This window comes from Oncorhynchus kisutch, linkage group LG6 (assembly GCF_002021735.2).
Source record: "Oncorhynchus kisutch isolate 150728-3 linkage group LG6, Okis_V2, whole genome shotgun sequence".
NCBI classification, from domain to species: Eukaryota; Metazoa; Chordata; class Actinopteri; order Salmoniformes; family Salmonidae; genus Oncorhynchus; species Oncorhynchus kisutch.
Window position 1 is genome coordinate 60,944,012 of NC_034179.2, and position 66,778 is coordinate 61,010,789.

The window sequence follows — 66,778 nt, forward strand, 5'->3', positions numbered from 1 at the left end:
AGATATAACGTGATTTGCCATTTTATCTGTGGCCAATGACCTTGAGCCTTCTTGGATGGGCACATCTAATGTAAATCTATGGCAGCACCCAAGGGGCTTGAATTTCCGAGTTCTCCCAGTAGATTTTGCAGTGACGTAGTGTCCCCCATGAGTGACAGAACACTGAGTCAATCATGGCGCAACTAGAGAACATGACCAACCCTTACGCTTCGTATTTTCCGCTGGCTGCCCCACCACCACAGAAAGCACTGAGCTAGGCTGAAACACCGGCTTTAATAACTCAATTATATATATTTCTTTACATTGTTTGCAAACTGATATGTGACACGTATTAATGCCAAAATAACATCCAAAACAGGCAAAAGCCCCACCTGCCCAGAATGATGGGTCGCCACTGGTTACAACAATGGCATAATCCTTTGGTTGAAATTCCCCTCTCAAAACAAAGTAATTCCAAAGGGTTGACTACTTTTTTCAAATCCAGTTTAATTTCCAAGTAGATTCCACGTCACAATAAATTGACAAATTACATTGAAACAATATTGATTCAACCAGCTTGTGCCCAGTTGGAGGCCTACTGCAGTTTCAATGCTGATTCATGATTCCAGTTTGCCAAATACCTTCTAAAATCAATTAACATTGATGTGTTGGTGTGCGAAAAACGTTGTCTTCTCTCCAATGTCGGTCTAAGCTCTACAGAACACTACAGTTTGCAGATTAGTTTTCAAATATCCTATAAACCGAATTATAATTAAGTATGTGTTTAATACATTGGCCAAATTCAAATGGCAACAGTCTAAAGGATTCATCCAAATAATTCACACTTTATAATTTATTAATGTATGATCCTGGAATCAATTTAGCCTTTCTGGACATGATGGGTAGCCTAATGTCATTCAAAACTAGGCTACTTTGTCAGTTGACCTATGAGAAAACGCAATCAAACATCCCAAAATGACATGAATTGTTGCTTTTATGCTGGGTGACGTTGGCGACACACTGTTACTTACTGTCCCGAGGTATATCCCAGGACTTCCCTAGAAAATTGTTGCGCCATGATTGAACACCACAAACAATGTTAAACAAAGGTTTATTTGTTTATGATTGTTGTTCCAAAGATAGGAAAAACAGAATCCTCGAGGCAAATGCACTCAAAACGCCCCGGAGCCCGGACACCGGACATTCTTTCCTGCATGCTCTCCCTTCCCATGTAGCTTAATTAACCCTTTGGCCTCCTCCCATTCCCCTGCTCTATATCATAGGCCCTACCATTTCTACACCGTGCCTCGAACATACTGTACATCTTCCTTGCAGATGGGCTCGGCTATAGGTCTATCTATTCACAGCACCAGCGAGCTATGTACACTTCTTGAGATAGATCCTTGTGACTGGTTGTGGGCAGAACGCAGCGCAGCCGGAGGCAGCTACTCCAAATAGTTTTACATCGCTCTGTCTGCAGTGCACATCCAGCAGTGAACCTCAAAACTTCAAAATGGGGTTTTAGCTGTTTCTGTATCGACTTCGGACCTATTCGATAATTATTTTAGCCGCTTGCCGGAGAAGGGCAGAGAGGGGATAGAGTGTGTAATGAACGACACGGATAAAGAGCATGAAGGAGGCAGAGGGAGAAGGGAAACAAGAAAATCCGAGAAAGATCAGGTTTGGCTCATCTATTATAAACACGTGTGAGTTACTCAACTATCACTCAATTCCACATGTTATAAGCCTGTGTCATTTTGGGTAGTGCGCGTAAATGGTACAGTAGGCTACTCACCAAGTGATTCCGTGTTAAATGTTTAACTGAAAGCAGCGGTATAGTGTTACTTCTATAATATAATAAACACGTTTATCCCGAAAGATTACATTTCTTATCTTTGAAATGTATTATACATGTACATCAGTCTGGTTTTAGACCAGGTCATGCCACTATCTCTGCTGCATCCTTAGTTATTAATGATGTGGTTCACTGAATGGATAAAAGGCAACATAGTGCTGCCCTCGTCATTGACCTGTCAAAGGTTTTCGATAATGTTGATCACTAACTACGATTTCAAAGGCTTTCCTAACATCATCTTAATGAACGCAGCTGCCTCTTCATTATAGCTGTTAGATGCAGTTTATCATAGCGCACTGCCCTTAATTACTGGCAACATTTTCAGTACTCATCACTGCATTCATTTTAGTAGAAGCACTTATCCAGAGCAATTAGGGTTACGTGTCTTGCTCAAGGACATATATAGATTTATCATCTACGGGATTCAAACCAGCAACCTTTCTGGTACTGGCCCAACACGCTGAACCGCTAGGCTACTTACCGCCCATACCTGAGACCAGCATTTCCTACCAGAATGTTGTTTGGCCCTCTTTGATGTCGCATTTAAATAAGTCCCACTGCACCTAACATCAAACTTTAGACACGAGTTACCACTTAGGGATGGCTAACTCTGGAAATTCCTTTGGTTTCTACTGAGTTAAATAAGTAAATAAGGTTTTAGTTTTCTTGCACCTTATTTGTGGAACAATCTTCAAAATGTTCTTAAATTTGATGACCTGGTGCCTCTGGGGCAACTGATAGAAAGCTGAAAAAACATTTAGGGTTAAAATTGCAGTACCCTACTGTGGCAGCTTGACCCAAGTGGGTTTACTCAGCTATGTGGAACAAGTGGATGGTCGTCAATTGTCAAAAACAACAGACTAGTTGGAAGAGTGATATCCTATAGGAAAGTGTGCCCACTTTGAAACTTTCCAACCAGACTACCCAGCTAACAATTCTAGGGAAAGAGAATGTTTTTGTAATTTTACCTGTAATGTCCCCCTGATGTTTGAGTGTCCAGTTTTCCATTAGTTAGAGTAACAAAATAACATTTTATTTGTCACATGCGCAGAATACAGCAGGTCACCTTACAGTGAATTACTTACTTACAAGCCCTTAACCAACAATGCAGTTTTAAGAAAAATAAGTGTTAAGAAAGTATTTACTAAAATAAACTGAAGTGAAAAAAATAAAAAAATTAAAGAGCAACAATAAAATAACAGTAGCGAGGCTATGTACATGGGCTACCAGTACAGAGTCAATGTGGGGGGCACAGGTTAGTCAAGGTAATTGAGGTACATCTACAAAGGGGTAGATGTAAAGTGACTATGCATAGATAATAACACAGAGAACAGAGAGTAGCAGCAGCGGTGGTGGGGGGACAATGCAAATAGTCTGGGTAGCCAGCTGTTCAGGAGTCATATGGCTTGGTGGTATAAGCTGTTAAGAAGCCTTTTGGACCTAGACTTGGAAGCGGTACCGCTTGCCGTGCGGTAGCAGAGAGAACAGTCTATGACTAGGATGGCTGGAGTCTTTGGCAATGTGATACCGCCTGGTATAGAGATCCTGGATGGCAGGAAGCTTGGCCGCATTGACGTACTGGGTCTTACGCACTACCCTCTGTAGTGCCTTGCGGTTGGAGGCCGAGCAGTTGTCATTCCGGGCGGTGATGCAACAAGTCAAGATGCTCTCGATGGTGCAGCTGTAGAACTTTTTGAGGATCTGAGGACCCATGACAAATATCTTCAGTCTCCTGAGGGGGAGTTTGGACCATGATTGTGTGTTTGGACCATGATAGTTGTTTGGTGATGTGGACACCAAGGAACTTGAAGCTCTCAACCTGCTCCACTACAGCCCCGTCTATGAGAATGGGGGTGTGCTCGGTCCTCCTTTTTCTGTAGTCCACAATCATCTCCTTTGTCTTGATCACGTTGAGGGAGAGGTTGTTATCCTGGCACCACACTGCCAGGTCTCTGACCCCCTCCTTATAGGCTGTATCATCGTTGTCGGGTGATCAGGCCTACCACTGTTGTGTCGTCGGCAAACTTAATGATGGTGTTGGAGTTGTGCTTTGCCATGAAAGCACAACTCTCTCTCTCTCTCTCTCTCTCTCTCTCTCTCTCTCTCTCTCTCTCTCGGAGAAGGACCTGAGCCCTAGGACCATGCCTCAGGACTACCTGATGACCTGATGACTCCTTGCTGTCCCCTCCCCAGTCCACCTGGTCGTGCTGCTGCTCCAGTTTCAACTGTTCTGCCTGCGGCTATGGAACCCTGACCGGTTCACCGGATGTGCTGCCTTGTCCCAAACCTGCTGTTTTCAATTCTCTGGAGACCGCAGGAGCGGTAGAGATACTCTGAATGATCAGCTATGAAAAGCCAACTGACATTTACTTCTGAGGTGCTGACCTTTTGCACCCTCTACAACCTCTGTGATTACTATTATTTGACCCTGCTAATCATCTATGAATGTTTGAACCTCTTGGCCATGTTCTGTTATAACCCGGCACAGCCAGAAGAGGACTGGCCACCCCTCATAGCCTGGTTCCTCTCTAGGTTTCTTCCTAGGTTCTGGCCTTTCTAGGGAGTTTTTCCTAGCCACCGTGCTTCTACACCTGCATTGCTTGCTGTTTGGGGTTTTAGGCTGGGTTTCTGTACAGAATTTTGTGACATCATCTGATGTAAGAAGGGCTTTATAAATACATTTGATTGATCAGCGAGTACAGAAAGGGACTGAGCACGCACCCCTGAGTGGCCCCCGTGTTGAGGATTAGCGTGGCAGGTGTGTTGTTACCTACCGTCACCACCTGGGGGCGGCTGTCAAGAAGTCTAGAATCCAGTTGCAGAGGGAGGTGTTTAGTTCCAGGGTCTTTAGCTTAGTGATGAGCTTTGAGGGCACTATGGTGTTGAATAATGAGCTGTAGTCATTGAATACCATTCTCACGTAGGTGTTCTTTTGTCCAGCTGGGAAAGGGTAGTGTGGAGTGCAATTGAGATTGCATCATCTTTGGATCTGTTGGGCTGGTATGCAAATTGGAGTGGGTCTAGGGTTTGTGGGATAATGGTGTTGATGTGAGCCATGACAAGCATTTCAAAGCATTTCATGGGTACATTTAGTCATTTAGGCAGGTTACCTTGGCGTTTTTGGCACAGAGACTATGGTGGTCTGCTGGTTAGTATTACAGACTCGGTCAGGGAGAAGTTGAAAATGTCAGTGAAGACACTTGCCAGTTGGACAGCGCATGCTCGGAGTACACGTTCAGGTAATCCCTCTGCCCCTGTGGCCTTGTGAATGTTGCCCTATTTAAAGGTCTTACTCACATCGGTTACGGAGAGCGTGAGCACACAGTCATCCGGAACAGCTGATGCTCTCATGCATGCATGCTTCAGTGTTGCTTGCCTCGAAGCGAGCATAAAAGTAATTTAGCTCGTCTGGTAGGCTCATGTCACTGGGCAGCTCGCTCGCGGCTGTGCTTCCCTTTGCAGTCCGTAATAGTTTGCAAATCCTGCCACATCCAACGAGTGTCGGAGCCTGTGTGGTATGATTAAATCTTAATCCTGTCTTGACCCTTTGCCTCTGATGGTTTGTTGTAGGGCATAGCAGGATTTTTTATAAGTGTCTGGGTTAGTGTCCCGCTCCTTGAAAGCGGCAGCTCTACTCTTTAGCTCAGTGAGGATGTTGCCTGTAATCCATGGTTTCTGGTGGGAGTATGTACAGTTGAAGTCATTAAAACTTGTTTTTCAACCACTCCACAAATTTCTTGTTAACAAACTATTGTTTTGGCAAGTTGGTTAGGACATCTACTTTTCCAACAATTGTTTACGGACAGATTATTTCACTTATTCACTGTATCACAATTCCAGTGGGTCAGAAGTTTACATACACTAAGTTTACTGTGCCTTTAAACAGCTTGGAAAATTCCAGAAAATGTCATGGCTTTAGAAGCTTCTGATAGGATAATTGACATAATTTGAGTCAATTGTAGGTGTACCTGTGGATGTATTTCAAGGCCTACCTTCAAACTCAGTGCCTCTTTGCATGACATCATGGGAAAATCAAAATAAATCAGCCAAGACCTCAGAAAAATAATTGTAGACCTCCGCATGTCTGGTTCATCCTTGGGAGCAATTTCCAAACGCCTGAATGTACCACGTTCATCTGTCCAAAAATGTGTACGCAAGTATTAACACCATGGGGCCACGCAGCCATCATACCGCTCAGGAAGGAGACGTGTTCTGTCTCCTTGAGATGAACGTACTTTGGTGCGAAAAGTGCAAATCAATCTCAGAACAACAGCAAAGAACCTTGTGAAGATGCTGGAGGAAACAGGTACAAAAGTATCTATATCCACAGTAAAACGAGTCCTATAGTGACATAATCTGAAAGGCCGCTCAGCAAGGAGAGGCCACTGCTCCAAAAAAATGCTAAAAAAGCCAGACTACGGTTTGCAACTGCACAATCGGGACAAAGATTGTACTTTTTGGAGAAATGTCCTCTGGTCTGATGAAAACAATTGAACTGTTTGGCCATAATGACCATTGTTATGTTTGGAGGAAAAAGGGGGAGGCTTGCAAGCCAAAGAACACCATCCCAACCGTGAAGCATGGGGGTGGCAGTATCATGTTGTGGGGGTGCTTTGCTGCAGGAGGTACTGGTGCACTTCACAAAATAGATGGCATCATGAGGGAGGAAAATTATGTGGATATGTTGAAGTAACATCTCAAGACATCAGTCAGGAAGTTCAAGCTTGGTAGCAAATGGATCTTCCAAATGGACAATGACCACAAGCATACTTCCAAAGTGACCCAAGTTAAACCATTTAAAGGCAATGCTACCAAATACTAATTGAGTGTATGTAAATGTCTGACCCACTGGGAATGTGATGAAAGAAATCAATCATTCTCTCTACTATTATTCTGACATTATTATTATTATTATTCTTCACATTCTTAAAATAAAGTGGTGATCTTATCTGACCTATGACAGGGAATTTTTACTAGGATTAAATGTCAGGAATTGTGAAAAACTGAGTTTAAATGTATTTGGCTAAGGTGTATTTGAACTTCAGACTTCACGTACGTTCCCTGTTGGGATGCATCAATGTACTTATTGATGAAGCCAGTGACTGATGTGGTGTACTCCTCAATGCCATCGGAAGAATCCCGTGAACATATTCCAGTTTGTGCTTGCAAAACAGTCCTGTAGCTTAGCAAGTACAGGGTTCAATTCTCGGGCCGACTCTTTTCTCTGTATATATCAATGATGTTGCTCTTGCTGCGGGCGATTCCCTGATCCACCTCTACGCAGACGACACCATTCTATATACTTCCGGCCCGTCCTTGGACACTGTGCTATCTAACCTCCAAACGAGCTTCAATGCCATACAACAATCCTTCCGTGGCCTCCAACTGCTCTTAAACGCTAGTAAAACCAAATGCATGCTTTTCAACCGATCGCTGCCTGCACCCGCATGCCCGACTAGCATCACCACCCTGGATGGTTCCGACCTTGAATATGTGGACATCTATAAGTACCTAGGTGTCTGGCTAGACTGTAAACTCTCCTTCCAGACTCATATCAAACATCTCCAATCGAAAATCAAATCAAGAGTTGGCTTTCTATTCCGCAACAAAGCCTCCTTCACTCACGCCGCCAAACTTACCCTAGTAAAACTGACTATCCTACCGATCCTCGACTTCGGCGATGTCATCTACAAAATTGCTTCCAACACTCTACTCAGCAAACTAGATGCAGTTTATCACAGTGCCATCCGTTTTGTCACTAAAGCACCTTATACCACCCACCACTGCGACTAGTCGGCTGGTCGCCAGACCCACTGGCTCCAGGTCATCTACAAGTCCATGCTAGGTAAAGCTCCGCCTTATCTCAGTTCACTGGTCACGATGGCAACACCCATCCGTAGCACGCCAAAGCCACGCTAAAGCCAACACCTCATTTGGCCGCCTTTCGTTCCAGTACTCTGCTGCCTGTGACTGGAACGAATTGCAAAAATCGCTGAAGTTGGAGACTTTTACCTCCCTCACCAACTTCAAACATCTGCTATCTGAGCAGCTAACCGATCGCTGCAGCTGTACATAGTCTATTGGTAAATAGCCACCCATTTTCACCTACCTCATCCCCATACTGTTTTTATTTATTTACTTTTCTGCTCTTTTGCACACCAATATCTCTACCTGTACATGACCATCTGATCATTTATCACTCCAGTGTTAATCTGCAAAATTGTAATTATTCGCCTACCTCCTCATGCCTTTTGCACACAATGTATATAGACTCCCCTTTTTTTCTACTGTGTTATTGACTTGTTAATTGTTTACTCCATGTGTAACTCTGTGTTGTCTGTTCACACTGCTATGCTTTATCTTGGCCAGGTCGCAGTTGCAAATGAGAACTTGTTCTCAACTAGCCTACCTGGTTAAATAAAGGTAAAAATAAAAAAAATAAAAAATCTGCGTCGTCTGACCACTTCCGTATGGAGCGAGTCACTGGTACTTCCTGCTTTAGTTTTCGCTTGCAAGAATCAGGAGGATAGAGATATGGTCAGCCAAATGGAGGGCGAGGAGAGCTTTGTATGCTTTTCTGTGTGTGGAGTAAAGATGGTCTAGAGTTTTTTATCCTCTGGTTGCTCTTATATGCGGTCTTAGTGCCAGCATCGGTTTGGTAAATAGTGTGGTCTACAGCGTATCATGAGATACTCTACCTCAGGCGAACAAAACCTTGAGACTTCCCTAATATTAGATTTTGTGCACCAGCTGTTATTTACAAATAGATACAGACCACCACCCTTTGTCTTACAGGCAGCTGTTCTATCTTGCCGATGCGCCGAAAACCCAGCCAGCTGTATTTTATCCATGTCGTCGTTCAGCCAAGACTCTGTGAAACATAAGAGATTACAGTTTTTAATGTCCTGCTGATAGGATAGTCTTGATCGGAGCTCATCCATTTTATTATCCAATGATTGCACGTTGGCTAAAAGGACTGATGGTAGAGGCGGATTACACACTCATCGTCGGATCCTTACAAGGCACCCCGACCTACGTCCCCTATATCTCTGTCTTTTCTTCATGCAAATGATGGGGATGTGGGCCTTGGTAGAATTAGGATAACATTCTCTTAATGTCAAACAAAACTTACCCAGAACATGGTAACCATGTTCTCAGAATATCCAATGTTAATGTTATAGACATATTTCATGGGACATTGCAAGAACATTTATGTCCAGTTGTCTGTTGTAAACTTGTTGTAACTTAGCTTACTTGTTTGTTTTATTTATTTGGTGAATTATCAATCGTTGTGACAGTTACTTACAGACCATCTGTGTAGTCTTCTTCTAGGTAAATGCCTACAGGCCTAGCCCTAGGTACAGGCCTACGGTTATGTTCTTAAACCAGATTTTGTATGACTATTGTATTTATTTGTCGATGTTGAACTATATTATGAGTGGCAATGGCGGAAGAATGACCGTCAGTGTTGTTGTAAATACAGACCGCTCCTATGACATGCGCGTCTCAAGCCGCCAGAGCAGGCTAGTCCATCCTTCTCAGGACAAGAGGGGTAGGACACGCAACTCATTTAAGCTGCACAGCAGCAGGAACTGTCCGGCAAACAAAGTGGTAAAAAAACATGACTTGTAGGCCCCTCTGCCCTCTTGACATATAAACGTATGGAAGCCTCTCACAAACTAAACCTAAGAATTAAAATAATACCATAGTCTGTCATAGTCACCGACGTCTTGCTTCCAGACAAACTTAACACCTTCTTTGCCCACTTTGAGGATAATACAGTGACACCGACGCGGCCCCCTACCAAGGACTGTGGGCTCTCCTTCTCCATGGCCAACATGAGTAAGACATTTAAATGTGTTAACCCTCGCAAGGCTGCCGGCTCAGATGACATCCCTAGCTGCATCCTCAAAGCATGTGCAGACCAGCTGGCTGGTGTGTTTACGGACATATCCAATCTCACCCTATCCCAGTCTGCTGTCCCCACATGCTTCAAGATGGCCACCATTGTTCCTGTACCCAAGAAGGCAAAGGTAACAGAACTAAATGACAGCGCAACAGCGCCTCTTCAACTTCAGGAGGCTGAAGAAATTTGGCTTAAGGTCACAGTTATGAAATCTTAGGACACTAAAGATACCTTTCTACTGACTCTGAAAAAAAAAAAAAAGAAAGATGCCCAGGGTCCCTGCTCATCTGCATGAACGTGCCTTAGGCATGCTGCAAAGAGGCATGAGGACTGCAGATGTGGCCAGGGCAATAAATTGCAATGTCCATACTATGAGACACCTAAGACAGTGCTACAGTGAGACAGGACAGCTGATCATCCTCGCAGTGGCAGACCATGTGTAACAACACCTGCACAGGATCAGTACATCTGAACATCACACCTGCGGGACAGGTACAGGATGGCAACAACAACTGCCCGGCTTACAACAGGAACGCACAATCTCTCCATCAGTGCTCAGACAGTCTGCAATAGGCTGAGAGAGGCTGGACTAAGGGCTTGTAGGTCTGTTGTAAGACAGGTCCTCACCAGAAATCCCCGGCAACAACGTCGCCTATGGGCACAAACCCACCGTCGCTGGACCAGACAGGACTGGAAAAAAGTGCTCTTCACTGACGACTCGCGGTTTTGTCTCACCAGGGGTGATGGTCAGATTCGCGTTTATCATAGAAGGAATGAGCGTTACACCGAGACCAGTACTCTGGAGATACTGAATGTTACTTTTGATTTTGACCCCCCCCCCCCTTTGTTCAGGGACACGTTATTACATTTCTGTTAGTCACATGTCTGTGGAACTTGTTCAGTTTATGTCTCAGTTGTTGAATCTTGTTATGTTCATACAAATATTTACACGTTAAGTTTGCTGAAAATAAACGCAGTTGACTGTGAGATCACGTTTCTCTTTTTGTTGAGTTTAGGTAGAGTTATTAAAGTGACTATGCATAGATAATAACAACAGAGACTATCAGCAGCGTAAAGGGGGGGAGGTGGCCATCTTGAATGCAAATAGTCTGGGTGGCCATTTGATTAGATTTTCAGGAGTCTTATGGCTTGGGGGTAGAAGCTGTTTAGAAGCCTCTTGGACCAAGACTTGGCGCTCCGGTACCGCTTGCCGTGCAGTAGCAGAGAGAACAGTCTATGACTACGGTGACTGAAGTCTTTGACAATTTTTAGGGCCTTCCTCTGACACCGCCCGGTATAGAGGTCCTGGATGGTAGGAAGCTTGGCCCAACTGATGTACTGGGCCCTACACACTACCCTCTGTAGTGCCTTGTCTGGTGAGTATGCAGGCCATGGAGGAACTGTGACATTTTCAGCTTCCAGGAGTTGTGTACAGATTCTTGCGACATGGGGCCATGCATTATCATGCGGAAACTTAAAAAAAAAACTTTATTTAACTAGGCAAGTCAGTTAAGAACAAATTCTTATTTACAATGAAGGCCTACCCTGGCCAAACCCTAACCTGGACGGCGCTTGGTCAATTGTGCACCGCCCTATGGGACTCCCAATCACAGCCGGTTGTGATACAGCCTGGAATCGAACCAGGGTATGTAGTGACACCTCTAGCACTGAGGTGCAGTGCCTTAGACTGCTGCGCCACTTGGGAGCCCAGATGAGGTTATGGTGGCGGGTGAATGGCGCGACAAAGAGCCTCAGGATCTCGGCACGGTATCTCTGTGCATTCAAATTGCCATCAATAAAACGCAATTGTGTTCGTGGTCCGTAGTTTATGCCTGTTTATGCCTGCCATTACAGTTGCAACCGGGATTCATCTGCGAAGAGCTCACATCTCCAGCATGCCAGTGGTCATCGAAGGTGAGAATTTGCCCACTGAAGTTGGTTGCGACATTGAACTGCAATCAGGTTAAGACCCTGGTGAGGACGACTAGCACACAGATGAGCTTCCCTGAGATGGTTTATCAGAGTTTGTGCAGAAATTCTTTGGTTGTGCAAACCCAGTTTCATCAGCTGTGGAGGTTCTGGACTGGCATGATTACAAGTGGTCTACGGATGTGAGGCTGGTTGGACGTATTGCCAAATTTTCTAAAACAACGTTGGAGGTGGCTTATGGTAGAGAAATGAACATTTTAATTATATTTCAACAGCTCCGGTGGCTATTCCTGCAGTCAGCATGCCAATTGCACGCTCCCTCAAAACTTCAGAAATCTGTGGCGTTGTGTGACTGTGACTGTCTGTGGTGTTGTGTGACTGTCCGGACTGTGAAACATCGCCGGAAGCTCTGGACTGGGAACTGTCGCCGGAAGCTCTGGACTGGGAACTGTCGCCAGAAACTCTGGACTGGGAACTGTCGCCGGAAGCTCTGGACTGGGAACTGTCGCCGGAACCTCTGGACTGAGAACTGTCGCCGGAAGCTCTGGACTGTGGAGGCGCACTGGAGGTCTGATGCGTGGGACCGGTACAGGTGGCACCGGGCTGATGACATGCACCTCAGGGTGAGTGCGGAGAGGAGGCACAGGACTTACTGGACTGTGGAGGCACACTGGAACCCTGATGCGTGGAACCGGTATAGGTGGCACCGGGCTGATGACATGTACCTCCGGGTGAGTGCGGAGAGGAGGCACAGGACTTACTGGACTGTGGATGCGCACTGGAGACCTGATGCGTGAGACCGGTACAGGTGGCACCGGGCTGATGACACGCACCTCAGGGTGAGTGCGGAGAGGAGGCACAGGACTTACTGGACTGTGGAGGCACACTGGAACCCTGATGCGTGGAACCGGTATAGGTGGCACCGGGCTGATGACATGCACCTCAGGGTGAGTGCGGAGAGGAGGCACAGGACGTACTGGACTGTGGAGGCGCACTGGAGACCTGGAGCATAGATCTGGCACAATGCGTCCTGGCTGGATCCTCACTTTATCTCGATGCGTGCGGGGCGCTGGCACAGGATGCACTGGGCTGTGAAGGTGTACTGGCGATACAGTACGTAGAGACGGCACAGGATATCCTGGTCCGAAGAGGTGTACTGGAGACCAGGAGCGCTGAGCCGGCGCAACCCGTCCTGGCTGGATGCCCACTCTAGCGCGGCAAATGTGGGGTGCTGGAATAGAGCGCATCGGGCTATGAATGCACACTGGAGACACTGTGCGCATCACTGCATAACACGGTGCCTGACCAGTCACAAGCTCCCCACGGTAAGCACGAGGAGTTGGCTCAGGTCTAAACCCTACCTCTGCCAATCTCCCCGTGTGCCCCCCCAAAAAATATTTTGGGGCTGCCTCTCGTGCTTGCCTCGTTGGTAATACTCCTCGGAACGTTGCCGTTCCGCTTTCGCTGCCTCAATTTCCTCCCTCGGACGGCGATACTCCCCAGCCTGTGTCTAGGATCTCCTCCCAAGTCCACTCCTCCTGTACACGCTGCTTGGTCCATTTGTGGTGGGATCTTCTGTCACGCTTGTCGTATGAGTGAGACAAAGGCGCAGCGTGAATAGAGTTCTACATATTTTTTATGAACTGAAACTCAACAAAACAACAAACAATCAAACGAACCGTGAACTACTAGTGTGCATACAGGCACCTAACTGTAGACAAGATCCCACACTAGAAAATGGGAAAACGGGCTAAATATGATCCCCAATCAGAGACAACGATAAACAGCTGTCTCTGATTGGGAACCATATCAGGCCAACATAGACATACAAAACCCCTAGAAGTATGAAAACCCTAGACATACAAAAAACCCTAGAGTACCTACCCTAGTCACACCCTGACCTAACCAAAATATATAGAAAACAGAGATATCTAAGGTCAGGGCGTGACAGTGACAAAACTCCACATTTTTGGGTGGCCTTTTATTGTCCCCAGCACAAGGTGCACCTGTGTAATGATCATACTGTTTAATCAGCTTCTTGATATGCCACACCTGTCAGGTGGATAGATGATCTTGGTGAAGGAGAAATGCTCAGTAACATGAATGTAAACCAAATGTGAGAGAAATAAGCTTTTTGTGCATATGAAAAATGTCTGGGATAATTTATTTCAGCTCATGAAACACTTTACATGTTGTCTTTATATTTTTGTTCAGTGTAGTTTCCAACTTATTTTGAGCAATAAAAAACAAAGAATATGCCTAGGCCTATTCAGAGAGATAAGCATCAATCGGTCCTCTTGCTTGCTGAAAGGCTATGAAATAGACTACAACTGTGGCAATGAACTAGCGGGGAAGTTTGAATGGCGAGAGCAACATGTAGCTCTGGTGTGATGTGATCACATTGGCTAAGTTGATACATTGCTGCACGGATGCATTTCAAATGTAAAAAACTGGCAGTGAAAAATGCATTCGTTCATTCACACAACGAACCCACAGACCTTTCAGTGGCCATGCGCGAATAACAATTTATATTGGTCAACAGCCTATTTTCGGATGTCAAAAGACGGCCAAATCAAACCTGTTCGAATAAATAGTTGACGGATTGCAGCAGGGCGATATTTTGCCCATTGGTGTTAGCTGTGTCATAAACAAGATGTTCTCGTAATTTGTTTCGTCCGAGTTATTCAGATTAAAATAATGGAGGTCCCTCTTGTCTTGACCAATTTTGGTAAAATCCTCCTTTAGTTTTACTGCCCTTCCCCCCCTCTTGTTTGGAATAACCTGCAAAATTCCTTGCATCTTTATTCCCTCGTGCTGGGAGGGCAGTTTAGGACTCAGGTGTTAAAGGAGAATGTTCCTATTTCTGAAGTAAATCTCTTGTTTTGATGTAAATGACATGTTATAGAAGGATCTAGACACTTTTTTTTGTGTTTTGGCTTATGTCGTGGAAGTTACCACTAAGGACTCCAAGTCAAAGCTAAATTAGCATGTCTTTATTATCACGGCCGGAGAGGTTACAACCAACCTAATTCTCAAAGTACAAGTCTGTCAGAACCTCTGAAGGGGTGTCTTTATACTCATGCCCAAACTAGGTGTCTCTGCTCTTAGGGCGCAATAGGCTGATCATGACCTTGCACACACAGTTTCTAGGCGTTGGGCCAAAGTAACAATATTTTCCCTTCTTTCTGTTCTTCTATCAGTCCTCTCCCTGAGAGCAGTCACAGAACATCCTAACACAATAATCAGGAAACAACACGCTACATGTCGTCACGCATTTGCAGAATTACCGCAGCCGCAATTCACTTTGTCATTGCTCGTTGTGCTGTATCAGGGCACGCAAAAGACATGCTCCAAAAACACCCAAATACGTCCTTCTAGAAACAGACCTGGTCTCAGTATAGTGATGTAGGTCTTTAGATGTTGTACACATTAAATTGTGCCATTCTGAACTTAATCTGCAACGTTATATTTCATTTTATGCGAGCCGTTTCTTCTACAAGCTGTACTGCGCAGGATGTGTCTTGTACTGTAGGGACACACTCGACTTCCACAGCTGTATGGGGGAAACAACGCAACTCGACCAAAATTGATATTTTGAAATCTCTCCCCCCTTTTTTCCTCTTTCTACCTCTGTATCTTATGATCTCTGTCATAAGTACTCTGTTACAGAGTGTACAAAACATTAGGAACACCTGCTTTTTCCATGACAGACTGACCAGGTGAATTCAGGTGAAAGCTATGATCCCTTATTGATGTCACTTGTTAAATCCACTTCAGTCAGTGTAGATGAAGGGGAGGAGACGGGTTAAAGAAGGATTTAAAAAAATTGAGACATTTATTGTGTATGTGTGCCATTCAGAAGGTGAGTGGGTAAGACAGAAGATTTAAGCACCTTTGAACTGGGTATGGTAGTAGGTGCCAGGCACACCGGTTAGATTGTGTCAAGAACTGCATGGTTTTTCACGCTCAACATTTTCCCGTGTGGATCAAGAATGGTCCACCACCCAAAGGACATCCAGCCAAATTGACACAACTGTGGGAAGCATTGGAGTCAACATGGGCCATCATCCTTGTGGAACGCTTTCAACACCTTCCAGAGTCCATGCCTCGACAAATTGAGGGCAAAACAGGATGCAACTCAATATTAGGAAAATATTCCTATTGTTTTGTGCACTCAGTTAAAGTCCTCAGATGACCCATAAATCCCTAGCAGCCCTCGTACAATAGCGTGTGTTCAGTAGACACACACACACACACACACTACTTTGGTATTCCCCACATTTACTGCAGTTTGGTGCTATTTTCACAAGTATGTGGGGAATTTTCTATACAAAATTCTAAACTGGTAATGCATCCAGTTTTGCATTCAAAACCTTTCTTTGTGCATTCATTTTGTTTGGAGACATCTTTCACCACACAACCATTGATCCAACATATACAGTTGAAGTCGGAAGTTTACATACACCTTAGCCAAATACATTTAAACTCAGTTTTTCACACTTCCTGACATTTAATCCTAGTAAAAATTCCCTGTCTTAGGTCAGTTAGGATCACCACTTTATTTGATGAATGTGAAATGTCAGAATAATATTAGAGAGACTGATTTATTTCAACTTTTATTTCTTTCATCATATTCCCAGTGGGTCAGAAGTTTACATTCACTCAATTAGTATTTGGTAGCATTGCATTTAAATGGTTTAACTTGGGTCAAATGTTTCGGGTAGCCTTCCACAAGCTTCCCATAATAAATTGGGTAAATTTTGGCCCATTCCTCCTTACAGAGCTGGTGTAACTGAGTCAGGTTTGTAGGCCTCCTTGCTCGCACATGCTTTTTCAGTTCTGCCCACAAATTGTCTATAGGATTGAGGTCAGGGCTTTGTGATGGCCACTCCAATACCTTGACTTTGTTGTCCTTAAGCCATTTTGACACAACTTTGGAAGTATGCTTGGGGTCATTGTCCATTTGGAAGACCCATTTGCGACCAAGCTTGAACTTCCTGACTGATGTCTTGAGATGTTGCTTCAATATATCCACATCATTTTCCTCCCTCAGGACGCCATCTATTTTGTGAAGTGCACCAGTCCCTCATGTAGCAAAGCACCCCCACAACATGATGCTGCCACCCCCGTGCTTCACGGTTGGGAGCGGCCTTTCAGGTTATGTCGACGTAGGACTTGTTTTACTGTGGATACAGATACTTTTGTGCCCGTTTCCTCAAGCATCTTCACAAGGTCCTTTGCTGTTGTTCTGGGATTGATTCGCACCAAGGCACATTAATCTCTAGGAGACAGAATGCATCTCCTTCCTGAGCGGTATGATGGCTATGTGGTCCCATGGTGTTTATGCTTGCGTGCTATTGTTTGTACAGATGAACGTGGTACCTTCAGGCGTTTGGAAATTGCTTCCAAGGATGAACCAGACTTGTGGAGGTCTACAACTATTTTTCTGAGGTCTTGGCTGATTTCTTTTGATTTTCCCATGATGTCAAACAAGGAGGCACTGAGTTTGAAGGTAGGCCTTGAAATACATCCACAGGTACACCTCCAATTTACTCAAATGATGTCCATTAGCCTATCAGAGGCTTTTAAAGCCATGACATCATTTTCTGGCATTTTCCAAGCTGTTTAAAGGCACAGTCAACTTACTGTATGTAAACTTCTGACCCACTGGAATTGTGCTACAGTGAATTACAAGTGAAATAATCTGTCTGTAAATTGTTGGAAAAATGACTTGTGTCATGCACAAAGTAGATGTCCTAACTGACTTGCCAAAACTATAGTTTGTTAACAAGGAATTTGTGGAGTGGTTGAAAAACAAGTTTTAATGACTCCAACCTATGTGCATGTAAACTTCCGACTTCAACTGTATGTTTACTGTGAAATATAATGACTACATTGGTTTAATCACCAAAACATAACATAATGATATCTTCGCAATGTAGTTATTTTAACAACCAGTTAATCCAATAGCAAAAAATATTAAATACATGTTTCAAAATGGCCCTTTTGTTGATAATGTTTTCACATTATCCAATAAATACACTTGCACCAACCATAAAAAATTTCTAAACATCAAATGTCCATAATTTCCTTTTCATGTGTGATTAAAAGTGTGATCATTGAAGGAATCTTTCACCATGTAATCAATTAAAAGACATTTAAGAAACATAATGTTTAGCAGACACAAGTTTGCATCAAGCCTGTCCTAAGCATTTGGCAATAGGTTCTCATTGAAATCGCAGGGAATATAACTGTTTATGCACCTGGGGGACATTTGAGTGTATATTTCGTGTGTATGATTTTTTTTTTTACAGACTGATTTTAATTTGAAGTTCTCAAAATCAATATTAGGCAAACTAGTTTACATGTAAAATCAATAGGTTTACAAAAGGTTTAGGTGATAATCAATTAAAAGCAGTTGGATTAAGTAAGAGAAAAGACTCATATCAAAAGTAATGTGAGCATTGCATTGTGAAAGGACCATATTCTATTTGAACATTTATTGCAATGTGAAACATGTATTTCTAGATGAAACTGTTTAAATTGGGTTCAAAAGTGACTGTATGATTTTGTGTGTTAATGTGCTTAGAGTTTTTAAACACATTTTTGATGATCTCTTGAGTTTTTTCTAAGAGTTGTGAAAATGGACTTGTGAAAATTGCACCAAAGCGATAAAAAAATATAACAAAGGGAAGCAGAGCCGAGAGCTGCCCAGTGACACGAGCCTACCAGACGAGCTAAATAACTTCTATACTCGCTTCGAGGCAAGTAACACTGATACATGCATAAGAGCATCAGTTGTTTCGGATGACTGTGTGATCACGCTCTCTGCAGCCGATGTGAGTAAGACCTTTAAACATGTCAACATTCACAAGGCCGCAGGGCCAGACGGATTACCAGGACATGTACTCCGAGCTTGCACTGACCAACTGGCAAGTGTCTTCACTGACATTTTCAACCTCTCCCGGTCTGTGTCTGTAATACCAACATGTTTCAAGCAAACCACCGTAGTCCCTGTGCCCAAGAACACTAAGGTAATCTGCCTAAATAACTGCCGACCCATACCACTCACGTCTGTAGCCATGAAATGCTTTGAAAGGCTGGTCATGGCTCACATCAGTGCCAACTTTAGGTTTTTCTTAACAGCTTCTACAACCAAGCCATAAGACTCCTGAACAGCTAATCAAATGGCTACCCAGCTCATGTACAGAGTGTACATCCAGTTTAGCATAAAATAATTCAACATCTGTAGCTTGTTAGGTAACAGTGACTAACAGTTACCCAATGTCTTTCCCTCACAGAGTTGGGTCTCCAAGATCATCAAGAAGAGAGTGTGCACCACATTCATAGAGGACTGCCTTAGGTACAGCCTCTCTCTGGGTCGCCGTGTGTCTGTGGCCTGTGTTTTTGATTTTGTGAATTGTCTGTTCACTGTAATGACTGGCTGTGTGTGTGTATATGTGTGCGTATTCATGTGTGTATCTTTGTCTCTCTCTGCCCCTGTCAGTAATGGGGCGCTGTGCCAGTGCGGGGGTGAGCGTGAAACGCACGGCTCCATCGCTACGAGAGACTATTTCGGTGCAGCCATCGTCAGCCAGTGGGATAGCTCTCAGCACTCCTCAGAGTACCCCACTGACGCCTTCGGAGAGTTGGAGTTCGCAGAGGCTGGCAGGAGACACAGCCATGTGGGTAACACACACTCAACTGTGTGCATACACTCATGCACGGGCATGCTAAGAAATACACATGCTAAGACATACAGTACTAGTCAAAAGTTTGGACACACCTACTCATTCCAGAGTTTTTCTTTATTTCTACTATTTTTGTAGAATAATAGTGAAGACATAAACTATGAAATAACACATATGGAATCATGTAGTAACCAAAAAAGTGTTAAACAAATGAAAATATATATTATATTTGATATTCTTCAAAGTAACCACCCTTACCTTGATGACGTCTTTGCATACTCTGGGCATTCTTTCAACCAGCTTCTTGATGTAGTCACCTGGAACGCATTTCAATTAACAGGTGTGCCTTGTTAAAAGTTAATTTGTGAAATTTCTTTCCTTCTTATTGCGTTTGAGCCAATCATTTGTGTTGTGACAAGGTAGGGGTGGTAAACAGAAGATAGCCGTATTTGGTAAAAGTCTAAGTCCATATTATGGCAAGAACAGCTCAAATAAAACCCATCAAGCGCTATGATGAAACTGGCTCTCATGAGGACCACCACAGGAAAGGAAGACCCAGAGTTACCTCTGCTGCAGAGGATAAGTTCATTAGAGTTACCAGCCTCAGAAATCGGCAATTAACTGCACCTCAGATTGTACCTCACAGAGTTTAAGTAACAGACACATCTCAACAGCAACTGTTCAGAGGAGACAGCGTGAATCACGCCTTCATGGTCGAATTGCTGCAAGGAAACCGCTTCTAAAGGACACCAATAATAAGAAGTGACTTACTTGGGCCAAGAAACACGAGCAATGGACATTAGACCTGTGGAAATCTGTCCTTTGGTCTGATGAGTCCAAATTTAAGATTTTTGGTTCCAACCGCCATGTCTTTGTGAAACGCAGAGTAGGTGAACGGATGATCTCTGCATGTGTGGTTCCCACAGTGAAGCATAGAGGAGGAGGTGTGGGGGTGCTTTGCTGCTGACACGGTCAGTGATTTATTTAGAATTTAAGGCACACTTAACCAGCATGGCTACCACAACATTCTGCAGCGATATGCCATCCTATCTGGTTTGCGCTTAGTGGGACTATCATTTGTTTTTTAACAGAACCATGACCCAAAAACACACCTCCAGTCCAAGAGGAGGAGAGTGAGAGTGATGAAGTGCTGCATCAGATGACCTGGCCTCCATAATCACCCAACCTCAACCCAATTGAGATGGTTTGGGATGAGTCTGACTGCATAGTGAAGGAAAAGCAGCCAACAGGTGCTCAGCATATGTGGGAACTCCTTCAAAACTGTTGGAAAAGCATTCCTCATGAAGCTGGTTGAGAGTGCCAAGAGTGTGCAAAGCTGTCATAAAGGCAAAGGGTGGCTACTTTGAAGAATCTAAAATCTATTTAGATTTGTTCAACACTTGTTTGGTTACTACATGATTCCATATGTGTTATTTCATAGTTTTGATTTCTTCACTATTATTCTACAATGTAGAAAATAGTCAAAATAAAGAAAACACTTGAATGAGTAGGTGTGTCCAAATGTTTGACTGGTACTGTACATGGGATTGGTCTCTGTCCCTTGTTGAGGTCCTGATAGAGGACAGTGTATGTTTGCTCAGTTTGTCCAGCGCTCAATCAATCAGCCCAGGGTATTACTAAAGTATAAATTACACTAGGACACACACACTGCTCTGTCAGTTGCGGGAGGGTGGGTGATTAATTAATTAGATAGCTGGCTTACTGCCCGTCATCTCATAACCATTAAGTGACTCAGCTATACTATATGACCAAAGTATGTGGACACATTCTCGTCAAACATCTAATTCCAATATCATGGAGTTGGTCCCCTCTTTGTTGCTATAACAGCCTCCACTCTTCTGGGAAGGCTTTCCACTAGATGTTGGAACATTGGTGCGGGGACTTGCTTCTATTTAGCTACAAGAGCCCTAGTGAGGTCGGGCACTGATGTTGGGCGATTAGGCCAGGTTCTCAGTCGGCTTTCCAATTCATCCCAAAGGTGTTCGATGGGGTTGAGGTCAGAGCTCCATGAAGGCCAGTCAAGTTCTTCCACACCAATCTCGACAAACCATTTCTACATGGACCCCGCTTTGTGCATGGGTGCATTGTCATGCTGAAACAGGAAAGGACCTTCCCCAAACTGTTGCCACAAAGTTGAAAGCACAGACTCATCTAGAATGTTTATGTATGATGTTGTGTTAAAATGTCCCTTCACTGGAACTAAGGGGCCTAGCCCGAACCACACAAAAGCCCCAGACCCCCCCCCCCCCTACCTTTACAGTTGGCATAATGCATTGGGGCAGGTAGCGTTCTCCTGGCATCCGCCAAAACCAGATTCGTCCGTCAGACTTCCAGATGTTGAAGCGTGATTCATCACTCCAGAGAACGCGTTTCCACCCCTTCAGAGTCCAATGGCGGCGAGCTTTATACCACTCCAGCCGACGCTTGGCATTGTGCATAGAGATCATAGGCTTGTCTGCGGCTGCTCGGCCATGGAAACCCATTTCATTAAGCTCCCAACGAACAGTTCTTGTGCTGACGTTCCTTCCAGAGGCAATTTGGAACTCGGTAGTGAGTGATGCAACCGAGGACAGACTATTTTTATTTGCTTCAGCATTCGGTGGTCCCGTTCTGTGAGCTTGTGTGACCTACCACTTCACGGCTGAGCCGTTGTTGCTCCTAGACATTTCCACCCCCCAATATCAGCGCTTACAGTTGACTAGGGCAGCTCCAGCAGGGCAAAGTAACTGAGCTCTTCAGTAAGGCCATTCTATTGCCAATTTTTTGAGATTGCATGGCTGTGTGCTCGTTATTATACAGTCGTGGCCAAAGGTTTTGAGAATGACACAAATATTAATTTCCACAAACTCTGCTGTTTCAGTGTCTTTAGATATTTTGTCAGATGTTACTATGGAATACTGAAGCATAATTACAAGCATTTCATAAGTGTCAAAGGCTTTTATTGACAATTTACATGAAGTTGATGCAAAGAGTCAATATTTGCAGTGTTGACCCTTCTTTTTCAAGACCTCTGTAATTCGCCCTTGCATCAATTAACTTCTGGGCCACATCCTGAATGATGGCAGCCCATTCTCGCATAATCAATGCTTGGAGTTTGTCAGAATTTGTGGGGTTTTGTTTGTCCACCCGCCTCTTGAGGATTGACCACAAGTTCTCAATGGGGTTAAGGTCTGGGGAGTTTCCTGGCCATGGACCCAAAATATCGATGTTTTGTTCCCCGAGCCACTTAGTTATCACTTTTGCCTTATGGCAAGGTGCTCCATCATGCTGGAAAAGGCATTGTTCTTCACCAAACTGTTCCTGGATGGTTGGGAGAAGTTGCTCTCGGAGGATGTGTTGGTACCATTCTTTATTCATGGCTGTGTTCTTAGGGAAAATTGTGAGTGAGCCCACTCCCTTGGCTGAGAAGCAACCCCACACATGAATGGTCTCAGGATGCTTTACTGTTGGCATGACACATGACTGATGGTAGCGCTCACCTTGTCTTCTCCAGACAAGTTTTTTTCCGGATGCCCCAAACAATCGGAAAGGGGATTCATCAGAGAAAATGACTTTACCCCAGGCCTCAGCAGTCCAATCCCTGTACCTTGTAGAATATCAGTCTGTCCCTGATGTTTTTCCTGGAGAGAAGTTGCTTCTTTGCTGCCCTTCTTGACACCAGGCCATCCTCCAAAAGTCTTCGCCTCACTGTGCGTGCAGATGCACTCACACCTGCCTGCTGCCATTCCTGAGCAAGCTCTGTACTGGTGGTGCCCCGATCCAACAGCTAAATCAACTTTAGGAGACGGTCCTGGCGCTTGCTGGACTTTCTTGGGCACCCTGAAGCCTTCTTCACAACAATTGAACCGCTCTCCTTGAAGTTCTTGATGATCCGATAAACTGTTGATTTAGGTGCAATCTTACTGGCAGCAATATCCTTGCCTTGGAAGCCCTTTTTGTGCAAAGCATTGATGACGGCACGTGTTTCCTTGCAGTTAACCATGATTGACAGAGGAAGAACAATGATTCCAAGCACCACCCTCCTTTTGAAGCTTCCAGTCTGTTATTCGAACTCAATCAGCATGACAGAGTGATCTCCAGCCTTGTCCTCGTCAACACTCACACCTGTGTTAACGAGAGAATCACTGACATGATGTCAGCTGGTCCTATTGTGGCAGTGCTGAAATGCAGTGGAAATGTTTTTGGGGGATTCAGTTCATTTGCATGGCGAAGAGGGACTTTGCAATTAATTGCAATCCATCTGATCACTCTTCATAACATTCTGGAGTATATGCTGCAAATTGACATCATACAAACTGAGGCAGCAAACTTTGTGAAAATGTATATTTGTGTCATTCTCAAAACTATTGGCCACGACTGTACAACTGTCAGCAACGGGTGTGGCTGAAACAGCCCAATCCACTAATTCGAAGGGGTGTCCACATACTTTTGTATATATAGTGTATGTTACCATATAACCCTACTGAGTGATTGAATTTATGGAAGTCTCATGATTTACCATTTTAGTGGCATTGTGGTTAGAATGTTGAAATTGGAAGATTGGGGGTTCGATCCCTTGTCAAATCATACCAAAGACTCTAATAAATGGGACCTGATGCCCCTGCTCTGCACTTAGCATTAAGTAGATGGATTGGGGGTAAGGCTCTGCGACAGAATAGCATCAGGGTGTGTACTTGTACATCAAGCTGCCTCATGCTAAAGAAACAGGAGGCTCTTGCCCTGTGGGTCATTCTGGCTCAGACAAAGCATAATTGTCCAAGGCTTACTTACTTACCTAATTTCATGATGTTATAAGATGCTATATGTTATGAAACTAATATGTCACTCAAGCATTCATTGACACTAAATGACAACAATGTGAACGTATTTCATTTCAACCTCTTGCTCGTTTACCTCGGGCCTTGTTGCTCCGTCAGTTGCTCGTGAAGTGTCTTTCATATCGACAATGAGAGAGCTTTGACATAGCAGAGGTGAGGTATGAGGCTGTCGTGTTTATTCATTTCACAGCAGAACGCCTGTCTGGCATTCTATGGAACAATGGTAGAGGAGTCCATGTTCTAGCAGTGCTGCCAGCCCTCACATCAGTTAGATGGAATGTTCTCACCTGTACCGACATCTCTTTGCCACTGATGAACTACACCGTAGGCAGAATAACCAATTAGCAATTACTTTATGTAGCCGCACCAATTCACCACAGCTTCTTGATAATCATCCCTTTATTGCGATACTCATTGTCCCCTCCTCCACCTCATCCATTCTTCTCTCTTCCTATTGGTCAGTTCCTGCGCCTGTCGTGCGACACCACCCCTCAGATGGTATACACCCTGATGACAGCCCACTGGGGGGTACCCTCCCCCAACCTGGTGGTTTCTGTGGTGGGGGGTGAGGGGTGCGAGAAAGTCAAGACCTGGGTCAGGGAGGTGCTGAGACAGGGGCTGGTCAGGGCAGCACAGAGCACAGGTGAGACACACATAGACACGGTACCCTGCACCTTAGAGACCGCAGTCCTGTGAACATAGTCATTGAACACCGGTCACTTTAATGTTTACAGGTTTTATCCACTTTTTAGGCATATACTGTATTCTAGTTATTACTCATCCTATATACAGTAACTAGTGCTATACACTAGATAATAGTAAAAATGAAGAAAAACCCTGGAATGAGTAGGTGTGTCCAAACTTTTGACTGGTGCGGTATATAAAAAATTACAAAATAACCGAGGAGGATGGTCCTCCCCTTCCTCCTCTGATATATGTATGTATATACTGTATATATATATATATTTCCGGACTCTGACATTGCTTGCTTTGATACTGTATTAACGTTTGGACTATGAGTGTATTGTTTTGTATTGCTAGGTATTACTGCACTGAAACACAAGCATTTCGCTGCACTTGCGATAACATCTGCAAATCTGTATACATGACAAACTGATTTGACACACACACACCCAGGTGTCCTGGGTTTGAGGTTGGTCAGTTCGGAATAGGGCACAGGTGAGAATAACGCCCACTCCGTTTAATCTATTTGTTTAATATATCATGAATTCATATATGTTATCCCATTAAGATGAACCACGGAACTAATGATTTTCTGGCAGAAATACTGTACCTAGCCCCAAGATTCACTTAGGACAAACAGCATGGTTGTTTTATAGATATGTATATACGATCCTATGACATCAATACATGAGGTATTTACTTTCATAACGTATTGTAGGGACAGAGCGGATCAGGTGGAATTAAAAGTATGTCCGTTCTACCAATTAGAGTTGCATTGCTGTTGTAATTTACCCTCCTTCTCTTCCTCTTCCTCTTCCTTCTCATTCTCTTCCTCCTCTGGCTGTATGAGTTAAAGGTTTACAGCACACATGACCACCTAGGCCTGACAGTTGTTGATTAAAGTAAGGCAAGGCAATAAGCAGGTTGTCCATAGAGCATACAATTAGCAGACACAGCAATGGTAAGAGGCCAACCAGTAGAACAGGATATACTTTAAGTAAATGTAAATAAGTGCATTTAGTTCAGCATTCAAATGAAGTATTTTAAACAAATCCTTCCTGGGCCTCATTCCCCAAAAAATATAATTTATTTGATGTCATCTTTCACTGCCAGTTACATGTTTTCACGGTGCCCTTGACTCATAACCAACAAGCTTATGTTCCTTATCTGTCTATTGTCCATTGTCCATCCTGGTTGCTCAGTCGGTAAGAGTGTGGTGTTTGCTATTCCAAGGTTGTGGGGGTTCAATTCCTGCAGGGGTCACAGTTATGCAATCACTGTACTACAAGTCGCTTTGAATAGTGACATCTGCTAAGTGGCATATTATAATTGTGTCATAAACATTTCTCTCATGCTCTGTCTCACGCCCTCATTTCCCTTTCTTCCCATATCTCTCGCTCCCTCTTTTTTATTTTTCTCACTCACTCACTCCCTCTCTTCCTTCTCCTCTACCTCCCCCCTCTCTCCCAGGGGCGTGGATTGTGACGGGGGGGCTGAGGGAGGGAGTGAGTCATTGTGTTGGGGAAGCAGTGAGGGATCATGCGGCGGCGGCCTCCTCCCTGTCCCAGAAGAAAGTCATCGCTGTGGGCGTGGCCCCCTGGGGGTTGGTGCACAACAGACAGCAGCTCATCAACGCACAGGTACATTTACGCACGCACACACACACACACACAATGTTCAATGTATACAGTATTAAGCATGCACGTGACACAGACATAGAAACACACACACACAGGAATGCATAGGAACACGCTACTGTACACTGGCACTATATACAATTATTGAATTTTGTTCACTTTCATCTCTCCCCTCTTTGCTTCTCACTCACTTTCCTAATTTATTTATGTCCCCTTCCTTCTCCTTTTTATCCCTTCTCTCTTTCACTCTATTTCTTTCTCTCTTTCAATAAGATGTCCTTTTAGGTTGAGAAATCCAAAACCACAGGAAATCAAATTAATAACAACGAGGTATTTTTATTACATGGGATGGGAATCACAATGTCTTCTTCTCTCTCTCTCTTACTACGTCTCTCTCCCTGTTTCTCTCCCTCTCTCTCTACCCTCCTTTCTCTACCCTGATCTCTCTCCCCTCTTCCTTTACCCCTTCTCTCCTCCTCTGATCCCATTCTCTACCCATAATTTCTCTCGCCCACCACCCTCTCTCTCACACGTTCTCTAACCCTCCCCCCCACACAATCTCTATTTCTCTACGCCTCTCCTCCTCAGGGTAGTTTTCCAGCACGATATTATGTCCAGAACACATCCCGTGACTCGTGCTGCCTGGATAATAACTACCAGGCCTTCCTGCTGGTGGATGATGGGAGTGTAGGCCGGCGGGGAGGGGAGATGGTCTTCAGGGCCAAGATGGAGGACTACATCTCCCACCAACGCACAGGCATCTGGGGTGAGACACAGCCCAGCTAGCACATAACGTTCTGAGAACCATCTGTTTCTAAGAGCTTGGTGAGAGTGTAGTTGTTCTATGATCATTTTGCATTCAACCTTCCTACAACTTTCTGGGAATAATGCAGGATAGTTGCTTGGCATTGGAACATTCTCAGCACATTTAAGGAACTTGACAATTTTTTTTTTTTTTCATTCAAATATTTCATTGCTTCTAAAAGCTCAAACATGATTACATTTCATTTCAATTCTAGGAACGTTCTCCAACTGGTTTGACATTGTGAAAGTTCTCGAATAGTTCAAAGAATGTTAAGAAACAGAAATGACTAAAATGAACAGCTTTGTATGCGTAAAAAAACATAGCATGCTAGCTCCATCCTAGTGCCGCAGTGGTCTAATTCCATGACTAGAAAACAAAATATCATAGGTTTGAATTTCACTGATGCTCTATCACAATAAAAAAAAATGTGTATGAACGATAATGCCTACGGAAATTAATTTCCATGTTTCTTATCTGTGCTTGGAGTTCAAAAAAGTTAATCCCATAAATTCTAGCAGTGTTATTGAAACATTCAGTCATAATTTTAAGGAAGTTGTTCAAAAACCTACATATAACCTAGAATTTCCATTCTCAGAGCGTTAATAAAACCTCCCAAGAAAAAGTTCTCAGAACCTCCCTACAACCTAAAAATAAACTTTCACAGAACAGGCTAAATTGTCACTTCTGTTCTCGGAATGTTTAAAAAATGTTTTGGCGGTCAGATACTTATGGCTTTGTTCCCACAACCAATGTGAAACCAAAAACATACGTTCCCACAACTTCCAAGGAACCAAATGTGATAGCTGTGTGTACAATAATAAATCACCCTGTGTGCAATAATATTGTTTAACCTGACTTTTGAATGACTACCTCATCTCTGTACCCCACACATACAATTATCTGTAAGGTCCCTGTCGAGCAGTGAATTTCAAACACAGATTCTACTATTTAGACCAGGGAGGTTTGGAATGCCTCGCAAAGAAGGGCTATTGGTAGATGGGGAAAAAAATAAAAAGCAGACATTAAATATCCAGTCACTAGATACAGGTGTCCTTCCTAACTTAAATTGCTGGAGAGGAAGGAAACCGCTCAGGGATTTCACCATGAGGCCAATGGTGACTGTAAAAGAGTTACAGAGTTTATTAATGGCTGTGATGGGAGAAAACAGGATAGATCAACAACATTCTAGTTAGTCCACAATACTAACCTAATTGACAGAGTGAAAAGGAAGCCTGTACAGATACAAATGTTCCTAAACACCTATTCTGTTTGCAACAGGGCACTAAAGTAATACTGCAAAAAATGTGGCTGTTTGGGGCAAATCCAATACAACACATCATGTTCAAGCATAGTGGTATGGGTATTCTTGTAATCATTAAGGACTGGGGAGATTTTCAGGATAAAAACATTATGAAATACAGCTAATTACAGGCAACATTATGGAGGACAACCTGGCTCAGTCGTCTTTCTACCAGACACTTGGAGATGAATTCACCTTTCAGCAGGACAATAACCTAAAACACAAGGACAAGGCTTACCAAGAAGACAATGAATGTTCCTGAGGGGCCGAGTTACAGTTTTGACTTAAATCTACCTGAAAATGGTTATCTAGCAATGATCAACAACCAATTTGACAGACCTTCTGAAGAACTTTGAAAAGAATAATGGACACATGTTGCACAATCCTGGTGTGGAAAGCTCTTAGAGACTTACCCAGAAAGAATCACAGCTGTAATCGCTACTCACAGCTGTAAGGTGCTTCTACAAAGTATTGACTCAGGGGACTGAATACTTATGTAAATGAGATACTGTATGCCAAGTATGCTTGATAAATAGGGGAAATCAGCACACAAGCAATAATGGCATTATAATGAATATACATGTCAATATGACAGCAGTCAAAAATAATCAATTATCAGTTGGAGCAAGCCTATGTCACATAAACAACTAAAGCTGGTGAGTGCGTTGCTGATTTGTTTTTTTTACTTGAGATGTAGGACCGGCTCTCTCACTGGTGACATTTTGTGCTGATAATCGGTCTGTAGCATTGTCACCAGCTTGTTCTATCCAAACAGTGTTTTCCTTTCATTTGGTGGTGGTGCAAGCACCTGCTCAGTGCCCACCATTCTGTCATTATTTTGCGGGTAGGCCTCGGAGCTGTAGGTTCAAGCTGAGGCTCAGAATCAGAAGAATAGTCATCAGAGATGTCATCATAATTCATTTCTTCCCCACCACCTTGAGTCATTTTCATTCAGATTTTGTAGCAACGCTAACGCAGCATGTGCATCCATTCATCTTGGTCTTCTTACCATTGCAAATTATGCACGTTTTCACTGTGTACTCCAAGTAGGCCAGAGGAGACTATAAAACTGTTTGGATTCGGTGGATATGTAGTGGGTAGGCTACATATCATTTAGCGATTATAATAGAATGAATCAATACAATAGAATAGCCCTACCCTACATAATAACGTGTCTTTTGTTTCCCCTCGCTCATCAATTCAATTAAATTTGCTTTATTGGCATGACGTAACAATGTACATATTGCCAAAGCTTACTTTGGATACTTACAATATTAAAATAATAAGAATCAAAGTTGTCGACGGGACATCAGTAACAACAATAATCAAGGGTCAAAATAACCATACATGGCCGTCATTGTAAATAAGAATTTGTTCTTAAACGGACTTGCCTCGTTAAATGAAGGTTAAAAAATATATATATATTCTTCTATGAGTAGTAAATTATGAAATATTCACACATTGACATTCATAATCAAAGTAAGCATAAACTGTCATATCAATCATATTATTGTGTGTATGTAACCTTACTGAATATTGCAAAAGACTTGACAATAATTTGATACATTCGCAGTCTTCCATGATGCTTGTGGAAATACATATTCTTATAAATATTCTTATAAGTAGTAAATCATGAAACATTGATGGACATTGACTATGACATCTGATCAATGATTCATGACTTAAAAACTTGATTTTATGGACTTCTCCCATTTGTCCTACACCCCTTCCCTTTACCTGTTTTCCAGGCAGTGGCAGTATAGATGTCCCTGTATTGTGTATGCTCATCTCAGGGGACGCTGCCATGCTGGAGGTAAGCTATGGCAACATCACTATCATCACTATGACTTGCTTTACTTTTCATGACATTACTAGGCCTATAGTACATTACTGTGCATGACCAGAACATTCTCGTTAACCCCTCTTTCTCTCTCTCCTTCCGTTTTGAATTTCCCTTTCCCTCTTATCTCTCCTTCTTTCACTTTCTCTCACCCTCTTCTGCTTTTCGCCCTCCCTCCCTCTCTCCCTCAGAGGGTGGATCTCTCTCTGAAGAAGGCTACTCCCTGGCTGGTGTTGAATGGTTCTGGTCCAGCGGCGGACCTTATCTGTGAGCTGCTGGATGCACTGTCAGCCGGGCCCATGAGCTCCCCCTCTCCCCAGCCAGAGGCTGAGGGGAGCAAGAGCCCCAGTGCGGAACTGCGTGACAGGGCCCGTGAGAGGGTCCGGAGGCACTTTACTGCCGAGGCAGACCTGGAGAAGCTGGTGGACAGGGTGAGTGGGGGCAGGGTGGGCTGGGATGTGTGTGTGTTTGTGGACGGGTGTGTGTGGGGGGAGGTGTGTGTGTCAGGGAGATCCTTCAAGATTGACTTTGAAATTGGAGGTATAGCTATGCACTGAGGACGTCAGGAAATCCCTTCAAAACCGGCCAGTAGGGGCAACAGTGAGCACTATTACCAACAAGTAGTCTTGAGTTTTTTTTTAGGGCATTGTGGCCGGGGATAGCAGATGTGCATAATCCTGGGATAGTAGATGGAAATATTCCCATGACTGTGGATCAGAAGGTTGTGTGTTTGATCCCAGTGGTGGGCACTGTTTCTGTTTTAACCCAATCCCAAACCTTAACCCTTACCATTTCCATTCGGAATGAGTGTCTAAACTTAACCATTAACTTAGAAATTTTACTTCTGGAGAAATGGAATGATACAGAGCAGTAGGAGCAAACCAGGGTGTCAAAAACACTTGGATAAACGTTTAATTCTGCAGTGCGACTGTGAGAGCTTGCTGGTGTGTGGATGGGTGTGTTTGTGTGTGTGTCTGACCGATGTGAAATGGCCAGCTAGTTAGCGATGCGCTAGTAGCGTTCAATTGGTGATGTCAGCCGCTCTGAGGCATAGAAGTAGTTGTTTCCGTTGACTTTTGTGGAGCGATAAGTAACGTTGCTTCTTGGGTGGCAATTGGTGATGAGTTCAGAGGGTCCTGGGTTCAAGCCTGGTTTGGATAAGGAGAGGGACGGAAGTACTGCTACGTGTGTGTGTGTCTGTGAGAGAGAAAGCAAGTTTATGTAAGTGAGCACATAAGCTTACTCCTTTTCTTTCTTCTTTACCCTTCTCTCTCTATACCTCCATCCTCTCTCTCACCAGGCTCTGAGTATCTACCAGAACAGAGATCTGATCACAGTGTTCCACGGGGAGCAGGAGAGTTCTGATGATTTTGACACAGTGCTACTGAAGGCTCTCGTCAGAGGTAGAAGTGTGTGTGTGTGTGTATGCGCGTGCGTGCATGCATGCATTCTTCGGTCTGCATGTCTATTTGTGTATGTGTGCGTGTGTGTATGGTGTGTGTGTGTGTGCGTTTGCTATCTGTTGACAGATATGTTAAACATGATCCTGGTCAAACTACTCATTCATTCTATGTATTTGTCTGTCAGCCAGTAAACGTGTGTCCAGCGATGCCAGTGAGTACACAGAGGAGCTGAAGCTAGCAGTAGCCTGGAACAGGGTGGACATCGCTAAGAGTGAACTCTTCAACGGAGGCATCCAATGGCAGGTGAACTGCTCCTCACTATTACCATTGTTAAACAGCATTTTTTTTTTAAATGTTATGTTATTTAGTTGACAGGGCATTTATCAGACTGTATGTTTTCAATATCTCTGTATCGGATAATATTAGGAAAATAAGGAACAATACAGAGAAGATAGGCTTGTTGGAAATCAGAACAATTTAGAAAATGTTCAATTTGTGGAGCGTTTCTTATTTTTATCACTCTGTACGATAGTATTGTTTTTAATTTTGACAGACTGACGGATAGAGAGAGAGAGAGAGACAGAGACACAATTTTCTTTTAGATCGATCGACAAATGGATATGTTTTGAAAAACATCCTCCCGTAGTATGAGGACCTAGAGGATTCCATGACGGACGCGCTGATCAACGACAAGCCCCAGTTTGTGCGTCTCTTCACCGAGAATGGCCTCAACATCCTGGACTACCTGACATACCGGCGTCTGGAGGGCCTGTACCGCTCGCTTTCCGACAGCTCTCTGGCCTACACGCTGCTCCAGCGCCGCCTCACAGAGAGGCAGGGCTTGGCCGGGTCTCTGCCCACCGTCCCCTGCTCTCTGGACAGGGCCTCGCTCCTCAAGAGCCCCGTATCAGAACCCTCGTCGGCCAAAGAGCTCAGCTTGTATGAGGTGAGGAGGGGTTGCACTTTAGTTTATCGTAGTGGCTGCAGGTGTGACTTTTACCAGACCTTTTCGTCTCCAGACTAAAGAAGCGTCTGCGCATGTGTGGATAACGTTTTGTGCACGTGTTTATTCTCTACTTTACGCACAGTCTCTGCTCTACTCATAGAGAACAGGCTACTCTGGTAAATGCTGCTTGTTTAATAAAGTTAGATCATAGCTGAATCGAAGTCTGCAAGATCACATAATGATGGTATTCTACGCAACAGAACTGAATACAATGGCATGGTATTACGTTACTGTAAGACAAAAACACCACAGCATTTTCTCTCATGTGGCCAAGACTAAACAGCGTGCACCACTATGAAAAATACACAGGTAGGCGATGCTACTGTACAAATCCCCATGAAACTGATTGAGATCAAATTATTGGGATGCCTAAAACTTGAAAAATGATCATTCATGATTGGCAGTGAGAAATGTGAAGGGAAGGAGACCACAAAATGTGTGGGTAAAGTAGAGGTCACGAAACACATGTGCAGAACGTGATCCACACATGCACAGAAACTTCCTAATCTTCATTAGGGAGAAAAAGAGGTCAGTCGCATATACAGCCACAGCCTTTTTTTTTAAAGTACTGATGTGATTAGGTATTTGTGGAGAAATTAAATGGTAAATTGATCAAATAGGGAGGGGGAAAGGGGATGTATGGGGTCACTCACTGTGTGGAGTTGAGGAGCATTTGATCAAATGTTTTTCTTTTTTTGAAAATCTGCTTCAACACATGACAAAATACTATAGTATAGTATTGTCACGTTCTGACCTTAATTCCTTTGTTTTGTCTTTGTTTTAGTATGATCAGGGTGTGAGTTGGGGTGGGCAGTCTATGTTCCTTTTTCTATAATTTGGGATTTCTGTGTTTGGCCTGGTATGGTTCTCAATCAGAGGCAGCTGTTTATCGTTGTCCCTGATTGAGAACCATTTTCAGGTAGCCTGGTTTCACTTTTGAGTTGTGGGTGATTTGTTTCCTGTTGTAATGTTTGTTTCACAGTTTCGGTTTTGTTTGTATCATTCACTTTGTTATTTTGTATTCTTTAGTGTTCAGTTTAATAAACTAAAATGGACACTTACCACGCTGCACATTGGTCCGATCTCTCCTACTCCTCCTCAGAGGAGGAAGAAGAAGACCGTTACAACTATGGTATAAATACTATAGTATTCACTGTAGTTTCTGGTTTTGCTTTGTCATTATGGGGTATTGTGTGTAGATTGATGAGAAAAAAAACATGTAATACATTTTAGAATAAGGCTGTAATATAACAAAATGTGGGAAAAGGGAAGGGACCTGAATAGTTTCCGAATACACTGTACTATAGTAATTCATGTAGTGCTTTTTGCTGATTGTAGTATATACTGTAGTGTTTTAGTTTGATTAACTTTGACATAGAAGTGGAGACTTTCTCCTTGAGGAAACCTAGTGGAGAAATACTAAAATAGCACGTTTTCCATAACCTAAAAGAGCAAATTTTCCATAATCTGAACAGATAGTTCAGCGCTTCTGCTATTTTTTATAACCTGTAGGGAACACAATATATTGTCTATACTTGGCATTTGGTTTCTCACTTATGGTTGGCACAAATTGGGATATGGTGGAGGGGAATAGGCAGGGTATATGCTAATTAAATATGGTAATATTTACTATAGTTAGAAAAGTGTAGTGTTTTTACTGACTGTAGGGATTTTGCAGACATTACTGTTGTAAATATTCTACTGTATGCTACAGTGTACTACACATGATCGAGGGTTACTACCGTGTGTAGTATAGTATACTACAGTATACTACATCATTCTATAGTAAGTATTGTAGTATTCTATAGTATTTTCTCATGTGGGTAGTCATTTCAGTTCTATGTGACTTACTCTCGCCTCTCCCTTCAGATGTCAAGGCTTCTATGGGACATCCTGGGAGATGTGTGTGAGCCCTTCTACTACAGCCCTCTGAAGTTGGACCAGAGCACCAGCACCAGGAGAGCACTGAAGGTAGTGGTTGCATTCCAAATGAGACTTTCTCCCCTATATATAAGTAGTGCACTACTTTTGACCAGGGCCCTGGTCAGAAGAAGGGAAAGGGGATACCTAGTCAGTTGCACAACTGAATGCATTCAACTAAAATGTGTCTTGCGCATTTAACCCAACCCCTCTAAATCAGAGAGCTGTGTGGGGCTGCAGTTGTTGTTGGGGGTTAACTGCCTTGCTCATCAGCAGATTTTTCCACTTTGCTGGCTCAGGGATTCGAACCAGCAACCTTTCGGTTATTGGCCCAACGCTCTTAACTACTAGGGTACCTACCCAGTAGTGAACTATATAGGGGATAGGTGTCATTTAGGAGGCAGCTAGTGTTTGTAGTAGTATCCCCTCACACCACTGTTCTACATAGACATGAATTACAAATGCCTTTGTTCTCAATGAAACGGTACAGTGATGCAGTGATAGTGTAGACTCCACCAATATAGTTTAATAATCAATGCTACTATGGTGATACCACTGCATTACTGGCCATAGAATGTAACTGTGACTACTTCACTCTCTCCCTCTCCTTCACCACGTCCCCCTCTTTATATCCCTATTCCCCCTCTATCCTCCCTCTCAGCACATGAAAAAGTTGTTGCTGGAGGAGTGTACATACAAGGAGCAGCGCTGTCTCTCTCCCTGGGCCTCTCTGTTCATCTGGGCCGTGCTGCAGAACCGCAGCGAGATGGCCGTCTACTTCTGGGAGATGGTAATTTATTAAATAACAATTTAATTTAACCTCAGTTAAGAACAAATTATTATTTACAATGACGGCCTACACCGGCCAAACCCTAACCCAGACGACGCTGGGCCAATTGTGCACCGCCCTATGGGACTCCCAATCATGGCCGGTTGTGATACAGCCTGGAATCGAACCAGGGTCTGTGGTGACGCCTCTAGCACTGAGATGCAGTGCCTTAGGACACTCTGGAGTGGTCTGACCAGGTGAGTCAGTTAAGAATATATGGGACCAGGCAGCTGTAATGACAGTGTTAAACAATGTGCGCACTCAACAATCTAATCTGTAGAAAATGACATGGACTCCAAAGGCCATTCATTAAAGGTAGACTCAGTGAAATGACGTTACCATGAGCAGCACCGCAGATATTTTGATGAGCATGATGCAAAACTCCTCACACAGTCACACAGAGTATCTGTGCGTGTGAAGGGGTTCGCTTCATGCTGCTACAACGTGGTAGCTATCAGACCGAAACAGTGGAGTGGTTTAGCTTCGCGTTTCTTAGTTGTGGAAATTGACCCCCTACTGCTTACTTTGCATCTTGCTGAGTCTATCTTTAATTTACCAATGTACAATGCTTCTCTCTCTCTTTTTCTCTCTTCCCCACTCCCCTCCAGACAGGGGAGTCTGTCCTCAGTGCTCTGGCAGGCTGTAAGATTCTGAGGGAGCTGTCTAAGCTGGAGAGTGAGACGGAGACCAAGCTCTCTATGAAGGAGCTGGCCCAGAAGTTTGAGAACTTGGCCCTTGGTGGGTTAGCCTTATCCTGGCTGTGTGTTTGTACTGTGAGGATGTCATTGTAGTGGTTATCAACTCTGTTATGCATACATGTGAGCAGCTTGTATTTTCTGAGTGAAGGTTACCCCATAATGCCTTGTAGCAGTTCTGCATCAGACCGCAAGGGACCACCTGTTCTGAAAGTCTGCTGGATGGCATCCCAGTATGAGACCATTTGCAATACTTTCACACCTTTAAGATGAGGACTGAAGCAAACCTATCCAGACTTCTAATGGGAAACTTAATTTGACAACCTGTGACCCATTTCCTCTCTCTAGAAGTCTTCAGTGAGTGAGTGTTAACCCTTTAATCCCTTTAATCATCTCTCTAGATGTGTTCAGTGAGTGCTACCAGAGCAGTGAAAGACGCTCCTTCACCCTCCTTATAAGGAAGTCTCCTGTGTGGGGCGGAGCTACCTGTCTGCAGATGGCCACTGCAGCTGACGCCCGCCTCTTCTTCAGCCATGACGGCGTGCAGGTTCGTACTAAACCCAGGGGTCAGGGGTCAAGGTGTGTGTGTGTGTAGCTGAATCCCCTTACCCTCGCCCCTCCGTCTTCCATTTGCGCATTCACACACGTCTCCTCCGTATGCATACAGCAAATTCTCCAGTAAAAAAGGCTTGGTTGTTGCATTCATTCATTTTCAGTTCTATGGACTTCACCAAGTGAGATCCTAATCGAATATGTTATCATAAAGTAGGCCTTATTTTGAGGGCCTAGTTTTATACTAATATAGGGGCCTGAAACTCATACACATCACTTTGAACCAAAACCACACCTATCATTATCCCATTTCCCAGCATCCTCTGTGCAGGTTGATTTTTAGAATTGTTTGTTTCAACATGTAAACTACCGTTGGGGTCACTTAGACATTTCCTTGTTTTTGAAAGAAAATACAATTTTGGGTCAATTAAAATAACATTCAATTGATCAGAAATATAGTGTCGACATTGTTAATGTTGTAAATGACTATTGTAGCTGGAAACGGCAGATTTTTTTATGAAATATCTACATAAGTGTACAGAGGCCCATTATAAGCAATCATCACTCTTGTGTTCCAATGGCATGATGTGTTAGCTAATCCAAGTTTATCATTTTAAAAGGCTAATTGATCATTAGAAAACCCTTTTGCAATTATGTTAGCACAGCTGAAAACTGTCGTCCTGATTAAAGAAGCAATAAAACTGGCCTTCTTTAGATGAGTTGAGTATCTGGAGCATCATCATTTGTGGGTTTGATTACAGGCTCATAATGGCTCGAAACAAAGAACTTCTGAAACTCGTCAGTCTATTCTCGTTCTGAGAAATGAAGGCTATTCCAATGCGAGACATTGCCAAGAAACTGAATATATGGTACAAGGCTGTGTAATACTCCCTTCACAGAACAGCGCAAACTGGCTCTAACCAGATTAGAAAGAGTTGTGGGAGGCCCCGGTGCACAACTCAGCAAGAGGAAAAGTACATTAGTGTCTAGTTTGAGAAATAAACGCTTCACAAGTCCTCAGCTTCATTAAATAGTACCCGCAAATCACCAGTCTCAACGTCAACAGTGAAGAGGTGACTCCGGGATGCTGGCCTTCAAGGCAGAGTTGCAAAGAAAAAGCCATATCTCAGACTGGCCAATAAAAAGAAAAGATTAAGATGGGCAAAAGAACCCTAGACACTGGACAGAGGAACTCTGCCTAGAAGGCCAGCATCCTGGAGTCGCCAAACTTTTGAACGGTAGTGTATGTTTGTGCTTGTACAGTGATTTATTGAGTAATTAATTAATCTTATGCTACTGAAATATAAATTACAACAATTTCTAAATGAATCCCATATCTTACTTGGATTTATTGCACCCATTACTGAAATGGTTGTTCCAATTTAGATGCTTTAGGCTGTCTCATAGCTTAGTCTTCCTTACCTTTGCAGTCATTCTGAATACAGGTTGCGGGGGATTAAATATTGGCTATCCCCACATTGGCTGGATTCCAATAGAAATGTTACATCACCTTGCAAGAGAATCTTGTTTCTCATGGTCTGAGAGTCCTTTGGGTGCCTTTTGGCAAACTCCAAGTGGGCTGTCATGTGCCTTTTACTGAGGAGTGGTTTCCGTCTGGCCACTCTACCATAAAGGCCTAATTGGTGGAGTGCTGCAGAGATGGTTGCCCTTCTTGAAGGTTCTCCCATCTCCACAGAGGAACTCTAGAGCTCTGTCAGAGTAACTATCGGGTTCTTAATGACAGATTTCTTGATTTATCTGAGAGGAAGTGTATTTTAGGAAGTGGCAATGCTGTTGCTATAGCGTCTCAAGAGGGACAAACAGTAATATTGCCTATTTTTTTCTCATTTTTCAAGCTAATGTCTTTTATTAAGGGAGTATGTGAAGCACAGACGTTCGCTTCGCCTAGCCAAGTTCTGCTAAGAGGAAACTGAACCTAGTGTGCAGAGCCTTACCTCTGCTTCTACCTCTTCCTCTGACAGTCTCTGCTGTCTCAGATATGGTGGGGAGACATGGAGAGGAGCACAAAAGTCTGGAAACTGGTCTTCACTTTCTTCTTACCCCCCCTCATCTACACCAACCTCATCACTTTCAGGTTAGTGGCTACCTGTCTGTCTGTCTGACAATTTTCAATCCATTAAGCTTTCCTTATGTTCCCCATGCAGTGCGTAAATAGAAATTGGAATAATACGGAAAAGATTGACCGGCGCTGAAGAGAAAAAAGTTGATTCAGGAACATGTCCAATACGTGATGCGCCGCTTTTCTTCTTCTCGGTACGAGAGTATCATTCCAAATTTCTCCTTTTTCACTATCAGCCAATCTTCTCTTGTATCAATCCAATTTTCAATATGTGGAATGTTAGAGAAATTGGAAGGATACAGAGAAGATGGTGATGAAGGAAAGTTTCCTCACTCTGCGCCTCTGTCTGTCTGTCAGTCAGTCAGGTCTCTCTCTCTCTCTTTCAGGGAACAGGAGGAGGAGGGGAAGTCGGAGGAGGTGACTCATGGTCGGGACACAGACAGTCTGGATGGAGGAGATGCCACTGTGTTTTCTCTCGCCGACATCATGCAAACGTAAGCACACACACACACACACACACACACACACACACACACACACACACACACACACACACACACACACACACACACACAATCATTATTCTCATTATTTTCCTCACAGGGAAGAGGATGCTGAGGAATATGCTGCTTTAAGGGCCAAACTGAAAGGTGCCTCCAATCCCAAGAGGCCCTTCATACTGCAGCGCTGGAGGGAGTTCTGGTTTGCTCCCGTGACCTCGTTCCTGGGCAACGTGCTGATGTACTTCCTGTTCCTCTCCCTGTTTGCTTACATCCTATTGGTGGACTTCAAGCCCCCGCCCCTTCATGGCCCGTCCACCTTAGAGTTTGTTCTCTACTTCTGGGTCTTCACCATGGTCTGTGAGGAGATTCGACAGGTAGGACGCATCACACGAACACACACACACACACACACACATTTGACAGGTAAGAACATATAAATTCATATTAATGACCATCCTCTCTCGCAGACGTTCTTTGTGGGCAGCAACACTATATATCAGAGGATGAGTCTCTACATCCAGGACATGTGGAATAAGTGTGACATCTTGGCCATCTCACTCTTTGCCCTGGGCATGTGCTGCAGGTGTGTATATTTCATATTTAGATGTGTATATGTGGCCAGTATATTAGGTTACACCCATCTAGCATCGGGTCGCACCCCCTTTTGCCTCAGACAGCCTGAATTATTCTGGGCATGGCGTTCAATCATTGCGCAGTTGGTATCAAGGGATGTAACGTGTGCCAGAAAAACATTCGCCACACCAGTACACCGCCGCCACCAGCCTGTACCGTTGACACCAGGCAAGATGGGGCCATGAACTAATGCTGCTTACTCCAAATCCTGGCTCTGCCATCAGCAAGACGCAACAGGAAACAGGATTTGTCAGATCAGGCAATGTTTTTCCAATCCTCAATTGTCCAGTGTTGGTGATTGTGTGCCCACTAGAGCCGTTTCTTCTTGTTTTTAGCTGATAGGAGCGAAACCCGGTGTGGTCGTCTGCTTCAATAGTCCCTCTGTGACAAGTATTGACGAGTTGTGCATTCCGAGATGCCATTCTGCACATGATAAAGGAATTCTAAATTCCTCTGTATTATTTCCCAATCAGAATTCATTACTCTGTCAATGCATTCGAAGGGCTTGTAGACCCTATATTTTTATTAGAATGGACAGAGCCCCGGTCTTAAAAGTCAGGTAACAGCGTTTAATTCAAGAGAGTACTGGTACATACACATTTTCCCACAGGTTATAAACTGAAAATGACGTCAGCGTTTTCTAAATGTTCTATCTCTTCATGACACTAGTAGAGAGGCCCTATAGTTCTCGAGCCTTCCCTCCTCGCCTGAAGCCAAGGTCAGTCATTGTAAATCAGCATTCTAGACAGTCTGGAGATAGTCCGCCCCTGCCATCTTGAGATAGTTCATTCATTTGTACAAAGGAACAGACCGTCATTGTTACTAAACTCCTGACTATATTATATACAATTGGGAATGGGAGCAAGAGAGAAAATTCATATATGTAGAGTACATAATAGCATTTGGACTAGTCAGTCCTGATTGAAATGTATACATAATTAGTCATCATTGATAAAAATTCCCTTAACAGCACAACACTGTTGTTCTGCCCCGTTATTTGTCTGTTTGTGGCCTACCTGTTAGCTTCTCTTTCGATTTCGCTCATCAATGAGCTGTTGTCACCCACAGGACTGCCGCTGACTGGATTTTTTTTATTTGTCTCACCATTCTCAGTAAACAGTGAAAAGCCCAGGAGGCCGGCCGTTTCTGAGATTCTGGATGATGCGCGCCTGGCACCGGCAATCATGCCCAGCTCATAGCCGCTTAGGTCACTCGTTTTCCCCATTCTAATGTTCAATCGAACAGTAACTGAATGCCTTAATGCCTGTCTGCCTGCTTTATATAGTAAGCCACGGCCACGTGACTTGCTGTCTGTAGGAGTGATCCATTTTTGTGTACCTAATAAACGTGCCACTGACTGTATATGAGTGTGTGTGTGTGTCTATCTTCGTGAGTGTGTGACCCTGTGACTATAACCAGGTGTTTGTTGTGTGTTCTAGAATGTTCCCGTGGTCCTATGAGTTTGGCCGTGCTGTGTTTGCTGTGGACTACATGGTGTTTACCCTTCGTCTCATCCACATCTTCGCCATCCACAAACAACTGGGACCCAAGATCATCATCGTCGGCAACATGGTAAGTGATTATTTTAAGTATTTGTGATGATGATGGTCTTTGTCGACTGAAACATGATCTTGTGATGAAGACTGTGTAAACATTTCAAATGCTGGCCATAATGAGTGTACAAAACATTAAGAATACCTGCCTAATATCGAGTTGCACCCTCAAGGTTCAAAAATCATTCTTTAACCTGCCTCCTCCCCTTCATCTACACTGATTGAAGTGGATTTAACAGGTGACATCAATGAGGGATCATAGCTTTCACCTGGTCAGTGTATGTCATGGAAAGAGCAGGTGTTCATAATGTTTTGTACACTGTGTGTATAACCACACTCATGTGGTGTGGTAAGGTAAGCTAACCACTGACGATATCTACTCCTGTTGAAGTATTTTAAAATGAGAGTCTGTATTAAAGTCTGAGTCGACATCATTTAGGTCTGTGCAAACGTCCTTTAGTGTTATTTCAATGTTATCAATACTTTTCCTAATCCTCTGTTCCTGATTGGTAGATGAAGGACATCTTCTTCTTCCTCTTCTTCCTGGCGGTGTGGCTCCTGGCCTACGGCGTAGCCAATCAGGCGCTGCTCTACTCCTATGACCCCCGTCCCAATTGGATCTTTCGCAGAGTGTTCTACAGGCCATACCTACACATATTTGGACAGATCCCCATACACGAAATGGATGGTGCGTCAATGTTTGTGTACGAATGTGTTTTTTCATGTGAAGGTGTCTGTGTTGACTTTTCTCTTCACATCCCTCCCTCTGGTTTATCCCATCTGTACTGAACAAAACTATAAACACAACATGTAAAATATTAGTCCTGAGCTGAATTAGAAGATCCCCAAAATGTTCAATTTTTTTCCACAAATTTGTTTATGTGCCTGTTAGTGAGCATTTCTCCTTTGCCAAGATAATCCATCCACCTAACATGTGTGGCATATCAAGAAGCTGATTAATCAGCATGATCATTACACAGGTGCACCTTGTGATGGGGAAAATAAAAGGCCACTCTAAAATGTGCAGTTTTGTCACAACACAATGCCACCGAGTTTTCAAGTTTTGAGGGAGTGTGCAATTGGCATGCTGACTGCAGGAATGTCTACCAGAGCTGCCAGAGAATGTAATGTTAATTTGTCTACCATAAGCCGCCTCCAACGTCTTTTTAGAGAATTTGGCATTACATCCAACCGGCCTCACAACCGTAGACCACATGTAACCACACCACCCCAGGACCTCCACATCTGGCTTCTTCACCTGCGGAATCGTCTGAGACCAGCCACCCAGACAGCTGGTGAAACCGAGGGGTATTTCTGTCTGTAATAAAGCCATTTTGTGGATCATTCTGATTGGCTGGGCCTTGCTCCCTAGTGGATGGGCCAGTCTCCAAAATTGGTGGGCCTATGCTCCCAGAGGCCCACTCATGGCTGCGCCCCTGCCCAGTCATCTGAAATCCATAGATTAGAGCCTAATGAATTCATTTCAATTGACTGATTTCCTTATATGTAACTCAGTAAAATCATTGAAATTGTTGCATGTTACGTTTATATTTTTGTTCAGTATATTTCAAACCCTCACTCTCTCCCCTCTCTCCATCCCCCCTTCTCTCCCTCCATCCCCCTTTTCTCACTGTCTCTGTCCTTAGCTGATAAACTAGAGGAGGGGATACAGTGCACCAATAACGCAACCCTGATCGAGGCAGGGGCAGAGCCCTGCATGAGTACCTACGCCAACTGGCTGGTGGTCATCCTTCTGGTCATCTACCTGTTGGTCACCAACATTCTCCTGGTCAATCTGCTCATCGCCATGTTCAGGTAACGTACCTTCTCGCTCTGTCCTTCTTTTACCCTCTCTGTTCTTCTTTTTCTCTCTGTCTCTCTTTTACTCGCTCTCTGTCCCGGTTTTACTTTCTGTCCCTCTTTCCCATCTAGCACCCCCTCCATATCCCTGTTTCACTTTCTTTGTGTTCCCCTCAAGAGATCATCACTTATTCAATAGGCCCCTCCAATCCGTGGGATGATTTCCTCTTATCTAGTTCCTCACTGTGTCTTGGCTAGTGTTGTTTATTCTCTCAGAACCACTGATCTGATTTGATCAATTATAGCTAATTCGATCTATTTGAATTCAATCAACTTGATTACATTTTTTCAGTGTCTTATTTGACACGATCATTGCGTGTTATCAAAATGCCAAATGTTTTTCTGACTCTGCTTTTATTTGTGCCCAAAACGTCAATAACCAAAAAATATAATAAAACCAATACAGTGCCTTTGGAAAGTATTCAGACCCTTTGACTTTTTCAACATTTTGTTACGTTACAGCCTAATTCTAAAATGGATTAAATATATATATTTTTATGAATCAGCAATCTACACACAATACCCCATAATGACAAAGCGAAAAGAGGTTTTTAGAAATGTTTGCAAATGTATAAAAAATAAAACACGTACCTTATTTACATAAGTATTCAGACCCTTTGCTATTAGACTCGAAATTGAACTCAGTTGCATCCAGTTTCCATTGATCATCCTTGAGATGTTTCAACAACTTGATTGGAGTCCACCGGTAGTAAATTAAATTGATTGGACATGATTTTGAAAGTCACACACCTGTCTATATAAGGTCCGACAATGGACAGTGCATGCCAAAAACCAAGCCATGAGGTTGAAGGAATTGTCTGTAGAGCTCCAAGATAGGATTGTGTGGAGGCACAGATCAAGGGAAGGTTAACAAAAATGTTCTACAGCATTGATGTACCCCAAGAACACAGTGACCTCCCTTATTCTTAAATGGAAGAAGTTTGAAACCACCAAGAATCTTCAGAGAACTGGCCGCCAGGCCAAACTGAGCAATCAGGGGAGAAGGGCCTTGGTCAGGGAGGTGGCCAAGAACCAGATGGTCACTCTGACAGCGCTCTAGAGTTCCTCTGTGGAGATGGAAGAACCTTCCAGAAGGACAACCATCTCTGCAGCACTCCACCAATCAGGCCTTTATGGTAGAGTGGTCAGACGGAAACCACTCCTCAGTAAAAGGCACATGACAGCCCGCTTGGAGTTTGCCAAAAGGCACCTAAAGACTCTCAGACCATGAGAAACAATATTCTCTGGTCTTATGAAACCAAGATTGAACTCTTTGGCCTGAATGCCAAGCGTCACATCTGGAGGATACCTGGCACCATCCCTATGGTGAAGCATGGTGGTGGCAGCATCAAGTTTTGGGGATGTTTTTCAGGGACTGGGAGACTAGTCAGGATCGCGGGAAAGATGAACGCAGAAAAATAGAGATCCTTGATAAAAACCTGCTCCAGGCGAACAGGACCTGAAACTGGGGTGAAGGTTCACCTTCCTACAGGACAACGACCCTAAGCACACAGCCAAGACAACGCAGGAGTGGCTTCGGGACAATTCTCTGAATGTCCTTGAGTGGCCCAGCCAGAGCCCAGACTTGAACCCGATCAAACATTTCTGGAGAGACCTGAAAATAGTTGTGCAGTAACGCTCCCCGTCCAACCTGAGAGAGCTTGAGAGGATCTGCAGAGAAAAGTGGGAGAAACTCCCCAAATACAGGTCTGCCAAGCTTGTAGCGTCATATGCAAGAAGACTCAAGGCTGTAATCACTACCAAGGTGCTTCAACAAAGTACAGAGTAAAGGGTCTGAATACTTATGTAAATGTGAGATTTCAGTTGAATTTTTTTTTGTCATTCTTACATTTCACCCCCCTTTTTCCTCCCCAATTTCGTGGTATCCAATTGTTAGTAGTTACTATCTTGTCTCGTCGCTACAACTCCAGTACGGGCTTGGGAGAGACGAAGGTCGAAAGTCACAGGTCCTCCGAAACAACCCAACCAAGCCGCACTGCTTCTTAACACAGCGCGCATCCAACCCGGAAGCCAGCCGCACCAATGTGTCGGAGGAAACACAGTGCACGCCACAGGAGTCGCTGGTGCGTGATGAGACAAGGATATCCCTACCGGCCAAACCCTCCCTAACCCGGACGCGAAGCTAGGCCAATTGTGTGTGTTCTTCTTCTAAAAACCAGTTTTTACATTGTCATTATGGGTTATTGTGTGTAGATTGAGGACATTTAAAACATATATATTTTACATTAAAGCTGTAATGTAACAAAATGTGGAGAATGTCAAGGGGGCAGAATGCTTTCCGAATGCAATGTATTCGCTGATATTCTGGCTGGTAACATTTCACTGTGGCTGGCTCTCTCTCTCATCACTGCAGTCATACGTTCTCAAAAGTGCAGGAGAACAGCGACACCTACTGGAAGTTTCAGCGCTACAAGCTTATCTTGGAGTACCATTCCAGACCCTGCCTGGCGCCACCCTTCATCATCATCTCCCACCTCCACCTCTTCATCAAGAGGCGCATCCGTAAGATCCCCTCCACGAAGATCAAACACTTTGGTGAGAAGAGATGGGGAGGGAGGGGAGCCATTAGAGATGTGATGAATTGTGAAATGAAAATGCTCATAGTTGTATATTGCTAAATTACTAGCATTTTAGAAGTCCACTCCCATTGTCGTCCAAGATTATAGCTGAATATTATTATATATATATTTTTTTAATCTTCTTCCAAATCCCCCTCTTTTCCTCTCCTCTATCGCTCCTTCAGTTCTGGAGATCCGTGGTAGGCAGGCCAGTAAACTAAACATGTGGGAGGCCATCCAGAAGGAGAATATACTGTCTGCCCAGAACAAACGAGAGAGAGAGAGCGACTCGGAGAGACTCAAACGCACCTCCGTCAAGTGAGACATCTCTCCCCCTCAGTCACTTATTTATGTCATATACTGAATACCAGATTCATTTAACAGCTTTAGTTTGTTTTGCTTTGGTGCTATTTTCAAAAGTATGTGGTGAATTTTCAAAACTCTTAGTACAACTCTCCAAACTGGTAACACTTGTAATGCAGCAAGTCTTATATTTAAAACTTTGATTTGTGCATTCATTTTGTTTGGAGAGACCTTTCACCACACAACCATTGATCCAAAATATACGTTAACTGTGATATTCCATGAGAATATTGATTTAAATACCAAAACACAACATAATGATATCTAACCAGTTTATCCAATGTTTCAAAATTGCCTTTTGAATGTAGTATGATTCAGTACTGTAAATTACAGTACATTATACTGTTCTCACATTACACAATACACTTGCACTACCCCTTAAAACTGAATTTCCATCATTTCTATCCCATGTGTGGTCAAATGTGTGATCATCGAAGACATATTTCACAATCATTGATAAAGAAAATGTTGGTGTATTGTTCATATATAATTACACTATAGGTGTACGTTAATCATATTCAATGAATGAAACAACATTTACCAGGCACTAGTTTGCATCAAGCCTGTCAAGCCTGTCTTGAGCTTGCACCCTGACATAGATCTGGATTGATGTCATTGGATGCCTCATCCAATGGCTTCATCATGAGGATGTCAGTCATACACCCTCCACCTGTATTGTATTTACAATATTGTGTCATACTTATGTATTGTAGTGGTCCTGTATGACTCGGTCAGTAAGAGCATGTGTGGACTTAACTGTTGTCACTTTCAGCCTTGCATCATCAAGAGGCCCTGTAATCTTTAAAAAATAAGAATTTATCCGCTTGAGGCCCGCCCCCATGCTCCACATGAGGCCCCCCAACCCCCTCCGAAAAACAAACTGCTGTTGTGGGATGCTTAGCTCATCGCTCTCATTCTGTCTTACTTTAGCAGGTTGGTTCAGCAGCAGCAAAATCTGCTGGAAGTTTCAAAGTTGCAAAGGAAATGGGGAGGAAGGTTTTTTTTCCTGGCCACTGTACCCAGGTTAATGAGGCCACATTGTTCACAAAAAAAGTCCTTCAAAAAAGTAAATGAATCCATACAGCCAAATAATTAATAATATATCAATAATTTATTTCCATACATACACTACCATTTCAAAGTTTGGGGTCACTTAGAAATGTCCTTGATTTTTTAAAGAAAATCACATTTTTTGTCCATTAAAATAACATAAAATTGATCAGAAATACAGTGTAGACATTGTTAATGTTGTAAATGACTATTGTAGCTGGAAATGGCAGATTTTTTTATGGAATATCTATGTAGGAATAGAGAGGCCCATTATCAGCAACCGTAACTCCTGTGTTCCAATGGCACGTTGTGTTAGCTAATCCAAGTTTATAATTTTAAAAGACTAATTGATAATTAAAAAACCCTTTTGCAATTATATTAGCACAGCTGAAAACTGTTGTCCTTTATTAAAAAAGCAATAAAACTGGCCGCCTTGTATCTGGAGCATCAGCATTTGTGGGTTCAATTACAGGCTCAAAATTGCCAGAAACAAAGAACTTTCTTCCGAAACTTGTCATCCTATTCTTGTTCTGAGAAATGAAGGCTATTCCATGCGAGAAATTGCCAAGAAACTGAAGATCTCGTACAACGCTGTGTACTACTCCCTTCACAGAACAGTGCAAACTGGCTCTAACCACAATAGAAAGAGTAGTGCGAGGCCCCGGTGCACAACTGAGCAAGAGGACAAGCACATTAGAGTGTCTAGTTTGAGAAACAGATGCCTCACAAGTCCTCAACTGGCAGCTTCATTAAATAGTACCCGCAAAACACCAGTCTCAACGTCAACAGTGAAGAGGCGACTCCGGGGAGGCTGGCCTTCTAGTCAGAGTTCCTCTGTCCTGTGTCTGTGTTCTTTTGCCCATCTTTTCTTTTTATTGGCCAGTCTGAGATATAGCTTTTTCTTTGCAACTCTGCCTAGAAGGACAGCAATTACTTTATATGAACTGTATTGCAATGTGTACTTTTAGATGAAACACTGAAGTTTGGTGAAAAAGTGACTGATTTTGAGTGTACTTAGTAATTTAAAATGTGCTTAGTTTTGAAACAAATGCCTTTTTGATGATCTGTTTTGAGTTTTGTACTGAGTGTTGTGAAAGTGTATGACATTCTTCTGAAAATTGCACCAAAGAGATTGGTACTCCTGTGTTAGGGATTGGTTCAATTCAGTTATTTTTTCATGAATAGGACTTCAGTTCAATTCTTGAATTGACCCCCAACCTGTCTTGTGGTCCTATGTTGAAGGGTGGACAGTGTCCTAAAGCAGATGGTAAAGATCCAGGACCACAACCGCAGGCTGAGAATGCTAGAGACCGAGGTCAGTGTCAGCCTGGGCCGCTGCCACTGGTCACAGCACACACACACACACACACACAGCCTTATATGCCCAGTGGCAACAAGTTTCAGTGGTCCTTAAAGGGGGGGGGGGGCTTTGTGTGTGTGGAGGAGCGGAGCTATTGAGTCCTTAGCCCACGATGCCTGTGCCTCTAGGTCCGCCACCTCAGTCCAATCCCCGGTCACCATCCGTTTTGGTTTAACTTTCCTTGTGGGTACCAGAAGTCCTCACAAGGATAGTAAAACAAGGAAAATTAGGGACAAGTGTGGATATTTTGCCTGTCCCCACGAGGAGAAATACTATTTTAGGCTTAGGGGTATACGTTTTAGGGTTAGGGTTAGAGTTAGGGTTAGGTATAGTTTTAGATTTAGGGGTTAGGGAAAATAACCTCTCTCTCCTTCTCGCCCCCATCCCCTCTCTCTTGTTCCAAGTTGGAGTATTGTTCTAGTGCCCTCTCCTGGATGGTGGACGCTCTCTCTCAGAGTAACTTGATAAAACCCACACGTCCTCCGCCCATTCTCAGAGGTAAGGTTGCATACAGACATACACGGAGTGTACAAAACATTAGGAACAAATTCCTAATATTGAGTTGCACCCCCTTTTGCCCTCAGAACAGCCTCAATTTGTCGGGGCATGTCTCTACAAGGTGTCAAAAGAGTACCACAGGCATGCTGGCCCATGTTGACTCATGCTTCCCACAGTTGTGTCAATTTGGCTGGATGTCCTTTGGGTGGTGGACCATTCTTGATAAGCACTGGAAACTGTTGAGCTTGAAAAACCCAGCAGTGTTGCAGTTCTTGACACACTCAAACCGGTGCAACTGGCACCTACTACCATACCCCGTTCAAAGGCACTTACATATTTTGTCTTTCTTCTGAATGGCACACACACACAATACATGTCTCAATTGTCTCAAGGCTTAAAAATCCTTCTTTAACCTGTCTCTTTCCCTTCGTCTACACTGACTGAAGTGTAGGTGACATCAATAAGGGATTAACCTGGTCAGCTTTCACCTGTTCAGTCTATGTTCCTAATGTTTTGTACCCTCAGTGGTTCTTCAATCAAAAGTTGCTTCACGGTACTGTTTGTTATGGTGTGTTACAGTGCTTGCCGTTAATGCTTATCCAGACCACCAGTGGGCATGTTTGAGCAAATATACTCTAATTACTAATGAGGGCATTTGAGCAGAGGTCATCATGCCATGCAATTGTGAATACACTTCATAATTTTAATTTAATATTATATTATTATTATTATTAGGCTATCAAATACTATAATCTTCCAATTGTGAATTAAGAACTGGGCAGGAGTAGGCTACATACAGTACAATGACTATACCCGGGAAAGAAAAGCAACATACTTCCTACTGTACAAATGTAACTCGTTCAGTCACATGCAGACCAGATGTTATGATTTTGTTGATGTCAAGGTTTGTAATAATATGCAATTTGCCAATCAAATATACTCCATTCTCCAGCTTGTTGGTGCTTGCTTCTCTGCACAAATCATTTGACTTCTGCAGTTTGAGATGATGTACAGTGGGGCAAAAAAGTATTTAGTCAGCCACCAATTGTGCAAGTTCTCCCACTTGAAAAGATGAGAGAGGCCTGTAATTTTCATCATAGGTACATGACAGACAAAATGAGAAATAAAAATTTAAAAAATCACATGAGCATTTTTTATGAATTTATTTGCAAATTATGGTGGAAAATAAGTATTTTGTCAATAACAAAAGTTTATCTCAATACTTTGTTATATACCCTTTGTTGGCAATGACAGAGGTCAAACATTTTCTGTAAGTCTTCACAAGGTTTTCACACACTGTTGCTGGTATTTTGGCCCATTCCTCCATGCAGATCTCCTCTAGAGCAGTGATGTTTTGGGGCTGTTGCTGGGCAACACGGACTTTCAACTCCCTCCAAAGATTTTCTATGGGGTTGAGATCTGGAGACTGGCTCGGCCACTCCAGGACCTTGAAATGCTTCTTACGAAGCCACTCCTTCGTTGCCCGGGCGGTGTGTTTGGGATCATTGTCATGCTGAAAGACCCAGCCAAGTTTCATCTTCAATGCCCTTGCTGATGGAAGGAGGTTTTCACTCAAAATCTCACGATACATGGCCCCATTCATTCTTTCCTTTACACAGATCAGTCGTCCTGGTCCCTTTGCAGAAAAACAGCCCCAAAGCATGATGTTTCCACCCCCATGCTTCACAGTAGGTATGGTGTTCTTTGGATGCAACTCAGCATTCTTTGACCTCCAAACATGACGAGTTGAGTTTTTACCAAAAAGTTATATTTTGGTTTCATCTGACCATATGACATTCTCCCAATCTTCTTCTGGATCATCCAAATGCTCTCTAGCAAACTACAGACGGGCCTGGACATGTACTGGCTTAAGCAGGGGGACACGTCTGGCACTGCAGGATTTGAGTCCCTGGCGGCGTAGTGTGTTACCAATTATTTTGCAAGGCACACAACTGTCTATATAAGGTCCCACATTTGACAGTGCATGTCAGAGTAGAAACCAAGCCATGAGGTTGAAGGATTGCGTCGGCACAGATCTGGGGAAGGTTACCAAAAAATGCCTGCAGCATTGAAGGTCCCCAAAAACACAGTGGCCTCCCTCATTCTTAAATGGTAGTTTGACCCACCAAGATTCTGCAGCACTCCATCAATCAAGCCTTTATGGTAGAGTGGCCAGATGGAAACCACTCCTCAGTAAAAGGCACATGACAGCCGGCTTGGAGTTTGCCACAAGGCACCTAAAGGACTCTCAGACCATGAAACAAGATTGTCTGGTCAAATGAACCAAGATTGAACTCTTTGGCCTGAATGCCAAGCGTCACATCTGGAGGAAATATGACACCATCCCTACGGTGAAGCATGGTGATGGCAGCAGCGTCATGCTGTGGGGATGTTTTTCGGAGGCAGGGACTGGGAGTCTAGTCAGGATCGCGGGAAAGATGAAAGGAGCAAAGCACAGAGAGATCCTTGACGAAAACCTGCTCCAGGGCGCTCAGGACCTTAGACTGGGACAAAGGTTCACCTTCCAACAGGACAACGACCCTAAGCACACAGCCAAGACAACGCAGGGGTGGCTTCTGGACAATCTCTGAATCGATCTCTATCGATGTGAGATATCATTTTTATTTTATTTTAGAAATGTTCAAAAATTCACACATTTTCGCTTTGTCATTATGGGGTATTTTGTGTAGATTGATGAGGAAATGTTTTTATTTAATCAATTTTAGAATGAGGCTGTAATGTAACAAAACATGGACAAAGTCTAGGGGTCTGAATACTTTCCGAATGCCCTGTATGTATCCTTTGTCACAAAGTGTGAAAAACAATAACAGGCTAACTACACCGCTCGCGTTGCAAAATAAATGTAGAAATCTGTGTTATTACATTATTGCACTCGCGCGCGCCAACGAGCGTCTGCGTTGCCAAGGCCTAAAATAAAGTCAGTTCTATTTCTGATGCAGATCGTGCTGCAAGTCCTGCCTCTCCTCATTGTTTAATAGAAGAAGGTAACCATTTGCCATCTCCTCATTGGTTATACCCACATTGGTGACTGAAAGACGAACAAAGTCAGTGGTGGTAATGCACCTAATTTATGAAAGTTTGCAATATAAAGTCAAGAGAAGAAAAGGCTGGAAGGAGGGGAGATGACTAGAAACGATTCGGTTGACCTTTTATGTGTGGATTAATTGGCGGAGTAGAGGACCTTTCAGGTAAAATAACAACTCAATGTTTATATCCCAGGACAAATTAGCTAGCAACAGCAAGCTAGCTAAAAAGGACAAATTAGCTAGCCTAAATTGCCATAAATGTTTAATGTTTTTCAACCTGTCCCAAAATGAATATAATTCGTTCAGAGTTTGTTTTGATATTTTAACCTGCGTGTCGTGATCTCGTTTCGTGTGGGTGGACAAAATACATTTATGCACGATGGCGCATGCGCGCAGCCGGTTTGGGTTCCGTGTAACACTGTTTGTGAATAATATTAATTCCTGCAGAATTAAGCATTTCTTGCTGTACACCCTCACAGAAAAAGCACGATTTCGTGGTTTTGGAACATTTCACGTGGGATTTCACGTGAAAACAAAAATTTGTCGTTATGATTCTCACAGTGACTTTAGTGCATTTAGCTTACATTGTGTGTTTTTTTTATACAGTAATTATTGAACTTGTCCTCACCTGGGATTTGAACACTCAAACTCTTGGTTCACAGCATTCCGATCTTTCTGCTATGCCACCACACCTGTGTTAATAACTGAATTCACCTGTGTTCCTACACCTATTTGTATTCTTAAAATAAACAATACAAAAATATGAAATTTATCCTAGTTATTCAGGAGTAACATTAAAACAGAATAATATGCCTCACCAACATTAGACAACTACACAGAAAACCCTCAAATTACTGAAATAATTCAATTAAATCAATGATGAGAGAATAGTCAGATAACTAAAACAGCAGCACCGATGGAACTATTTTGCGAAGTGCAGAGATGTATTATAGGTCATGAATATGTATAGGAGTGTTACAGACTTTGTGACGCTGCAGAAAGATCAGTGCATCTCAAATCCAAAGGTTATGTGTTCAAATGCCAGGTGGGGTCATACTTTAGCTGAACAGTGTACCACTAACTGTAAAACCACCATACCATTTCATTACTTTACTTAAAATGGTGTGGGATGGTGTAAGAACAACTGGGACCATTGTGACGTCCTGACAACTGGTAAAACAAAGTCTTACAACATCCAAAACCATGTTTTTACATTTTAAGTGTTCCAAAACCACGTTTTGGAGGGAAATTATACCCCAATTTGACCTGAGAACAGGAGTGGAGAAATTATTTCTTTCTTTCAGCATCTTGAGAGAATGTGAATGCGTGGTTAGCGACCGAGTGTGAAGGTGCTGATTGTAAAGCTGATTGTACATGAAAGAAGCAGAAATGACAAGAAACTATATTGAAGCATTCATTCTGTTGAGCAAGTGTTTATTTGGTCTTCTAAAGCCACACATAATGACAGAAGAGTAGCTGCATGTCTCTTAATTTTAGACAAGTTGACACACAAATAGCCTACCAAAATGTGAGCTGTTGTGTGTGGGAAAGAGGAATTCAATCACCCTCTATCCTCTTCCAGTCGTTCTCCTCATCATTCAGTTAACTCAGATCATGTGACTTCAACATTTAATCTATCATTCATTCATCCATTGACGTCATTCATTCAGTAATGAGACACATTAGCACATGACAGCCTGATACCAACGCCCAGCGATTAGAATGTAACAACCTCAAATACACCTATTTAGAAAAAGCCAGGGAAGAAGGAGGATGACATTTATTTAAATTACAAAATCAAAACGGCAGTGGGAACACTTCAGAAACCACCGGCAAAGTTATTAGCTAAATACTCATAGCTTTCAGCTGTTAGGATACCAGAAGGCAAAAAATATGTTTCTATGTTACACTTTTACACAACTATTTGTTTATGGAAATGTTGTATATTATAATCTACATCTACACTGAAACCAAAAAATAAAAACCAAACCAAAAAATAGCCCTTTCTATATAATTCTTATTCGAGCTTATAAATTTACCATGTTAAATTTGACTGCACTATTTCATTTGTTCCAAGTTAGCTCACTGATTAGAGGGTTTGTTTAGAAGAGAAAGAACAGGGAAAGAAATTGGTTAAATTGAGATGTTTGGACACTGGCCTATACACAATACCACATAATGTCAAAGTGGTATTATGTTTTTAGAAATTTGTACAAATTCATTAAAAATAAGAATTCAACCCCTTTGTTATGGCAAAGTCTAAATAAGTTCAGGAGTAAAAATGTACATAACAAATCACATAAGTTCCATAGACTCACTCTTTTTGCAATAATAAGTGTTTAACATGATTTTTGAATGATGACCTCATCTCTGTACCCCACACATCTGTAAGGTCCCTCAGTCGAGCAGTGAATTTCAAATACAGATTCAACCACAAAGACAAGGGAGGTTTTCCAATTCCTTGCAAAGAAGGGCACTAGTAACGTGTACGCTGGGAGTCGGGAAACAAGTACAAGGAGTGCAAATGTAATAATAAATAGAACAGTACAAAACAAGAAACACGAAAAGCACACAGACATGAAACAAAAACAGAGTCAATAACGCCTGAGGAAAGAACCAAAGGGAGTGACAGATATAGGGGAGGTAATCAGGAAGGTGATGAGTCCAGGTAAGTCTCATGAGGCACAGGTGTGTGTAATAATGAGTAAACTGGCAACAATAGCGCCAGAGTGGAGGACCCCATCCCTGATGCGCGGCTCCAGCCGCAGGACGCCGACCAGAGGGATGGTCCCGAGGGACCAGGAGCAGGCCAATCGCTTCTGCTGAGACTCGGGAACCTGTAGAGCCAGCTGAGGCTCGGGAACCTGTAGAGCCAGCTGAGGCTCGGGAACCTGTAGAGCCAGCTGAGGCTCGGGAACCTGTAGAGCCAGCTGAGGCTCGGGAACCTGTAGAGCCAGCTGAGGCTCGGGAACCTGTAGAGCCAGCTGAGGCTCGGGAACCTGTAGAGCCAGCTGAGGCTCGGGAACCTGTAGAGCCAGCTGAGGCTCGGGAACCTGTAGAGCCAGCTGAGGCTCGGGAACCTGTAGAGGCAGCTGAGGCTCGGGAACCAGTCGAGCCAGCTGAGGCCTGTGAACCTGTCGAGGCATGGAAGCCCGACGAGCCAACCGAGGCTTGTGAACCTATTGAGCCAGCTGAGGCATGGAAGCCCGACGAGCCAACCGAGGCTTGTGAACCTATTGAGCCAGCTGAGGCATGGAAGTCTGACGAGCCAGGTGAGGCATCCCGGTTGCTTCGGGAGCTGCTCTTGGACCCCACGTCACCAGTAAAAAAATCCTGTTGCTTCCCTTTGGTGAGGCGTTATTCTGTAACGTGTACACTGGGAGTCAGGAAGCAAGTACAGGGAGTGCAAATTTAATAATAAGTGGAGGGATCCCATGCCTCAGCCGACATGTCGTTACGTACATATGCGCTTCATGAGACTCACCTGGACTCCATCACCTTCCTGATTTCCTCCTCTATATACAGTATGTCACTCCCTTTAGTTCTTTCCCCAGGCATTATTGATTCTGTTCCTGTGTTTTATGTCTGTACGCTACTAGTTTTTCTTGTTTACGATCCATGTTTGCTTATTAATTAAATTCACTCCCTGTACTTGCGTCCCAATTTATTAGTGCACACGTTACAGCACCTATTGGTAGATGGGTAAAAAAAAGCAGACATTGAATATCTCTTTGAGCATTGTGAAGTTATTAGTTACACTTTGGATGGCGTCTCCTAACACAGTTGCCGGAGAGGAAGGAAACCACTCAGGGATTTCACCATGAGGCCAATGGTGACTTTAAAACAGCTACAAAGTTGAATGGCTGTGATGGGAGAAAACTGAGGATGGATCTCAACAACATTGTAGTTATTCCATAATACTAACCTAATTGACAGAGTAAAAAGAAGGAAGCCTTACAGTATACAGAATTTAAAAAAATCCAAAACATATATTATTCCTGTTTGCAACAAGGCACTAAAGTAATACTGCAAAAAAAAGTAATACTGCAAAAAAATGTATGGCAATACCTGAAAATGGTTGTCTAGCAATGATCAACAACCAATTTGACAGAGCTTGAAGAACTTCGAAAAGAATAATAGGCAAATGTTAAAAAATTCAAGGGGTGTGATACTTTCTGAAGGCACTGTTACATGCAGTTGTAGTCAGAAGTTTACATACACTTAGGCTGGAGTCATTAAAACTCGTTTTTCAACCACTTCACAAATTACTTGTTAACAAACTATAGTTTTGCGAAGTCAGTTAAGACATCTACTTTGTGCATGACACAAGTAATTTTTCCAACAATTGTTTACAGTCAGATTATTTTACTAATAATTCAGTGTATCACAAGTCCAGTGGGACAGAAGTTTACATACCCTAAGTTGACTGTGCCTTTCAACAGCTTGGGAAATTCCAGATAATGATGTCATGACAGCCTCCCGGGTGGCACAGTGGTTAAGGGCTGTGCCACCAGAGACTCTGGGTTCGCGCCCAGGCTCTGTTGTAACCGGCCGCGACCGGGAGGTCCGAGGGGCGACGCACAATTGGCATAGCGTCGTCCGGGTTAGGGAGGGATTGGCCAGTAGGGATATCCTTGACTCATCGCGCACCAGCGACCCCTGTGGCGGGCCGGGAGCAGTGCACGCTAACCAAGGTTGCCAGGTGCATGGTGTTTCCTCCGACACATTGGTGCGGCTGGCTTCCGGGTTGGATGCGCTGTGTTAAGGAGCAGTGTGGCTTGGTTGGGTTGTGTATCGGAGGACGCATGACTTTCAACCTTCGTCTCTCCCGAGCCCGTACGGGAGTTGTAGCGATGAGACAAGATAGTAGCTACTAACAATTGGATACTACGAAATTGGGGAGAAAAAAGGGGGTAAAATTAAATAAATAAATGATGTCATGACTTTAGAAGCTTCTGATAGGCTAATTGACATCATTTGAATTGGAGGTGTACCTGTGGATGTATTTCAAGGCCTACCTTCAAACTCAGTGCCTCTTTGCTTGACATCATGGGAAAATCAAAAGAAATCAGCCAAGACCTCAGAAAAAGAATTATAGACCTCCGCAAGTGTGGTTCATCCTTGGGAGCAATTTCCAAATGCCTGAAGGTACCACATTCATCTGTACAAACCATAGTACGCAAGTTTAAACACCATGGGACCACGCAGCCGTCATACCGCTGAGGGAGGAGACGCGTTCTGTCTCCTAGAGATGAACGTACTTTGGTGCGAGAAGTGCAAATCAATCCCAGAACAACAGCAAAGGAACTTGTGAAGATGCTGGAGGAAACAGGTACAAAAGTATCTATATCCACAGTAAACGAGTCCTATATCGACATAACCTGAAAGGCCGCTCAGCAAGAAAGAAGCCACTGCTCCAAAACCGCCATAAAAAAAAGCCATACTACGGTTTGCAACTGCACATGGGGACAAAGATCGTAATTTTTTGAGAAATGTCCTCTGGTCTGATGAAATGAAAATATAACTGTTTGGCCATAATGACCATCGTTGTGTTTGGAGGAAAAAGGGGGACGCTTGCAAGCCAAAGAACACCATCCCAACCGTGAAGCACGGTTTGGCAGCATCATGTTGTGGGAGTGCTTTGCTGCAGGAGGGACTGGTGCACTTCACAAAATAGATGGCGTCATGAGGTAGGAAAATTATGTGGCTATATTGAAGCAACATCTCAAGACATCAGTCAGGAAGTTAAAGCTTGGTCGCAAATGGGTCTTACAAATGGACAATGACACCAAGCATACTTCCAAAGTTGTGACAAAATGGCTTTAGGACAACAAAGTCAAGGTATTGGAGTAGCCATCACAAAGCCCTGACCTCAATCCTATAGACAATTTGTGGGCAGAACTGAAAAAGTGTGTGCGAGCAAAGAGGACTATAAACCTGACTCAGTTACATCAGCTCTGTCAGGAGGAATGAGCCAAAATTCACCCAACTTATTGTGGGAAGCTTGTAGAATGCTACCGAAATGTTTAGACTCAAGTTACTAACTAGACTCATACTAATTGAGCGTATGTAATCTTCTGACCCACTGGGAATGTGATGAAAGAAATAAAAGCTGAAATAAATCATTCTCTCTACTATTATTCTGACATTTCTCATTCTTAAAATAAAGTGGTGATACTAACTGACCTAAGACAGGGACATTTTTATTAGGATTAAATGTCAGGAATGGGGAAAAACTGAGTTTAAATGTATTTGGCTAAGGTGTATGTAAACTTCCGACTTCAACTATATGTTCTATTTCAATGTAAGGTCCTTCTACATCAGATACCTTTCCAGTCTTTTAATACAACAATTTTCAAATTAACTTTATTGATCCCAGTAAATGTTATTACTTGGTTTTATGTACTGTACAGTTTCCGTTGTGTTTTCTCTTTCAGATCTGACCCCTCTTTCTCCAACTAACTGACCCATGTCTGATGGAGAATAGGGTAATCTAGACACAGGTGCACACACGCCTACAATCACTGTCACTCAGTGTCAAAGAATGTCAAGAAATGCCAAAGACGGACTCGATGCTCATTCATCAATCATTTCAATGTCGTTTTTAAACTTTGATCATTTCAACTGCTGCCATTTTGTATGTGTACCATTGTTACACTTTGTTGTTCCTTTGTTCAATAAATATTTTTCCTGTGGGTTATAGAATGGATGGGCAATCTGTTCCTAATGTAATATGTAGAGTCATTGTAAAGGTAAAATATTATAATTTGACATGACCAAGTACAAACACATTAAACTTTTTTTGTATGTTTGCTTTTTGGTTATTTTCATTGAATGCTCGATTTGGTTGTCAGTAAACACAGCACTAATCTGTATTGCCAAAGAGATCTAATTTTGTTTCATTGCTCCACAGAACATTTCCCCAAGGATTAAGGCTTGTTTAGGTGGGTTTTTGAGGAGTTCCGTCAGGCTTTCTTGTGTCTCCTTCAGCTATATTAACAGAGGGGCTAGTCTGTATTAAGGCGGGCATAGGTTTATCTGCAGTTATTGGTACTCTGTTTGTGGTCAACATTTGCGGACTCTTTGCCAAGGTCCCTGGCCAAACAGGTGAGAGCATTGCCGCCCTGTGTGCTCGATTTTATACACCTGTCAGAAATGTGTGGCTGAAATAGCGAATCCACTAATCGGAAGGAGTATCCACATACTTTTGGCCATGTAGTGTTTATTTGCACACATATTTTGTTGTTTATTTTGATACAAAATATAACAATCAATGTATCTGTATTTTGTCATTTCTGGCTATCCCTGCCTATATCCTTACCTTTGTGTAGTCCATTTCCCCTCCACTAACAGAACAGATGAGCTGATGCATTTGACAGAGGGTCTGATAGTAACGTTAATTACACACACAGCGCCCCTGTAAATTAGAAGGGTTGTGGAAGTCATTTTTGTCTTTAAGCTAATCAAAAAAAAATGCTCACATCCAGGCCGTGATTGGGAGTCCTATAGGGTGGAGCACAATTGGCCTAGCGTCCTCCGGGTTTGGCCGTCATTGTAAATAAGAATTTGTATTTAATTGACTTGCCAGGTAAAAAAAGGTTAGATAATTATTATTTTTTAAAGCTTATTGTTTTTCTCTTAAAAGGTTTTTGCTTTGCAACACTTATTTAGGTTTCAAAGTCTGCACTTTTACTCATCATGTGGACTAGCTAGACATATATCCAGTTTCCAAATAGTTTAGCCCAACAGCAGTGGAATATTGGAATTTTGCAGTGTGGTCACGAGGCTGAACAATATATGGAACCCAGACATTAAGTTAGAGGCTAGATTCATTGAAGGGGATAACGTTAAATCTGAAGGACTACTACAGGGTTGATTGAAAGTTGGTAAAGTAAGTTGACTAGTCCAGTGTTAACCAATCCTGGTCCTCGAGTACCCCCCAACAGTACACAACTATGCAATGGCTATCACAAGACACTGCATCCTACTAGCAATACTAGCTTGTTTAACTGCTGCCTACTATGGTTCGCATCTTCTCTCTTGGGAAGGCAAACATTCTGAACCTGTTCATTTACTGTAAGGTCCCCATATTTAGAGCAGGGAACTTGAAGTCTCTCAAGGTCGCAACTTTTACAATAGACTTGCTAAATATATTTGGAAAACAATAGCTAGCTAACGTTAGTTACTGAAATACAGACGAGGGTATGCATAACAGTTACATGTTCATCCCATGATGGCTAGCTAAGTTACTATAAAATACCTAACACCTTTTCCGCTTTGGCCAGGTAGATCCACAGTTTTCTCCACGTTGTGAATTTCTTCCTGTCACTGAAGTTGTAGGCCATTTCCTTGCTGGCATATCGAGACACCAGCGGCGAACGATACTTACTAAATTCGTCCATAACTAAAACTCGCTTATCACCAGATTGCGTGCAGTGCTGCAAACTAATTTTAAGGGGAAATTGCTAAAGGCAGGTCAATTTGTTGCTAAAAGTTGCTCAATTACGTTGTGATATCATTGCGTGATGATGTCATTACGTAATAACGTAAACCTGTGTCATTACGTAGAATACGCAACAAAGTTACTGAAATTGACTGGCCATCTCGGCAAAAAATATGATTGACATTTGTTAGTAAAGATTTCTTTGTTTATTATCATATATTTTTATTTGTAAAAGTAATATAAACACAATACATTTTATATGATCACATTTTTATTTTGAAACACAACACATTGAATTATTAAACAATTACATTTTATTTATTTATTTATTTAACTACTAAGCCTACACATTCTGAACAATTATAGTTTTAAGCAGTGTATTGGTAGTTAGTTAACATGCTACCTAACTGCTCAACAATTATAGGTACCGGCTAATAACAAGGTATATATGCTATCTTATTGAACAAGCAACTTAACTCAAATAAGGATGTATGCGCTAGGCATCTCTCTCCAGCTCTCCAGGTTGTTGTGCTGCTTGGCTGGCACTCATTTGGCTGAACAGCCGTTCAACCTCCGCGTTTGAGTGTGGCAAGGAGAGGGCAGCGAGTGCAGCTTTGCACAGTTCTTCAAATGAATTTGACCCAAAAGAGTCTGTGTAGTTATTAACTTCTCTCCAAAACTCGACTGTATTTTCAGTTGAGTCCCACCTAAACAGATGGAATTTCTCTATTGGGGAACAAATGTATCAATTGTTTGGGGCTGGTATTGTTTGTGGTCAACATTTGCGGACTCTTTGCCAAGGTCCCTGGCCAAACAGGTGAGAGCAGAACAGACTGAGCATACGTTAGACTTACCCCAAGTCGCTGGACGCAGGGGCCAGGGGGAGAACTGGGCATACTGCTCTGGTGAGGGGCTCATTATAGCTTCCTGTGCTTGGATGAGGCCCCTGCTGCAAAAGTGGAGCCACAAGTGTCCGGAGTGGCTGACAATTTAGTTAATAATGGCAGCCTGGGTGGACAGTTTTTCCGAACTCTGGTGCATTTGCCCCCTTAGTTTGGTTAGCTTGGACTGGTATGAACACTATCTGCAAACAACGCACCATGGTTCGCTCAAAAAGGGTTGTCTGATTCAATTCGTACCGTAGTGCGTTTCTCTGCAGGTGAGAATGCAGTCCAGACCAAACACAGGAAAATAACCAGTCTTGCACTATTATTGGTTGTTTGACTGCGAGCATTTGATGAAATTCAAGTAGCATCATAACTTGAGATCTCTGAAACATGTTCTGAGTAGCAGGGCATTTATGAGTGCATCCGATGCAGATTAGGGGAGCTGGGGCTATACCGAGGATATAGGCTACTGGATATAGGCGATTCACGTCGCAGTTAATCGGCTATTGCGCGGTTTCCCCCGCATGGTGTTGGAAGACCAAAGTGAAACTAATATGAAGATTTGGACACAAGTGATGCATGATGATAATCATAAATGGATTTAACTCAGAGGCTGACAAAAAATATATATAAAAATCGACCCTAGCATTTCACCACATTTCTAGGAGCAGCAGTTCCAGTATCTCAGAAACGGCGTCCTCCTGGGATTTTCACGCACAACAGTGTCTAGGGTTTACCGAGAAGAGTGCGACAAACAGAAAACATTAAGTCAGCGGCAGTCCTGTGGGCCAAAAAAAGCTTGTTGGTGAGAGAGGTCGAAGGAGAATGGAAATAATTGTGCAACCTAACAGGAAGACCACAAGCAGGCAAATAATGTTGCAGTACAATAGTGTTGTGTAGAATTGCGTCTCGGGAACACACAACTAGTCGGTCCTTGTCACGGATGGGCTATTGCAGAAGACCACGACCACACAGGGTTCCACTCCTATCAGCTACAAACAAGAAGAATCGGCTCCAGTGGGTAGCGATCACCAACACTGGACAACTGAGGAGTGAAAAAACATTGCCTGGTTCGATGAATACTTGTGCGTTTTGCATCATGCTGATGGCAGAGTCAGGATTTGGTGTAAACTGCATGAGTCAATGGCTCCATCCTTCCTGGTGTCAATGGTACAGGCTGATGGTGGTGTATAATATAGAGCCAAAATGGCAGTACATGTATCAGTGTGTGACCCTATGCCCACTACACATGGCATCACTGGGACCAGAAGACCAGGGGACTACACTGCCTATGCTGGGCCAAGCAACTCCTTTCCCCTTAGGGTAACACTTTATTTTAAGGGTCCTTACTAGGGCTGTGGCGGTTATTTATTTTGTCAGCCGGTGATAGTCAAGCAAATAACTGCCGGTCTCACGGTAATTTACTGTTAATTAACATAAACACACTTCGCATCTCCTGGCTTCCACAAAAGCCTACAAGCCACTGATGCAGACCTTTAGAACATCTACATTTAAAAAAGTGTTAATAAATCCATTTAATATAGCCTACACCATCATGATAAATCCATTCTTTATTTTAGACCGATCTAAAAAAAACATGATATGAAGAAAATGTAGTCTATTAGTCTAGAAGAACAGGATAGCATACTCTGAGTTGTCCTTATGGCGGTGATCTGGCTATGCCATTATGGCTGTGGGCTACACTAGTTCATTTAGCAGACAATGCACCCTAAAAAAAAATCCATACCTTTTGTGGCCAGGTATCTCAATTCTTATTAGCCAATGTCCATCACGTGATCGGGTCCTTCTCACATGCATCTCGGGTTCTTCTCACAGGCTACAAGTGAAGACCGACATATCGGGGGACAACTGCAAGCGTCCTTATTGAATTCGAGGCACATATTGGAGATGTTTTTAAAAAACTGTCCACATTTACTTTTCATCAGCCAACAAGATGAGTAGGACCTAATGGACAACAAAAGCCCTAGCCTATAGCAATCTACTATGCCCCATTGTACAAAAGTGACCTATTCTATTGGTCAACATGTCCTTCTTTGTGAGAAATAAATATTCCAAACATCAACTGGAACAGTTGTGGGATGCGATAGATCCCCATTTTTTTTAATGTTTAAAAGCAATAAGGCTGATGCAACAGATCAGAACGTTTAGTTTAAAATGTTGATAAACTATCAGGTAATTTTATTCACATAATAAGTGCAGCAATGCCCACATGGCAGTAGGCTAAAAGCACAAATGTTCCAAAATACAATCAATTAGGGGGAAAACACCATTCCCAAAAGTGACCGCCAATGCGATTTATGCATGTATTGCTTTATTATAATGGTGTATTTTTATTGTGAAAATTATCTTCCCTAAACTTCAAACTCACGCGCCGCCTATGTATGCCAGTTAGGCTCTACACCGGTTGTAAAGCAGATGTATGTGCTTCATTTTAAGAAGTTATTTGGCCACTTTAGTTGTGATACAAACCTTATCAAAACATATGCGCTATACCACGCTAGGCTACACGAGGTGTAGCCTAGTCATGCACTGTTTCTAGCCTTTTATTGCATACAAGCTGGGCATCAATCACAAATTATAATATATGTGATAGGCTAATATTGTCACCCATCAGACAATTCTTGATTTAATCTTGCCTTTACATATACTAATGTATGTGGGATTTTTTTTTAATTCAGAATGGACCATTATCATGCACCTGTCTTGGGACAGTGGGTGGGGTGGGGGGGGGGGGGGGGGGGATACATGTAATCTATGCACTTAAATAGCAAATGGCTTTTCCCATGGTTCATTTTCATGCCAGCCAGGTAGGCTATACTCCTGTTGTAAAGTGAACCATTGTGCTTATATTAGGAAAGTTGATAGATAAATAAATATATATATATAGTAGGCCTAGCCTATAGAAAGCTTATGGAGCCTCCTCTTTTTAATAGAGGACATCACTATTTTCTCTCACAATTGCATAGCCTATAGAAATGTTGTGCAACTTAAGCTCATGGGCTCTGATTAAGTGTTTGATTAGATTTTTGATTACATTTGCATTGACGTCAAAGTGATTAGAGGCAGTTAGCAAGTTTGGTAGGCTACTAATGACTATTAGCAGCATCAGAACTTGGAGAAGCCTAGTTACCATGAGTAAACGGTCACGTGGAATTTGACTGTGGTCATGACTCATTTAACGCCGGTGTGAAGGTAATATGTGAAGGTAAATCATTTATTAAGCATCCTTACTAAACCATTTCTAAAGCATTTATAAGGCATTTACAAACCGTTTGTTCACAATTTATTAATCATTACTCCCACATTTGTAAATGTTTGTAAACTAGTTGTTCACACATGTCTATACAGTGCATTCGGAAAGTATCCATACCCCTTTACTTTTTCCACATTTTGTTACGTTACTGCCTTGTTCTAAAATGTATTAAAATAAATGTTTTCCTCATCAATCTCCACGCAATACCCCTTTTTTTTGCAAATGTATTAACAATAAAAAACCAATACCTTATTTACATAAGTATTCAGACCCTTTGTTATGAGACTCGAAATTGAGCTCAGGTGGATCCTGTTTCCATTGATCATCCTTGAGATGTTTCTACAACTTGATTGGAGTCCACCTGTGGTAAATTCAATTGTTTGGACATGATTTTGAAAGGCACACACCTGTCTATATAAGGTCCCACAGTTGACAGTGCATGTCAGAGCAGAAACAATGCCATGAGGTCGAAATAATTGTCTGTAGGGCTCCAAAACAGGATTGTGTTGAGGCACAAATCTGAGGAAGGGTGCCAAAAAAATGTCTGCATCATTGAAGGTCCCCAAGAACACAGTGGCCTCCGTCATTCTTAAATGGAAGAAGTTTGGAGCCATCCTGCCAAACTGAGCAATTGGAGGAAAGGGCCTTGTTCAGGGACCAAGAACCAGATGGTCACTCTGACAGAGCTCCAGAGTTATTTTGTAGCGATAGGAAAACCTTCCAGAAAGAATCCAGACTCCTCAGTAAAAGGTATGACAGCCTGCTTGGAGTTTACCAAAAGGCACCTAAAGGACTCTCAGACCATGAGAAACAAGATTCTCTGGTCTGATGAAACCAAGACTGAACTCTTTGGCCTGAATGCCAAGTGTCACGTCTGGAGGAAACCTGGCATCATCCCTACGGTGAAGCATGGTGGTAGCAGCATCATGCTGTGGGGATGTTTTTCAGCGGCAGGGACTGGGAGACTAATGAGGATCGAGGGAAAGATGAACGGAGCAAAGTACAGAGAGATCCTTGATGAAAAGCTGCTCCAGAGCGCTCGGGACCTCAGACTGGGGTGAAGGTTCACCTTCCAACAGGATAACAACCCTAAGCACACAGCTAAGACAAAGCAGGAGTGGCTTTGGGACAAGTCTCTGAATGTCCTCGAGTGGCCCAGCCAGAGCCCAGACTTAAACCCGATCTAACATCTCTGGAGAGACCTGAAAATAGCTGTGCAGTGACGCTCCCCATCCAACCTGAGAGAGCTTGAGAGGATCTGTAGAGAAGAATGGGAGGAACTCCCCAAATAAAGTTGTGCAAAGCTTGTTGCGTCATACCCAAGAAGACTTGAGGCTGTAAGGTGCTTCAACAAAGTACAGAGTGAAGGGAATACTTACGTAAATGTGATATTTTTCTGTTTTTGTTATACATTTGCAAACATTTCTAAGCACATATATTTGCTTTGTCATTATAGGGTATTGTGTGTAGATGAATGAGGGGAAAAAACGATTTAATCAATTTTAGAATAAGGCTGTAAAGTAACAACTCCTGGAAGAAGTCAAGGGGTCTGAATACATTCCGAATGCACTGTATATTTCCTTAAACATCCTATGTTGTGTGCTTGTTCTTTTACCAGGTAGAGCAGGAAAGTCTACCAATGCCATGCCCATCTTTTTGTGAGAAATTACACTGGTCACTCAAAACATTTATTTAGTATTTATACAATATACATAGCTGCAAGACTTTACTAATGATTAGTAAATGGTTCATTGATGTGGGTGCAATGATTAATAAATG

General features: G+C 43.0%; 1 protein-coding gene across 2 annotated transcripts; it reads left to right on the plus strand.

Moving 5' to 3' along the window:
• Window positions 1-1,262: 1,262 nt before the first annotated feature.
• trpm4a (transient receptor potential cation channel, subfamily M, member 4a) lies at window positions 1,263-59,673 on the plus strand. 2 transcript variants are annotated; one of them, XM_020486121.2, is made up of 27 exons: window positions 1,266-1,659; window positions 18,971-19,032; window positions 19,177-19,354; window positions 24,661-24,841; window positions 26,353-26,522; window positions 27,108-27,285; window positions 30,373-30,437; window positions 30,656-30,895; window positions 31,765-31,867; window positions 32,052-32,170; window positions 32,514-32,813; window positions 34,743-34,844; window positions 35,455-35,583; window positions 36,231-36,360; window positions 36,719-36,864; window positions 38,852-38,964; window positions 39,336-39,443; window positions 39,553-39,826; window positions 39,920-40,035; window positions 41,525-41,657; window positions 42,152-42,326; window positions 43,285-43,453; window positions 45,873-46,054; window positions 46,263-46,395; window positions 48,733-48,805; window positions 49,255-49,348; window positions 58,833-59,673. In XM_020486121.2, the coding sequence occupies exons 1-27, from the start codon at window positions 1,588-1,590 to the stop codon at window positions 58,859-58,861; spliced, it is 3,774 nt and encodes a 1,257-aa protein (XP_020341710.1). In that variant the 5' UTR covers window positions 1,266-1,587; the 3' UTR covers window positions 58,862-59,673. The 2 variants fall into 2 exon arrangements, with proteins under 2 accessions (XP_020341711.1, XP_020341710.1); XM_020486122.2 differs by lacking the exons at window positions 43,285-43,453; window positions 45,873-46,054; window positions 46,263-46,395; ... (1 more) ...; window positions 49,255-49,348; window positions 58,833-59,673 and adding an exon at window positions 42,461-42,605 and having other exon boundaries at window positions 1,263-1,659.
• Window positions 59,674-66,778: the final 7,105 nt, after the last annotated feature.

Coding starts and splice junctions, on each gene's coding strand:
- trpm4a (XM_020486121.2), top strand. CDS start 1,588: ATGAACGACACGGATAAAGAGCATGAAGGAGGCAGAGGGAGAAGGGAA. Junction 24,842..26,352: donor CAGGGCAGCACAGAGCACAG/GTGAGACACACA, acceptor CCTCTCTCCCAG/GGGCGTGGATTGTGACGGGG. Junction 36,865..38,851: donor TCAGCCATGACGGCGTGCAG/GTTCGTACTAAA, acceptor TTCCTCTGACAG/TCTCTGCTGTCTCAGATATG.